The following is a 58,658-nucleotide window of genomic DNA, read 5'->3' on the forward strand; positions in this document are numbered from 1 at the left end:
TAAATAAGGCCACTCTACCAAGCCTGGGAGATACAGCAGCTCTACTAACATATAGAAACAAACAGAGAAAGGCTGCCAAAATGAGGAGATGAAGAAATACGCCCCAAATGAAAGAACAGAACAGAACTTCAGAAAAAGAGCTAAACAAAATGGAGACAAGTAATCAACTACATGCAGAGTTTAAAACACTGGTTATAAGGATGTTCAATGAACTTAGTGAGGACCTCAACAGCATAAGCAAGGACCACTCAGAAATAAAGGATTCACTAATTAAAATGAAGAATAATTTACAGAAAATCAACAGCAGAGTAGATGAAGCTGAGAATCAAAAGAGCAATTTGGAATATAAGGAAACAAACACACCCAATCAGAATAGCAAAAAGGAAAAAGTCCAAAAAGTGAGAATAGTGTAAAGAGGCTCTGGGACAACTTAAACTGTGCCAACACTCACACCAAGGTAGTGCTGGAAGGAGAGGAGAGAGAAACAAAAATCGAAACAGGAAATTGAAATTGAAAAACCTATTTGAAAAAATAATGACAGAAAACTTCTGAGGGACTTCCACCAAGATGGAGGAATAGGTGGAAACACCATGCCTTCTCCCACAGCCAAGTCTGAATACAACAAAGTTTGGAGAACAAAGACACAGCCAAAAAACAGAAAATTGAATTATACAGAAGTCCAACAACGAACCTTTCAATCGGGACGGTAAGAGGGGCAGAGCCAGCAGCGGAGCAGGGTTGGGCAGGAAGGATCCCCCGACCTGGGCGCGCAGGTAGCCCGGACCCAGTCAGGGTGAGGGGCAGACTGACCGAGGTTGCACATTCGCACACAGTGAGACGGACCACGCAGGCCCCAGGGGGCAAGGGCTGACAGCGGCGACACACTCACGTGCAGTGGGGCGAAATGCGCGGACCCTGGTGACGGTGGCAGCTGCAGCATGTGTGGCTGCGGCGGGAGGCAGCAGACAGGACGCCATTGCTCCTCTTTGACCCCGCCCCCCACATGCAGCGTCACAACCCAGCGACTGAGTTGCCCTGCTCTGGTGAACACCTAGGGCTCTGATCCTGCTACATAACAGGCACGAACAGCCCAAAAGATGGTGCAAGAAGAACTCAAAGTCCCAGAGCCGATAACTCTAAGTGACCAAGAGATTGCCAGCCTCTCAGATGCACAGTTTAAGGCACTGTTTATCAGGATGCTCACAGAACTGGTTGATTATAGTCACAAATTAGAGGAACATATGAAGGCTAAACTAATTGAAATGAAGGGAGATGCAGAGGAAACCAATAGTGATGGAAAGGAAACTGGGACTCAAATCAATGGAACGGACCAGAAGGAAGAATGAAACATCCAACCAGAAAGGAAAGAAGAAATGAGAATTCAAAAAAATGAGGAGAGGCTTAGGAACCTCCAGGACATCTTTAAACGTTCCAACATCCGGATTATAGGGGTACCAGAAGGGGGAAAGAAACAGCCACGAGTGGAAAACTTATTTGAACAAATAATAAAGGAGAACTTCCCCAGTCTGGCAAAGGAAATAGACTTCCAGGAAATCCAGGAAGCTCAGAGAGTCCCAAAGAAGTTGGACCCAAGAAGGAACACACCAAGGCACATCATAATTACATTAGCCAAGACTAAAATGAAGGAGAGAATCCTAGAAGCAGCAAGGGATAAGGGGACAGTCACCTACAAAGGAGTACCCATCAGACTGTCAGCGGATTTCTCAAAAGAGACCTTACAGGCAAGAAGGGGCTGGAAAGAAGTATTCCAAGTCATGAAATCCAAAGACCTACAGCCAAGATTGCTTTATCCAGCAAAACTTTCATTTAGAATGGAAGGACAGATAAAGTGCTTCTCAGATAAGGTCAAGTTCAAGGAGTTCATCATCACCAAGCCCTTATTATATGAAATGCTAAAGGGACTTATCTAAGAAAAAGAAGATGAAAAATATGAACAGTGAAAGGACAGCAAACTCACAGTTATTAACAACCACACCTAAAACAAAAGCAAACCAAGAGGACAGCTAGATCAGGAGTGGAACCATAGAAATGAAGAACACATGGAGGGTTAGCAACAGGGGAGTGGGAGGAGGGGAAGGGGGGAGAAGGTACAGAAAATAGCATAGACAGTAGGTAGAAAATAGATAGGGGGGAGGGCAAGAATAGTTGGGGAAATATAGAATCTAAAGAACTTGAGACATGTGGTTATAAACTAAGGGGGGAGAATGGTGGGGGAGGGAGTGTGGGGGTGGAGGGGAATGAAGGAGGGGAATAGAACAACTGTAATGGTATAATCAATAAAATATATATATTAAAAAAAAAGAAAACTTCTTCAACCTGGTGAAAGAAATAGACATACAAGTCCAAGAAGCACAGAGTCCCAAAGAAGATGAATCCAAAAAGGCCCACACCCAGACACATTATAATTAAAGTGGCAAAAGTTAAAGACAAAGAGAGAATCTTGAAAGCAGCAAGAGAAAGGAAGTTAGTTGCTTACAAGGGAGCTCTCATAAGACTTTTAGCTGATTTCTCAACGGAAACATTTCAGGCCAGAACGGATTGGCATAAAATATTCAAAGTGGTAAAAAAAGCAAGGAGCTATAACCAAAATTACTCTACCCAACAAACCTGTGACTTTAAATAGAAGAACATATAGTTTCCCAGACAATAAAAAGCTAAAGAAATTCATTACCACCACACCAGTATTAAAAGAAATGTTAAAAGGTCTTTTGTAAGAAGAAAAAAAAAACAAATATGAACAATAAAATAGCAATAAATACATATCTACTAACAACTGAACCTAAAAAACAAAGTAAACAAACAAGCAGGACAGAAACAATCTCATAGATACAGAGAACATTTTGGTGGTTGGCAGATGGGAGGGGGTGGTCGGGAGCATGGGTGGAAAAGGTGAAGGGACTAAGAAGTACAGATTGGTAGTTATAAAATAGTCATGGCGATGTAAAATAAAGTGCTGCATAGGGAATATAGTCAGTAATATTCTAATAATTATATGTGGTATCAGATGGGTACAAGATTAGGATGATCCCTTAGTTATACAATGTCTAATCACTAGGGTGTACACCTGAAACTAACATAATATTGTGTGACCACTGTAATTGAAAAATAATTTTAAAAAAGAGAGGTGGGGGAGGACTGGGGTAACAGAATATGAAACTGGAAACCACCAAACGGAAGTTCTCCCACGAGCTCTGTGACCCTGGGCAAGTCACCGAGACTTCAGCATCCTCCCCGTGATACAGGGGCTTTTCTATACTTGCTGAGGCTCCTGCACTCTCTTTTTGGGTGTCTATGATCGGGAATGGTCTGTGTGCAGGCGGAGATAAGCAAACACGTTTTCCCCTAAAGAGAAGCTGCAACTTGAGTAAAAATCAGGTGCTGGTGAGGAGACAATAAAATACTTCAAGAGTGGGTTGCGAGTCTGTCATGTATCACAGCCAAGCGTCGTGGGGGCTGTGAGTCAGCAGTGCTTCAGCTGCCTTGACCTGCGGAACAGATCTGGTGGTTTTCTCTTTTCTGATGGCCTTAATTCCATTTTGTGCAGACTGAGCCAGAATATTTCGACCTCTTGGAGGAGGCGGGGGGAGAGTCTGCTCAACCAGGGGACTCTGCCTTCCAGGCAAGCAGTGATCAATGGTTGCAGTTTAACCTTTACCCTTGTCTCACAGCAGGATGTCTGACTCGGAGGCCACCCAGGTCCCAGGCCTGTGGCTAAGACCCCGTTTCAGGGAGGCCCAGGAGGTTCTGAGGCTTTGCCCTTCCTCCCACCTCCCCTCAAACACACTCTCCCCTCTTCCCATCCCTGCTCTCTACCGCATCGACCCTCCCCGCCCTCTCCTGCTGCCAGCAGTGACGGGGGACTCTCCAAACACCTTTCCAGGCTTGGCATTGCCGTGGCACTGCTCTGACTCGTCATGAAGCAGCAAGGATTCAAGAGAAGGGAGGAACATACAGGGGGACACCAAGACAATCAGAACTTCCGGAGTCATCCCATCTGACTGCTTCACTTTGCAAATGGGAGATGAGGGGCTGAGGTCTCCAAAGCAGGTGGCTGAGATGAAGACTAGAACTGGGTTTCCTGATTCCCAGTCAGGACCAGTCCCCACCTGACTCATCAGTTTATCTCCCTATTTGATTTCAGCAAAGCCATGCACAGATATTTTAAGACTTGTAGACTGCTTCACAAGGTTTTGAATACCAAGAGAAATGACAGCTTGGATGCCACCTCTCAGCAAGGATGTTGCTGGGCCCCACTTGAAGTGTTTAATCTCTAAACTTCCTCAGTCATGTCTGTACCCCCACAAGATATTTGTTTCAAAAAGGCAGTATCTGGACCTGGTCACTCTAGGCCTGATCTCTCTCTATATAAGAAAACTCTTCAGTTCCCTTCATGAACCAGGTCCATTCCTTCAAGAGGGGAATCCTCTCCTGACCCTTGTGGCTCAGTTGGTTGGAGCATCATCCCAAGCACCAAAATGTTGCAGGTTCGATTCCCAGTCAGGGCACATACCTAGGTTGCAGGTTTGATACCCAGTAAAGATGCGTATTGGAGGTGACCAACAGATTTTCTCACTCATGGATGTTTCTCTTTCTTTCCCTTCCTCTTTAAAATCAGTAACATATTTGACAAAGAGATAATCCTGATTAAGACTCTGTAATCCCACATGGGGATTACAAGCTAAAAACACAGGTACCACCAGACAATGGCAACTCCTTATTCTCAACTAATGTAACACAGACTCAACATCTTTCAATTTCCTGCAGCACAGCAAAGAACCAGGCCAAGACATTTCAACAAGGTCCCCTCAGCCAGGGAGAGTAACATGAGAGCAGGTAAGAGGCTCGTCAAGTCCAGGTCCCTTGCTGTTACTGGGGGAGAGGGTGGGGTAAGGGTAGGAATAGGGGGTACGGGTGGTTTCCCCTACTTCCTGGAGCCTCTGTGAGAATCTGGCTTTGTCTTCAATGCAGTTTGAATTGTTTCTGCTCTGGGCTTGCTCCCAATGCCATCTTGCTCAGTTCACCCAGCAACTAACCTCGAGCTGTAGATCTTCTAATCCGTTCCTACTCCACACTCAGCCTCAAAGCCCATCCCTCCTCCCCATCCCTCAGGGTGGCAACCACGAGGCCTGGAGCAGGCAGAGTACATACTGGTGCCAGACCAAAATATGGCAGGATCCCATGGCCAGAGGAAATTGGGTCATTTAAACAAACAGGCAGATGAAAAGTAAACGATGGCACAGTCCTATAACCAAGGAGGACATTCAAAGGACACGGGGCCTACCCTCGGACTGCGTCAGTGTGAGAGCCGTCAGGGAAATTGGCCAGTTTTCCACACAGCTCAGCACGTACGCTGTGAAGCTGCTCAACACTCTCCCATGGGCTCAAGTGAAAGCAAGTCAATGCTGGCACCGGGGGCTGAGGCATGAAGGAACAAGAACCTTTACACAACCTAAAGAAGGGATAAGGACAAGCGCTCGGGCTTTTCTTTTAATTATTTACCAGATAAAAAAGAAAAAATAGTGATTGTTTTTCTTCACCCCCAACGTTTCAGTTGACCCAGGTCCAGTGGGAGAAAAGTTTGTTGAAAGTGACTCGAGCTCCTGGCCGACTCTTCCCCTCTGCTCCACACCACCTCCAGCGGGAGGGCCAGGGATGGCTCCAAGCAGAACTTGGGCCGTGGCGGCCGTGCGGATGTCATCTTCTCCCCTCCCTGTTGCCACAGCAGTCACTCTCTCCTGTCTGTCCCACTTTGCCATCCTGCCCCATCAAAGGAGGTAGGATGACGGGGCTCGAGGACACAGGGACGGGCAGAGAGCAGGACTGGGAGGCGAGCAGCAGACCCGGCAGCAGGCCCCGATCTTCTGCTTCTATTGCACAGCCTGGCTTAGGTCACCTGCTCTGAGCAGTGGGCACAGAGCAAAATGCTTCTGAAACTCAAAGAGGGAGCCTGTTGTTGTGTGCCTGGCTCAAGAAGGGGAGGTGTGTCGTTGTGTGGCTTCTTCTGATAATAGACATTGAAGTTATGTTTAAGTTAATTCATGATGGGGCAAGGTGGCGATTATGCCTGTTTAAAAAAGCATATCGGTTTGGACACCTGGAGCCCTGCAGTCACCTGGGTTTTCCCACCTCCCAAGTTCAAAATTCCAAGAATAACCCTTTCTCCAGTCAGATCTTCTGCATCGGATGGAAGGGGCAGCAGCGACCACCAACCACATGAGCCCCTTCCAGATGTCATGATTCTGAGCCACTGAGGGTGGTTCCGAACACCTGGAGAATCTGCCAAATGAGCCAAGAGAAAAACCCTTTACATGTTTCTGCATGAAGAGGCAGCTGTTTGGGTCTCATTCTTCTCACCACCAGTGGACTGGAATGAGCCATTTTCCTGGCCGAACAGACAGAGCACATCCCTCTAAGAAACAGTGGGGCTGGGGAAGAGGACTGATTTTGACTCAGCAAAGCCGCAGCTCTTTCACCTCCACTGGCTGGAACAAAGCTGGTGGGTGAAGAAGAACCTAACTGAGCCAACGGCAAGAACCACAGGCTATGGGAGGCGACAGGTGACACGGAACTGGGCAAGTCGTGGCACTACGAAGACAGGAAGTCTGGAGCACACTTGCAGAAGCTGTGTCTGTCCCGTAGTAAGTGGTGGCATCCAGGTAAATTCAAGAGTGGTTCTCCTTCCTCCTCTTCTCAACCAATTCTGAGAGTTTCTTCTTCAAACAACTATGTACACACATACAAGCCTGGTCTCTCTTTTAGATGAGGGTCCTTCACTTGAGGGTCCTACAATGGCTTTAGAGAGTTGGTTCCAATTGCCTTTTTGGAGATTTACTGCTTGGGATCGAACCTGCAAGGAGAAAAAATGATGAACACGATACCAGGCAGATCTTTAAGGCGGAAGCATCCCAGTGTGGAAGGCACTGAATCTTACTATAAATAAGGAACCCGCAGCTCCCTTCCCAGGCTCTGGTACCCTGGCAGATTAAGTACCTGGTCTGAGACTCACCAACCCTGTGGGGCTCCTTTCAGCCAGAGGGCCCCCTGGCCACCAGCAACCAGCAACCCTGGGAATACAGCTCCGTACCTCCCTCTGATAAGGACAATTTCTCAAGTTCAGCTTCAAGCTCAGCGTCCGAGATCCTAGGGACAGGCACACTGTTGGTGTAGAACTTCTCGTGCGGGTGGTCAGGCCGATCGAAAGGTTCTTTGGTGGTATCCTGAAGAAGGATGTCCAATTCCTTCTCTAGTTCCTCGCTGTCAAAATCTGGAAAGAAAGGACAATGTGACGACACAGAAAGCCTGAGGAAGAAATGCATCTATGAGTCAAAGATGGAGGACAGGAAAACCAGCTCAGCTTAAGAAATCACGTGACTCGGAAGGCAGAGGGCACCCCAGGCACACACTCTTCTTCAGGCACAGAGCTAAGTTGCTAAGAAGGTATATTTTGCCAACTCCACAGAACTGACCCGGCCTCCTCTTGTCCTTAAAGAGGCATCTTCCAGTCAGAAGCCTAGTCAGCAAGGAACACTGGGGCATGGAGGGAGGAATGCCACTCCTCCCCAGTAGTTCTGAGGGTAAGTCCCAGAGAGAGACTGAACACAGCACAGCAAGTGAGGTCCTCTTAGGAAGGAGGAAGGAAGAGCCACCTTGCCCACTCACCTAAGCCATTGGTTACCCCGCCAGCCAGAGTCTGAGAAACTTCGTCCTGGGTGTCACACAGCTGTAAGGGAAAGCGCAGGCCTTGAACTCTGAGTGATGTCTCCATGGCCCTCTGCCTTTGCATCTCAGTGTTACACAGTGATGTTTCCCCGTCCGAGACTCGAAGGCAGCCTCCTCAAGCTCACAGGTGAAGAGTCCAGTGTGTGAAAGGGGAAGTGCAGCACAGTCCCACCTGCCCCAGTCCCTCCTCTGCGGCCTCCCTCCCAGCCTCTCCTGTACCTCCTGGATCTGATCCACAAGGCTCTCTGCCTTCTCCACTGTGACGTCCTTCATGGAGAGTTTGAGGGCTCCCACACCGGCCTGATAGGCATTGAAAACCTAAAGAGAAGGCAGTTAGTTATCAGTGCAAATGAACACTGGCCAAACGCATATGATATTGTTTCATCCCCAAAAGACAGCTTTGGGGTTTTTGTTTCATTTTGTTTTTTTGCTACCCATGCTCAATTCGCCCCATATCCACTGGGGCCCAAACTTCCCACCACAAGAGGCTCAGTCAACCACATCCCAGGCCTTGTTCAAGCAGCGGAGCCACAATGGAGGGGATGAGAAGTGGGTGCCAGACAGACAAGGATGGAGCGGAGGGGTGGTGGCTACCATCTGATCTGTCTGCGAGGCGTAAATCCGGTCCAGGATGCCTTGGACAGTGTCCAGCTTGGCATGCAGGGCCTCGATGCGCTTCTCTGTCCGTTGTTTGGTCTTGAGAGACCTCAGTGCCTAGGGTGGCATGGAGATGTGGTCAGGGTCACACTGGGCAGAACAAAGGGCCAGAGGAAGACAGCCAGTCCCAGATGCTATGGCCATCCCAAACCTCCCTCTGTGGTGCTTGGGCCCCCTGCAGACTGTTCCCCTCGAGTCCCAAGTTCCTTTCTGAGCTGCTGGGGAACCCGTCACTGCCAGCCCAGCGCATAGGCACACAGCTGGAGGGGAAGAAAGAACTCACCAGCTGCTTCTTTCCTGCTCGGCATGCCCGGCGGGCTTCTTCTTTACACCTATGAGGCAAAGGGACAGATCTAGATGGCAGTGCCATCAGACAGGGTGGCAGGGTCCTGAAAAGTCCCCAAGCATAGCACTAGGTACAGTACCTCCAGACCTGAAGATCAAATCCATCCTACCCAACGGCAAGAAAAATGATGCCCGACAGCCACTGCCAAACTCTGGCGGCAAGCTGAGATATAAGCTCTCTCCCCACAGGGAGAGAGAACCTGCTAACAAGGCACCTTAAAAACAGACTCCCATTTTGGGAGCCAGGAGATCAGAAGTCAATTTCTAACACCAACAGTAACTTCAGACACATGCTTGGGTTTCTTCCACTGTACGATGTGGTGAGCAACTACATCTTAATCTGACCCTGACTGGGGTGGTTCAGGGGACTGGGTGTTGTCCCATAAATGGTAAGGTCTCCGGTTCAATTCCCGGTCAGGGCACATGCCTGGGCTGTGAGGCAGGGCCCCAGTTGGGGGCACATGAGAGGCAACTAAGTGATGTTTCTCTCACACATCAATGTTTCGCTCCCTCTTTCTCCTTCCTTTCCCCTAAGATAAATAAAATCTAAGAAATAAAAAGAATAAAATAAGTACAGCTTAATCCAGTGCCTATACACCCTCCTCTGTGGAGAAGTATTCATGTGCCCTCAGCTGGGACACCTTGCATGGTCACCCACAGAGAACAGCAAGAGTCCCTCAGAGGCCTCCCGAGGCAGAGACTTGCATTCACTACCATATTCCCAAGTCCCCAAGACAAGGCCCGGCTTGATCAGTACCGGTGCAGTGGACACTGGTGTGGGAGAGCATAAACATAGTGTTAGCACTCATAATAATTAAGATTCATTTTTTTCCTTTGTGATAGTCTATGCTTTCCATGACAGCTGTATAGAGTGGTGAGTAGTTTTGTAATCAGTGAAACAAACAAACAGACAAACGCCATTTTTTAAAAAAGAGCCTACAGATGCCAATGCTTTGCCAGCTCCGAGGGCCAGCAGGGTGGGGGCTCTCGGCTCGGGGGCAGTTACCTCTCTGCTTCCTGGGATAAGGACTCCACTTTGCGTGAGAGCAGCCGTTCACTCTGCATCAGCTGGTACACCCCAACATCGACGTCGTTGACAGGAGAGACCTTGGCGTGTGGCCCCCGGGCAAACTTTACAATCTGAGGGACAGGGACAAATTACTGCTGCCCCTGCCACAAAGGCTGAGACACCCCTGCCTGGAGCGCTGGTGGGCACAGCAGCACGTGCTCAGTGAGTGACCGGGTGGACGGCCGAACTGCATACCTTCTCCCCGTTCTGCTCAAGGACTGTGACTCTCTTCTCTTTCTGCAGCTGCAGCAAGACCAAGTAGAAGGTCCTCTCGTCGGGACAGGAGCCAACACAGAGGGTGCTCAGCTCCGACAGGGCCACCACAGGGTGCGAGGAGAGAGGGGAGTTCTGATACAGACGATACACCTCCTCAGCCTTCTCCTGCAGCGAAGGCAAAACACGCTCACAGGCTCTGACCACCACCCCGGAACCCAGTGAGCCCCGACCCCTGCTTCCAAATGACAATCACACAGCCCAAGAGCAGGGGGCGCCAACCCATCCTCTCCCAAGTGGCAGCTTTGGAAAAGAAAAAAAGATCTGCGTTTTTTAAACACTGGAGGACAGTTTGGTGGATATGGATGAAACGAGGTCCATGATGTACCGGAAGCCAGCTGCACTTGCACTTCCAACTGGGACTTTGTGTTTAGGCAGCTCCCTGACCCACGGTTTCACAAGGGAAGGAGGAGGTGGTGCGATGGGCTGGAATGGCCACAGATGAGAGCTGAGGCTGGTTCTCAGCCCCGCCTGCACAGCCCCGAACCAGCCCATCTCACTGGTCCTCAGCTCGAACTGCAGACATCTACCTTCCCTTCCAGTCCATTTTTATGCCAACTTCCCTACTCTGCCCATTTTTATGCCAACTGACAGTGCTGCGAACAAGAATACCACTGTCCTCAAGAGAGAAGTATGGGACAAACAGGTGGGGTAGGGTTTTGTGAGACATCTAAGAAATAGATTCCAAGAAACAATGTCACTGCGTTCCTCCTACGAGCAAATTACCCGCTGTCTTCAGCGAACCAGAAACACTTACTGAGGTAAGTGTTTGCACAGAACACTGAAGACACAGGAAAGGAATATCCCAGAGTTCAGAGGCTGTTTGGAAACAAATGGTTGTTGAGCAGAATTCTGAGGGGCAGTGAGTTTGTGGGTGAGGCAGGTGGGAGGGCGTCTCAGGCAGATGGGTGTCCAAGAGAAACGGCATGGAGTGTGAGTCAGCACAGCGTCTGCAGGTCAGACACAAGAGGGAAGAGTAAAGCACTTCCCTCTGGTACAAGGCGCAGCATTTCCCATGCTGTCCTTCATCTGGCTGCTGGCGGGGAGGCACTGAAGGGAAGTCACATGGTTAGGTTAACAGAGGTCTAGCTGACAACTGGGAAAGGTTGGACTGTAGGAGTTAGGCTTCGAGGCAGGGAGACCATTTAGTCTAGAGGATCTGAGGGACTGAACAGGGCAATGGTAACAGGGACAGAGAAGGGACGGATTCAAACAGCACGTAGAAGATAAGGCTGGTGATCCATGGTCACTGGGTCTGGAGTCTTGCATGACTCCTGGGTTCTGGTTTGAGTGACTGGGCGGATGTGATGCTATTGGTGAACAGCAAGAATCCAGGAGGAAAAACACATATTAAAGGAAAGACAAAACATCCCACGTTGGACATGTTGGTGTGGGATGCTTGGGGCGCCTCTGAGAACACCTGTACAGCAGACAACTGGATACACAACCTGGAGCTCCACGAGATGCCAGGACAGGAGATGTGTGGCAATTAAATCACAGGGAAATTCAGAGAGCAAACAATAAGCTGAAGGGAGACCAACGTTTGAGAGATGAAGGAGACCACAAACAAGATCCAGAAACATTGCTCACGGAGAACCAACGAAGTTGAGGAGACGGAAAAGTTTAAAGAGTGTCAAAGGCAACAGAAGAGTCTAATAAGGTACAACCTAAAGTTTTCCTTAACCTAAAGTTTTCCTTAGATCTGACTATCCTGTCAGATAACAACACTCACTACAAAGCTACTGTAGGGAAAACAGGACGGCACCTATACACTAGCAGATTGACGGACACAACATGAGTAAGTGATGTTAAAAACAAGGAGCTATGCATTTGGAAGAAAACATATTTTTCCTCTCTACATACAAAAATGAATACCAAATTACTGCCATTTAAGTTGAGAAAATAAAAGTGTAAAAAAATTTGAAGAAACTGTTTTTAAAAATCTGATTAAACTTAAAGAGGATACATTCCTAAGAAAGATGAGAATTCAGTAGCCATAAGGAAACTGGAGACATCTGATTGTAGAAATAGGAAAATTTCTATATGGTGAAAGACATCATAAACAGGAAAAAGTAAACGAAAGATTGGGAAACAGTATTTACATCCCTAACCCGAAACAAACACACACATACACACACACACACACGTATAAATATATATTACACAGAGAACTCCTACAAACTAATGTAAAAGATAAATAATCCAATATAAAACAGGACATAAACTGGCAATTCACGGAAGGGAATATGTAAATAAATGGCCAGTAGATAGGTGAAAAGATGCTCAAATCTTCTGATCTGATAAAGTATCATTTTCTCTCATTAAACTGGCACATTTTAAAAGACTGACGTCACCCAGTGCTGACAAGGGTGTGGGGCGGCTACACACTGTAATGTAGTCTTGATGAAAGTGTAAATCGGTACAAACTTTTGACAAGTAATTTGGCAATTTCTGTTAAAATGTAAAGTGTACATAGGCATTTCTAGAAATTGATTCCAGAAAAATCAAAGCAGAAGTACACAGATGTACAAACAAGGCTGCCAGATACGTACTTGTTGTAAAAGAGAAATCGGAATGACTTGAGTGTCCATCTATGGGGCACCTGCTATGCAACTGCAGTGTATCTGCAGACCATCCCACGGCCATCCCAAAGAATGGGGACAAGCCATGCTGTGTCGGGACCGGGGAGGACGCTCATGATATACTAAGTGAAAAGCACACAAAGCAGTTTGCAGACCAATAGGTAAAATAAGATTCCATTTCCAGGAATCTTATGTATATGTATATACATATACATATATGTATATGTATATGTATATACATATGCATATACATATATGTATATACACATACATGGTATATGTATATACACATATGGTATGTGTATATACACAAATGGTATATGTATATACACATACATGAATACATATGTATATTCACTTATTTATTCAATAAATATTTGCTGACTCTGTTCCCAGGGTCCCAGGTCCTAGGAAGTTCTCCTTCTGGTAGGACAGACAGATAATAAATAAACAAGTAAAATACATAAAATAAGTAACTAACATTTTCAGAAACTACTGACTGCTGACAAGGAAATAAAACAGAAAGTAATGTAACAGTGTGAGACTCAGTCAATAAGCAAAGATATGTCTGTAAACACACACAGGAAGGAAACGTATTGAAAGAGGGAAATGGGATGAACAGAAAAGAAAGTTTCATTTCTTTATATAATTTCTTAAAATAGCAAAATCTATGGGCAATTTTTCCTTTTTTAAACATTTTTCTTTCCAATGTATGGTTGCCTCTCGTGAGTCACCTGCTGGGAACTGGCCTGCAACCCAGGCATGTGCCCTGACTGGGAATCGAACCGAGATTGTGTGGTTTGCAGGCCTGAGCTCAATCCACTGAGCTACACCAGCCAGGGCTACATTTTTCAAGTAAGTTACTGGCTGCTTTCTATGTTTAGACTTGAGAACATCAACTGGCCTCAGAAGGTGGTTTTCGTTGTTTCATAAAATGTCCAGGTAAGTCCCTGCAGTTTCAAGGAGATAATAAACAAGTCTCCGTCCCGGGAGAAAACCAGAAGTCACCGAATATTAGAAAGCAGATGTCACTGAATGAGACTGAGTATTACATGTTCTGTCTAGTGACACAGACTGGATATGGATTTAACAGTGCCATGCGCCTATTAAGCGGGAAGACTTATTTTTCTACCTAACCAGGATTAGATCGCATTGCTACCAAATATTACCGCTGGTTTTAGAAGACCTTTGTAATTCCACTCCCACCCCATCTCTGCCTTTGCTCTCCAAGGACTGAGTCCAGAACCACGTTCATGGGGATAAATGGACCTATGTCCATTTGCCCCAGTTGGAGCGCACGGGAGGTTAGACTGCACAGGGGAACGGGGCTTGGCCCAGCACCACCCAAACCATTCTGCAGCTTCTGTGGGGCCTTGGCTAAGCCCTGGAGAGCAGGGCACTGGGTGGGAGGATAACCGCGAGGACAGGGCTGGAGTGCAGAGGGGGAAAGAGGTGTTCCCCTGACAAAAAATGTGTGCTGCTCAGTCAAAACCCTGGAGGACCGGGAGAGGTGGTGGATTTGGGAGCTCTCCTTCTCAGTCCAAGGCACAGAGGGCTGGGGGTCTGCAGGGGGGCGGGGGGGACTGGAGCTTCTCTTGGGGTTGGGTTGGGCATTCTGAGCTGGCTCCAGCTGTGTGGAAGCCTCTGGGGCTATGCAAGGACCCTGATGTCGGGTTAGTCTGGGAGTTATGAAAATAACAACTGTCTGCAGTATACTTCTGTTAACAGGCGTTCAGTCAACTTTGTACATTCTCTCTCCACCCCCCACCCTCCACCCCCCGCCCCCATCGTCCAGGGCAGCTTTGGTGGAGTGCTGGGGCTGGAGCTGGTGTGCACTGCATCAAAGAGAGTGGAAGGTGAGGAAGTGGTGACAACAAAAGCTTTGACGGGAAGGAGAGAGAGCAGAGCCAGGCAGGGGCCCAGGTCCCACACAGGAGTCGAGTGAGTTTAGAGGCTGACGTAGGTGAGCACCAAAGAGGGAGATGGAATATACAGAAGAGGCTAATTACAGGACAGACTCAGAAGTATATGTGGAAGAGAGGAAGGACACTTCATCCTCCGAACTCTGGCTAAAGAAGAAGGGCTCAGGGAGGTTGAACTGGAGGAAGACAGACCCCTGACGGTGCTGACTCAGGAGATTCTACCTTCTCCATGAAGTGTCTGCAGAGCTAGAGAGGGCAGAGCATGGAAGGAGTGTGTGAGGGGCTGGGAGAGGACAAGAAAATCAGGCTGTAGGGAGGCTCTGAGGGCCCTCCTAAAGCTTTGGGCTGAGAGAGTGGACCTGGCTTCGGTGACAGGGTGACTTTCTCTAGCAGGGATGGAGACTGTGAGGTTGACTGAAAGTGGCAGATTTGCTGGAGTCTCTGGTGTGGACCAGGAGAGCTGCAAAGGAGCTGAGAGTACCGAGGAGGGAGCAGTCAGGCGTCAGCTGTACACTCCTGTGCAGGCTGGGAGGGCAGGCAAGCCCGGGGGAAGCTGACTGACCGGGAGAGCGGGAAGGGACCAAGGGCCTGGAGGCCTCTAGTAAGTGAGGCCTCCAGACCATTAGTAAGCTGGAATGAGAAAGGGTTATAACCAGAGAGGAGAAAATATGAAGTAGTTTGTTGATTTAGGGAAAGGCAAAACTGAAAGTCACAAGGTCCTCAGGAATCCTGAGAAATTCTTGTCAGTAAATTACAGAAGGCAAGGCATTTTCTAAGCATTTAGCTTTTCATGAATCCCTACAAATACAGAAAATAATTAACTGCATGTTACTGACAACTGCTAGAGAGAGGCTCACCCTCAACATATATTGGGATGGATGGCCAAGAAGTCCATTTGTTTTTTCCATAAGATGCTCTGGTAGTGCTTAGTTGTCTTTTAACTTCATTCGAAACAATTTTGTTAGACTGTATTGTGACAGCTGTCATGTCAGCGTGTATTCATGCTGGAGATTTTTCACTGGACGATGCTCCGCAGTAGGGTAGACCAGGTGAAGGTGACAGCAATCGAAACAATCGAGAACAATCAACGTTCTATACAGGAGATAGCTGTCATCCTCGAAATATCCAAATCAATAAAATTGTTGGTGAAAATGAAAAATGTTTCTTTTATTTGACAGAAAAAAACACATGAACTTTTGGGCCAACCAACAGATGTCCAACTGACATCTAAATGATGCTACAAGGTACAGAGTAAGGGAAGTGAGGTAAACAATTATCACCCATCACCAAGTAAAAGGATACGTTCTCCCTCTAATGATACTTACAAGTGATGTGGAAGAACCTGTCACCACACCAAATGACACCCAGACCTCTCCTTTCCCGGTACCCACCTTCAGCAGCTCCACAGCCACTAGCACCTCCTCTGCAGGAACCTTATTATCCCCAAGCATGTTGGAGAGAGTCCACTTGAGGGGCTTCAGCAGGAAGACTCCGACCCCCCAGGAGATCCAGCTGCTGTCTACACTGGCCATGAAGTCTGACTCCCGCTGCAGCTCCCCTCGACTGCAAAGAAAGGGCACACAGTAGGCATCATGCGATGTCCCATTCCAGCCCCCTTACCCCCTCCCCCCAGGAGAAATCTGATCATCATCAACACCATTTATTAGGCGGCTACTCTGAGCCAGCTACGATGAGCAGCTACCACGTTTACGCTCCAGCTCAAAGCCTCATACGTCCACAAGCCAGATGGTGTCACTGGCACTTTTGCTCATGAGAAAACTGAGTGGCTGAGAAGGTGAGAGAGGCCAAATCTAAACTGTAATTTAGGCCCAAAACACAAGCTCTTTGGACCTAGTGTTTAGGTCCAAAACTCTAAGACTGCAGAGGCAAAGGAGGACAAAGGGCCTATGATGAGACTTTCACAAATGGAGCTCAAAAGTAACAATAACAATAATGGATCACTGTGAAATGCAAGGCATAAGGAAGAATACAAAGAATTCAGAGTAAGGGTCTTCTGCTCTTCCCAAGCTACGGTGGAGAGAAGACACAAGCATTTCCTGGTGCTGGTGGTAGCAGTGACATTCACTGAATGCTTGCCACGGGCTGGTCACTTTGTTAAGGGCTATGCAAGGAGTATGTATCTCTTGAAATCCTCACAATAAACCAAGGTTCAGTAATCACCACCACTTTATAACTGGTCAAACTGAGGCTTAAAGAGGGTACATAATTTGTCCACGGTAACAGAATTTATCCATGGTCATGTAATTTAGCAAGTGGCAGAAGTAGGCTCTGAGCCCAGGTCATTTGGCCCTCAAGCCAAGCTGTTAACTACTAAACTCTGCTGCTTCCAAGGAGCACAGCTTCTTCCAAAGTCTCCGGGTGCCAGATGCCGCCAAACGCCAGGATGCGTCAGCACAGCGCCAGCAGCCAGGAAAGGGGAGACTGAGGTATGAAAGGCCTCTGGATCAGAAATGGTAGAGGATGCTCCTGCTGCAATTAGGAAGCCCAGACAGTTCCTGTTTCTGACTGACTTCTTCAGCTACCCTCTCCCCTGCAAACCACTTCAGGCAAAAACTAAAACTTTGCCCACACTACCTCTGCTCAGAAAAGAGAAGTTTCAGAAACAGCTTGTCCCATCAATGCCAGTCAATGGAGAGGTAACAGGGGGTAGGGAGACTTTCTGATCAGGAAGACCATTAAATGAAGCTAAAACATTTCAAAATTGACTTTCTTCTTCATTCCCTGAGGGAGACAGGCACTATCTCTGGCCAAATTGCTCTGGGTATGACCTATACAATGTGAAGTGCAATTGACTTAGAATCAGAAGACCAGGGTCCAGTCCTGGCAACATCTCTAGCTGGATGTGTAACCCCAAGGAAGTCGTGTGGTGTCTCTGAGGCTCAGTTTCTACTTCTGTCTGCTGAGGATAATTCTGTCATCTAGTCCACAGGACTGCTGAGGGGATCCGATGAAATAAAACAGAATATGCGAAGGATCTTCACACTGTGAAGTGCTATACATCCATCCATCCACGCTACTGCTTCAGGTATTCCAAAACATCGCACCTGTGGCACAGGTAGCACCTACAGGACCTTCTCAGAGCACCAAATAGTAAGGCCCTCGCCATCCGTCATGTATTCTGCTTCACAGACCTGTGCCAAGGACAAGACAGGCCACACACATGACCTGTGCTATGTATGGGCTGTCGGCAAGATCCCTATAACCTGGCCTCTTCCCCACTACTGCCCCCTTCTTAGCGCTTCCTTAATTAAAGAAATCTTACCTTACAGACCTTCTGGGGTAATTAAAATTTGGAAGGCCCTGCAAAACAACTCAAAATGGGATTCCAGCCTTGATAAATCATAACAGAAGCCAACTGGCTTCTCCTCTGTCTGGATCTCATTTAATTGGCCTATCTCCATACCCTGTCGATATCTGTCCCCAAACACCGCAACCCCAACCTCCTTCTTGTCTTCCTCTGCCTTCTGCTGAGCAAACACAGGCTGCTCTGAACCAACCCGGGCTGGGCGCGGTGCGCGGACGGAGAACCGACCGGCTCCCTGACCTCAGGGAGCCGCCCCCACCCCAGGCCCGGGCCCGCCCTCACCGCAGCAGGTCCTGCAGCACCGTGGCCAGCCCCAGCGGGACGCTGCCCTTGCGCTGAAAGGCCTCCTGCAAGTCCCGCAGACGCAGGCGCACCACCCCCTGGCGGCGGCTGTGGCTCAGCACCAACGGCGCCCAGAAGCCCATCTTGCTGTCCCAGTCGGTGCTGTTCACCTCGCGACTCCTTTTGAAGGCGGAGAACAGGAAGGACATGCGCTCCTCATCCTCCTCCCACTCGGGGGGCAGTAGGCCCGCCGGGTCTCCCCCGGCCGGGACTTCGGCCTCCCGCTCCGGGGACCACATCGGAACCCCAGCCCGGCCAAGGTGCCGAACACAAGCTTGGCCTGGCCCCTTCCGTCCTGGTTCCCTCCCGGCTTCCGTTCTTTGACCACCGCCTCCTCTGTCATTACGTCACCGCCTCCCCAGCGCGAACTAAGTCTCGCACGAATCACAACGCATGCGCCGCCCTGCCTCTGCGCCAGGAGGCGGAATGAGGACCCTGTTTTCGGAGAGTGTTACGGCGCCTGCGCCGACCTCTCCTCCCACCGTCTTTGTGCGGAAAGAAAGGGCTTTGCGCCTGTGTAACACTCGTGTAACACGCTCATAGTTGCCGGAAGCTTGGTAGGGTCAGACGGTAACGCCTCTGAACTTGGGGTTTCAGATAGAGGGACTGCAGTCCCGCCAAGGGGCGCCAGAGGCGCTAGGGTGGCTCGCGCGGAACGCCGTGCGCCGCTCGCTTCTCAGCCACCTAACTTATTGCAGAGGTTTGAACTTCCAACTCACCGGTAGCTTCCTTTTACCAGACTAGCAACGGATACTTGGGTCGCCCAACGTCCGTGACGGGGTGTACACTGATTTTGAGAGGTATGTAACCTGCTACCACTCTTACCTCTGTGGACGTAAGAAATGTCCAAACTTGTCAGAATTTTCATGCGTTTATTTGAGCCAAACTGACAGGCCCGAAATCCTAACGGAATAAGAAAATGCTCTGGAGAAGGTTAGTTCTGCCGTTTATTTTACACGTTGGGATCAAAGGAAGAGGTGTAATAAGACGGTTACATGAAATCCACTGGCGGCAGGTTAGGGAGGAGGGAGAAAGCAAAGCACGGCAATCCCTGAGACTGGGTAAAATGAAGAGACAAATACTTTTACGTTAGTGGATACAGGTTAGTTAACAACGTATACAGCACAGAGATGGTACTTGGGCAGCAATAACAATGTGGGGTTCCGGGGTCTCCTGCTAGGGTAGGAGGTTGTGCCCTGTGGAGTCTGGAAGGAAGGGGATACTCTGAGTTTCAGAAGGTAGGGTATTGTAGCTGCAAAAAGGCAACAGACAGGCTCATTTAAGGTAAACATTGGCCTTTGTCAAAGAAGATCCCAGCCTAGGACGTGAGTGCTCACCCTGACTCACTTTCGGTTAGGAAGTTTTAATTTCTGACCATCTCACGTGGTTACTTTCAGTCTCTGAGTTTGCAAGTGCACCCTGCAGGCCCCCCCAGAGCTTGTCAGGTTTAGTTCCGGGCCCCATTTTCATGCGCCGAAGTGTCCCTCTTTTTCCTTCTCAGTGCAAATATTCTTCTGACCCCTTCAAATGGAGTTCAGTCCTTATCTTTCTTGAAACTTCCTGTGTCTCTCTTCTGGTCGCGAGCAGCCAGGGCGGTAGCGGCGGGCACAGTAGGCTGCGGCTGGGTGGCAGCGATAGCGGCAGGATGTTGACTATCGGAGTATTTACCCTAATTGGCAAGCGAGCAATTTCCACCTCGGTGTGTGTACAGTGTGTGCTCCCTAGTACGCGGGAGTGTTGTGAAGAGTGAGGACTTTGCTCTCCCAAGGTATGTCGATCGACGTGACTATCCCTTACCTGATGGGGCCCACGTCAAGAACCTTTCTGCCATCCAGAAAGCCTTGAAAGAGGAGAACAACCCTTGGAGCAGTCTTAAATTGTTGGAAAAGTTGAATTGTATCTCATTAAGTTCAGCGAGAGCTTTGCTGAAGTGAACAGGAGCACGAATGAGTGGAAGACAGTTGTGGGCGCTGCCATGGTTTTCATCTCCTACACTGCTCTCATTCTGATCTGGGAAAAGCGTGTATGGTCATGCACGTGTACATAGCGTGTATGACCCCATCCTGCACACCTTTGAAGAGGAGTGGGTGGCCAAACAGACCAAGAGGATGCCCCACATGAAGGTCAGCCGGATCCAGGGCTACTCTGCCAAGTGGGACTATGACAAGAATGAGTGGAAGAGATCTGAACCTCACCTTGTTCTGTCATCTCATTTCAGTTCAGTATATTTACTGGAACCTGTTATATTGCAGTCCCGATGCTAATAAATGAGCAGTTTACTTGAAAAAAAGAAAATAAACCTCTGAGCGTCCCTACTTGTTGTTGCTCCTTCTCCTGGGCTATGCAGTTTAGCATTTACTATTCTATGTCCTGTTCCATAGTTCCCTGAAAGGAAGTGCAATGACATATATCTTGCTATGACATATAGTGGTGCTGAAGAAATATTTCATAAACTGAAAGTTGCAAAACTTGACCCTCATCCTTCTAATATCTTAGAACCCTGTTAGAATGAGAGCTTGCATATATAAGATTCTCTCAACTTATGAGCAATGAATATTTGCTCATAAGTTGAACCAGAATAAATAAACCAGAATAAATTGGTTTTCTTTTTAATTGAGCCATTTAAAAGGTGAAAGGAGTTTGTTTAATAGAACCATAAAACAAGCAACTGTTGAATATTAATCTGGCCTTTGCCACTCACTGGCTGTATGACCCTGGAGAAAATCAATCAATCAATCAAAAGGCAGAGGAATGTTAAATGAAAACTGAGGTTACAATCAGTAAATCCAGACTGGGGAATTCTACTAGATAGTGACCTGTTTCTTCAACAAATAAGGGGAACAAAGAGACTTTTAATGTGCAATGTTATTACATCTGATTTGGATCTAATTTGCACAAACAATAAAAAGTCATCTACAATAATTAGATACTGTCAACATTAACTAGATATTTGATGATATTAGTAAATTATGTTGACTATAGTGATAAGGTAGTTATGTTTTAATATGTTTTGAAGATCTATCTAGAGTATTTATGAGTAAAATTGATATTTGGGGCAGGAAACTGGGTGGGGGACAGTAGGGAAGTGGCAATATGCATAAATTTCATACTCTGTACCCTGCACATAGCCTGGCATTTAGATACCATTCAGTTGTTTTAATGAATAAATAAATGACTTAGATCCCCATTCTGGTTTCATCTCTCTTAGTAAATAGCTGCATGACCTCAGGCAGGCAGATTTCCTCTCAGATTCCTGCTCTGTGATTTAGAGGTTTCTACCTAATCTTGAGGTTTATTTCCCTATCACCCCCTTTCTGATGATAAACTTAATAACTACTATAGACGTAGGAGTGACTGCAGGGGATCTTCGGTTCTGGGGTGTCCAAAGAACAAAATGCCACCTAAACATCACCATATCATGGTGATATTTTTTTTGCTGATGCCCCAATTTGTTTGCCATCAGATACCTGCACAGCCTCGCTCCAGCTGTAATGCACAACATCTCAGAGGCTTCAAACACTGCAACACTTCTCCAGCGCTCCACTGCTCCATGTCATCCCTCCTGCTTGTTGGGGACGCCTCATCATTTTTACAGAAATACACATGCCCTGTTACATTACCCAGTTATTTCTAGTTCTTATTTCTAGGAGTCACAGCCTTTAGGACTTAGCTAAAAGAGGAATGAAACAAACAAAAAAAACATTATTCATATCTAAGCTTTATAGGAGAAGAATATTTTAATATTCTGGACTTGTTATTATTCTGTTCAGGCACCACTGTGTTCTGGAGGCCTTTTCCTGCTCCTGGCCAGATTCGATGTCCTTATCTTTTCATAACCATGAGTACCTCTCTATTATTTTTTGTGTGTGTGCCACATTATTTTCTAAGTTCCCGTTTATGTGCTTGTCTCTCTGACTAGCTTAAGAGACTTGCTGGCAGGAACAGTGTTTTTAATTTTGTTTCTAACACAGTGCCTGGCACATCCTGAGGCCTCAGTTTGTTGAATGAATAAATGAATAAATTTAATCAAACCATGAGTAAAGCAGCAGTTCCATCAAGGCCTATTCTTTATCATAAAACCATTTAACTAAATATAATATACTAGTACAATAGTTGAATCTTTTATTTATGGAACAACTTATTTTCTTAGCTGTTTTGAGATGAAATGCCTCTAAATTTGATTGCCTGCCAAGTGGTAAGAGCAATTGCAAGTGTGGGAAATGCCCTTGCTTCTTTTTTCAGAGCATTTAAACCACAAGAAGCAGTTGCTATTTATCTATTCATGACCACAATCTTTTAGAGTGACCCAATGACTTACGGAAAAATTTACCCCTTTTTAATCTCACTGTCTTCTCTTCCACTTTTCTTTTTTCTTTCTCTTTATTTTCAGTCCAGCATGTGAGTACCTTGGAAGTCATCACTCTGTCCTAGCAACAGGTACAAAGTTGAACAAACTAAAAATCAACAACTCTTCTTAGGACCATCAGAGAATTGAGATCAAAGGGCAAATTGCTACCTCAAAAAATTGGAGAGAAAGACAGGGAAGTCCAGGGTCCAACCCGCTCGCGCCAGGACCTACACACAGAAACCTCCTCGCAAACCAGTGCCAGGGCAGTTTCACTGCACTTGTTCTTCTCTTCTGTTGCTGAAACACTTCTTTCCTGTGCTCTTCTTCAGCAAGCTGCTACACCACAAGCTGCTGAGTGGAATGGGTGTCTTCTGCTGCTTCTAAATTTTTCTGAATTTCCTCCAGGGAAAGATTCTTCTTTAGAAGAAAAAGGGAACATTTTGGCATAAATTCTTTTGATTGAGGGATGAGAACCACCTCAAAAGCTTGGCTTGAAGCACACTTCTTCAGAACTTTCATCTGCATACCAGAAGTAGTCATGGTGAACCAAGACAAGAGACTGGCAGTGTATTCTACGCAACCCACTGGCAAGGAAAGCCCCAGTTTTGTCTATGTTTACTATGGTGGAAAACCAAGTATCCAAGCCAATATTAATCAATAAGGTTGCACTCCTATAGTTTGTGGGGTTTAAGCTTCTTGTCCAACAATAGCAACAATTAGTTTTTAAAACTGATTAGTTTAATTAATTTTATGAACTTATAGGTTTTAGGTTATAATATTTACTGTCATATGTCATGAAAACTTCTGCCTCCTTGATTTGTTATGATTCTTATAGACCCTGAAATATAGGATTGCAGGATGCCAATAGCCAGAAATTAAAATAGAGGCAGTGAAGTGCAGTAACCATGGCAATGCATTGGTTCAGCACCAGACCCAGAATGTATGACCCTGGTCCCAGATAGGGAGAATGGATAACACCCCCCCAATCAGAGCATGCCCTGTATTCCTTCCTTCCTATGGCTTTTCAAATCTCTCTAAACTCAACACCCAGGATCTGCCTATGTGTTAAAGAGACTATTTTACTAGTACCTAATCTGTTGGAGGTTTATCATCATCTAACTGATACAAGGGAAGGAAAATACTCAACTTCACCCCTCTCTAGCCATCCTGTCCCACCTAAGGCTAGGGGAGGGGACTGAGAAGCACTTCGGAAGCTCACAACCTGGAGGCACAGGCTCACTATAAGACTGAGACCTCATCATAGGTCTATAGAACAGCACCCCATCCCCCACAACTTACTACCACATTATTACTAAGGCCTATTTACTATACAGCTCATTTTACCCCATACGTTATGTCCAGCTTTCAGCAAAAAAAATTATAAGGCATGCAAAAAGGCAAAAACAACAGCAAAAGTCCACATAGTTTACAGAGACAGAGCAAACATCAGAACCAAAATCAGATTTGTCAGGAATGTTGGAATTATTAGATGAGAAATTTTTAAAGATAGATTTTCTTTATTTATTTTTAGAAAGAGGAGAAGGGAGGGCAAAAGAAAAGGAGAGGAACATCAATGTGTGGTTGCCTCTTGCGTGTCCCCCACTGGGGACCTGGCCCATAACCAGGCATGTGCCCTGACTGAGAAACAAACCAATGACCTTTTGGTTCACAGGCCAGCACTCAACCCACTGAGCCACACCAGCCAGAGATAGACCAGAAGTTTAAAATAACTATGACTAACATGCTAAGGAGTCTAGGAGAAAAAGACAACATGCAAAAGGAGATAGGTAACATGAGCAGAGGGATGGATATTATAGGAAAGAATCAAAAAAATGCCAGAGACCAAAAACACATAAGTAATGAGCTCATCAGTACACTAGATGAAATAATTGGTGAGCTTATTGACATTTGAGATGAAATGCCACTAAATTTGATTGCCCACCAAGTGGTTAGAACAATCACAGATGTGGGAAATGCCCTTGCTTCTTTTTTCAGAGCATTTAAACAACAAGAAGCTGTTGCTATTCATCCATTCATGACCACAGTCTTTTTTTAGAGTCACCCAGTGACTTATGAAATTATCCAAAGAATTTACCTGACAAAGAAAATGTCAATATAAACTTCCAAAACTGAAAAGCAAAGAGAGAAAGACTAAAAAAAATATAACACACTATCCAAGATCAGTGGGAAAACTACAAAAGTGTAATGTACATGTAATGGGATCAACAGAAGGAGAAGGAGACAGTAACAGAACAAATATTTGAAGTATCAATGACTGAATTTCCCAAAATTAATGTCAGTTACCAAACCACAGATACTAGGAGCTTAGAACACTAAGCAGGATAAATGCCAAAATAAAACTACACCTAGGCATATTATATTAAACCACAAAAAGTCAAAAATAAAAAATCCTGAAAGAAATAAGAGGGGGGAAAATCTTACATAAGGCAAAGAATTACATCTGACTTCAGAAAGCATGCAATAAGAAAGTTGAGTAAAACATTTAACATTTTAAGAGTAAAAATCTACCAACCTTGATTTCTATATCCAGCAAAAGTACCCTTCAAAAACCATTGAGGGAATTTGATGTTAAAAGAACTGTCTTACAAGAAATTTTAAAAGAAGTTCTTCAGAAAGAAGGAAAATGATTAGGTCAGAAACTCAGATCTACATGAAGAAATGAAGAGCATTAGAGAAGAAGTAAGTAAAGGTAAAATAAAAACTTTTTATTTTTAGTTGATCTAACAAAATTGTTGAAAGTAACAATTAATTTGATAATTATAGTTTATAAGTGAAATGAACGACAGCAGTGATACAGGAACAGGATGAAGGAATTAGAGATACTTTGTTATTCTAAAATGCTTGTATTATCTATGAAGTGGTATAGTATTATTTGAAAGTGGATTTGGATTAATTGAAAATGCATTTTGCAAATTTACAGGTGACAATGAAAAATGTTAAAGGAAAGAAGTGTAACTGCTATGCCAAGAAAAGAGAGAAAATGGAATAATATAAACTACACAATTAAAACCACAAATGGCAGAAATAGGGTGGAAGACAACAATGTGAACAAATAACAATGGCAATGGATAGAAAACAGTAACATGGTAGTCCAACTGTATTGATAATCACTTTAAATGTCAATGGTCTAAATACACTATTTAAAAGAAAGAGACTGTCACAGTGGGTTAAAATACAAAACAACTATTTGTTGTCTACAAGAAACTATCTTTAAGTAAAAGACACATAGATTAAAAATAAAAAGATAACATGTTAACTAGTAAAAGAAAGTATGAGCAGCACTCTTAATTTCAGAGCAGACTTCAGAATAAGAAAACTGTCAGTAATAAAAAGGAGTATCTCATAATGACAGAGGGGTCACTCTCAAAGATGACATAACAATCTGTAATATGTATGCATCTAAGAACAATGTAAAATGCATGAGGCAAAATCTGAAAGAAATGCAATAAGAAACTTCTGGTGAAGATGGCCATGTAGACAGACATGGCTTTCCTCTTTCCACAACCGCATCAAAATGACAACTAAAATAGAAAACCAGCACTTATAACTCTCAGAAATTAGTCAAATGGAAGTCTGACAACTACAGAGTTAAAGAAACCACATCCATTCAAATTGGTAGGAGGGGCAGAGACATGGAATGGGCTGGTCCCACACCTATGTGTCATGGATAAAAATTTGGGTGGGATTTCTCATGGGCAGGGAATCTCAGCCCCACATCGAGACCCCCAGCCCAGGGTCCCAGGGCCAGAAAGGTAAGTCCCCACAATTTCTGGCTGCAAAAACCAGCAGGGATCGGGTTGGTGGAAGAAACTGCTGGAGCCCCAAGCAGTTCTTAACCCACATCAGGACTCACCTACTTACTTCTTCTGAGCTACATTACCAGGATAGTAGCTTGAAAGGCACTAGTGGCATACTGGGAGAAACTGAAGTGTCTGGCATCAAGGCAAACAAAGGCCATTGTCTCTTTTCTAAACCCTCCTCCCATACAGCCACAGAGACAGCAAACTGGTGCCATATCTGAGACTCCATCAACCTGGGTAACACTGTTTGACCCACCTTGGAGACCCCCAGAGACTCCGCCCCACCCAACTTCCTGGCCCACCCAAGCTGCTTTTCCATGTGAATGGCCAGTCTTGGCCTGTGTTGTACAATTTCCTGAGTCCTCTCAAACAAGCAATAGCAGTGAGCCCCAGGCCTAAATCTAACAGCAGCCAGTCTAGGTTCATAGCTTGGATTCACCTGGAAATCTCCATGCTCAACAAAAATAGCAGCCGTCTCAGATTGCTTTTTAGCTCATGTAGGGTAGCCTTGGGCAAAACACAGGTTGGGGTTAACCTTGGCCTGCACTACCTGAAAAACCCCAGGGCCAGAGCGCTCAATAGACAGCTACAGACCATATAGGAGCACCACCACCCTGCCCCTGCACAGTTAAATCCTTCAAACAGGGCAGAGGTTGGTAGTAAGTGGTCACAGCCATCTTTGTAGCTGACTGGGCTGGGTAAACCCCTCCAAATGATCTGCCAACAGCAACCAAGGCTCAACTACATGATGAGGGTGTACTCAGCCCACACAGTGGGTACACCTCAAGTACCCAGGTTGGGTGATAGGAGAGGCTGTGCCACTGGACCCTACAGGACATCTATTACATTAGGCCACACTACCAAGACACAGAGTCAAAACAGCTCTAATACATAGAAACACACTGGGAGGCTGCCAAAACAGGGAGACAAAGAAACATGGCCCAAATGAACAGATCAAAACTCCAGAAAAAGAGCAACACAAAATGGAGATAAGCAATCTATTAGATGCAGAGTTCAAAACACTGGTTATAAGAATGCTCAAGGAACTTAGTCAGGACCTCAGAAGCATAAAAAAGACCCAGTGAGAAATGAAGGATGCACTAATTGAAATAAAGTACAATTATAGTAGATAAATAGATGAATTTACAGTGTATGAAGCCCAGAATCAACAATTTACAGTAGAGTGGATGAAGCGCAAAATGAAATCAATGATTTGGAACATAAGGAAATAAAAACAACCAATAAGGATAATAAGAAGAAAAAACTATCCAAAAAAATGAGGATAGTATAAGCAGCCTCCAGGACAACTTTAAGAGGTCCAGCCCTGGCTGGTGTAGCTCAGTGGATTGAGCACGGGCCTGTGAAGCTGAGGGTCGCCGGTTCGATTCCCAGTCAGGGCACATGCCTGGGTTGCAGGCCAGGTTCCTGGTAGTGGACACATGAGAGGCAACCACACATTGATGTTTCTCTCCCACTCTCTCCTTCCCTTCTCCTCTCTTTAAAAATAAATAAATAATTTTTAAAATTTAAATAAAAAAAGAGATTCAACATTCACCCCATAGGGTGCCAGCAAGAGAAGAGAAAGAGCAAGAAATTGGAAATCTGTTTGAAAAAAAAAAAGAGAAAACTTCCCTAAGTTGGTGAAGGAAATAGACGTGCAAATCTAGGAAGCACAGAGAGCCCAAAACAAAATGGTTGCAAAGAGGCCCACTCCAAGACAAATCATTTTTGAAATGCCAAAGGTTAAAGGTAAAGAGAAAATCTTAAAAGCGGCAAGAGAATAGCACTTAGTTACCTGCAGGAGAGTTCCCATAATACTGTCAGCTGATTTCTCAAAAGAAACTTTGCAGGCTAGAAGGGATTGGCAAGACATATTCAAAATCCTGAAAAACAGAGACCTACAGCCAAGATTGTTCTACCCAGCAAAGCTATCATTTAGAATCAAAGGGAAGATAATGAGCTTCCCAGACAAGGAAAAACTAAAGGAATTCATCATCACAAGCCATTATTATATGAAATGTTAAAGGGACTTACTTAAGAAAAAGAAGACCAAAACTATGAACAATAAAATGGTAAAAATATGTATATACCAACCATTGCTTACTTTTTAAAAAGTAAGCAAACAAGAAGAACAGAGACAGAATCATGGATATGGAGAACTTTTTTTAAAAAATTATTTATTATTTTTTAAAATTATTTTATTGTTGTTCAAATATGGAGGACTTTTTGATGGTTGCCAGATGGGAGGGGGTGTGGGGGAATGGGTGAGGAGGTGAGGGGAATAAGAAGTACAAATAGGTAGTTGTAGAATAGCCATGGGGATATAACATACATTATAGGTAATGGAGTAGTCAAAGACCTTACATTCATGATTCATGAACATGAACAATGGTAGGGGGATGGCCTAGGAGGTGGGGGATGGTGGGTGGAGGCTGCCAAAGGGGGAACAATTAGGACAACTCTAATAGCATAATCAGTAAAATATAATTTATTTTAAAGAGAAATGCAATGGGAAATAGATGAATCTACTATTATAGCTGAGTATTTCAACAGCCCTCTACCAGGAATGGACAGATTCATGAAGTACAAAATCAGTAAGGACATAGTTGAAATCAATAACACCATTAATCAAATGGATATAATGAGTTCCCATAGACTTCCTTTATATTCGTATAGACATCCTTTATATGACACAGAAGAATATATGTTCTTCTCAAGCTCACATGGAACATTCACCAGGATAGACATTTTATGTCCATAAAACACACCTAAACATTTTTAAAAGAATAAAAATTATTCAGTATCTGTTCTCAGACCAAAATGGAATTAATGTAGGGACCTGTATTAGAAAGATATCTAAAAAAATCCCAGACTACTAGGAGATCAACAACACAATTCTAAATAATGCATGAGTGAAAGAAGAAATCTCAATTGAAAATTTAACATATTTGAACTAAATGAAAATGATAAAAATAACTTACCAAAACTTATGGAATGTAGCATGATGGGACATTTATAGCATGAAATTCATATGTTAGAAAAGAAAGATCTGAAATCAATTATCTAAGAAAACTAGAAAAAGAGCAAATTAAACCCAAAGTAAGCACAAGAAAAGAAATAAAAAATCAGAGCAGAAATCAATAATTTTGAAAACAGGATATCAATAGACTCTACTGGGTAGAGAACATAAATAAAATCAAAAGCTTGTTCATTGAAAAGATAAATAAAATGAATAAAGTTCTATCTAAGCTAACTAAGAAAAAGACAGAGAAGACACAAACTGGTATCAGAATTGGAAGAAGGGACATCACTATAAACCTCATGGATATTAAAAGAATAATAAGTGACAACAATAATAAGTGAAAAACTGTATGTCCATAAATTGGAAAACCTAGAAAAATGGACCAATTCCTTGAAAAAGACAATTTACCAAAACATACATAACAAAAATAAAATAAAATACAGAGTCTGAATAGGCCTATATCTATGAAAGAAATTGAATCAATAATTAATAATGTTTTTATTTTATTGAATTTACTGGGATGACCTCACTTAATAAAATTATACAGCTTTCAGGTACACAATTCTATAGTACATCATCTGTACTATAGATCATCCAAAGTCAAGTCTTCTTCGATCACCATTTATAAACCCTTTCCCTTTCCCCACTCCCCTTTCCCTTTGGTAATCACCAAATTGTTGTCTCTGTCTATGAGAGTTTTTCTGTTTTGTGTGGGGGTTTTTTGCTTAATCCCTTTACCATTTTCACTCAGCCTCTCAACCCCTCTTCACCCCTCTTCAGCTGACTTCTGACAGCTGTCGGTCTGTTCTCTGTCTATATGTCTTGTTTTCTATTTGTTAGTTTATTTTTGTTTATTAGTTGCCACATATAAATGAAATCATGTGGTATTTGTCTATCTCTGACTTACTTCACTTAGCACAATACCCTCCAGATCCATCCATGCAGTTGAAAAAGGTAAGATTTCCTTTTTCATGGGCTAGTGGTATTCCATTGTGTAAATGTATCACAGCTTTTTTATCAACTCATCTACTGATGGGCACTTTGGCTACTTCGATAGCTTGGCTGTTGTAAATAATGCTACAATGAACATAGGGGTGCAGTTATTCTTTCAAATGAGTGTTTCAGGTTTCTTTGGATATATTCCCAGAAGTGAAATCACTGGGTCATAACGCAGTTCCATTTTTACTTTTCCATACTGTTTTCCACAATGGCTGTACCAATCTGCATTCCCACCAATAATGCACAAGGGTTTTGTTTTCTCCACATTCCCCCTAACACTTGTTTATTGATTTATTCATGATAGCCATTCTTACAGATGTGAGGTGAGTATTTCATTGTGGTTTTTAATTTGCATTTTCCTAATGATTAGTGATGTTGAACATCTTTTCATATGCCTATTAGCCATCTGAATGTCCTCTTTGGAGAAGTGTCTATTCAGGTCATTTGCCCATTTTTAATTGGATCTCTTTGGTGTCAAGTTTTATAAGTTCTTTATAAATTTTGGATATTAGCCCTTATCAGATGTATCATTGGTGAATATGTTCTCCCACTCAGTTCATTGTCTTTTCATTTTGTTGATGGTTTCTTTTGTTGTGCAAACCCTTTTTAGTTTGGCATAGTCTCCTTTGTTTAATTTTTCTTCTTTCCCTTGCCCAAGGAAATATATAAAAAAATATTGCTACAAGAAATGTCTGCAATTTTACTGCCTATATTTTCTTCCAGGATTTTAATGGAATTTTATGTTTTGAGTCTTACATTTAAATATTTAATCCATTTTCAGTTTACTTTTTTAGCATATTTTATTGATTATGCTATTAGAGTTGTCCCATTTTCCCCTTTATTTCTATCTGCCCTCACCCCGTCCCTCCAGCATTCCTACCCCTTAGTTAGTGTCCATGGGTCATACATATAAATTCTTGGGCTTCTCCATTTTCTATATTATTCTTAACCTCCTCCTGTATATTTTGTAGCTACCATTTATGCTTCTTATTCCCTGTATCTTTTCCCCCATTCTCCACTCTATACCTCCCCACTGATAACCCTCCATGTGATCTCCATTTCTGTGATTCTATTCCTGTTCTAGTTGTTTGCTTAGTTTGTTTTTGTTTTTTAGGTTTAGTTGTTGATAGTTGTTAACTTGTCATTTCACTGTTCATGTTTTTTATCTTCTTTTTCTTAAATAAGTACCTTTAACATAAAGGTTATCTTTAATTTTATGTTAAAGGTACTTATCTAAGAGCTTGGTGATGATCAACTCCTTTAACTTTACCTTGTCTGGGAAGTGCTTTATCTGCTCTTCCATTCTAAATAATAACTTTGCTGGGTAATCTTGGAAGTAGGTCCTTGCCTTCCATGACTTTGAATATTTCTTTCCAGCCTCTTCTTGCCTACAAGATTTCTTTTGAGAAAGCAGCTGATACTCTTATGGGAACTCCTTTGTAGGTAACTGTCTCCTTTTCTCTTGTTGCTTTTAAGATTCTCTCCTTATCTTTAATCTTGGCTAAGGTAATTATGATGTGTCTTGGTGTGTTCCTCTTTGGGTCCATCTTCTTTGGCACTCTCTGAGCTTCCTGGATTGGCATGCCTATTTCCTTTAGCAGATTGGGGAAGTTTTCCTTCATTGTTTTTTTTTTTCAAATAAGTTTTCAATTACTTGCTCTTCTTCTTCTTCTGGCACCTCTGTAATTTGGATGTTGTAATGTTTAAAGATGTCCTGGAGGTTCCTAAGTCTCTCCTCCTTTTTTTGAATTCTTGTTTCTTTATTATGCTCCAGTTGAATGTTTACTTCTTCCTTATGTTCCAAATCATTGATTTGAACATAAGGTTTCCTTCATTTCACTATTGGTTCCCATATATTTTTCTTTATTTCAGTTTGTGTAGCCTTCATCTTTTCATCTAATTTGCGACCAAATTCAATCAATTCTGTGAGTATCCAGATGCAGTTTTGAACTCTGCATCTGATAGGTTGGCTATCTCCTTGTCACTTAGTTCTTCTTTTGGAGTTTGGATCTGTTCTTTCATTTGGGCTGTATTTGTTTGTCATAGGACACTTGTTATGTAGTGAGGGCTGGAGCCTTAGGTCCCCACTCACCAGGGTGGGACAACCCACTTCAACTGTGTTGTGGTGCTATATGTGTGGGAGGAGTCAGAGAGGAAACAATGCCGCTTGCTTGGTTCTTGCCCACTTTCAGTCACTTCCTCTGGTACCCACAAGTGAATCGAGCTCTTCTGGTGCTAAATACTGGGTGGGTGGATTTGTGTATGTTCTAGGGCTCCATGGGCTCCTCCAATGGACTCTCCTGTGAGACTGGCAGTTTCTCCCACTGCCAAAACCACCCCCTCACCCCCCAACTTTCACAGTGAGAGATTTTGAGGCTTTATTTCCCCACACTGGAACCCTGGGTTGCACTGTCTGTCTTGCTGCCCAGTTGTTCTTCCTGATTTATCCACATGAAAATGTGGGACCGCCCAGTCCACCAGCTGCTGCCTTGCAATGCTGTTATCCTTGCCATCCCAGCTTCCCATCTGTTTCCCTCCTACCAGTCTGGATGAATGTTTCTTTAATGCCTTGGGTACCAGACTTTCATACAGTTCAAGTTTATCGCAGTTCTGGTTGTTTTTCATTTTAAAATTGATTGTTTTCCTTCTTGTGATTGTGTGAGAAAGCAAAGCGTATCTACCTATGCCTCCATCTTGGCTGGAAGTCCCTGTTTATTTTTGCATATGGTATAAAAAGGTGACCTAGTATTATCTTTTTTTCACATATATGTCTAATTTCCCCAACATCATTTATTGAATAGGTTATCTTTACCTTACTCTAAGGTCTTGCCACATCAGTCAAATATTAAGTGACCATAAAGGTGTCAGTGTATTTCTGGGCTCTCTATTCTGTTCCATTGATCTATATGTCTGTTTTATGCCATTGCCATGCTGTTTTGATTACTATGGACTTGTAGTATAGTTTGATATTAGGTAGTGTGATTTCTCCAATTTTGTTCTTTCTCAAGACTGTTGTGGCTATTTGGGATATCATATAAATTTTTGGAATATTTTTTCTAGTTTTTATAGTCCTATGAAATACTCCATTCATATCTGTATATGAGTAATTGAGTTGAATCTATAGATTGCTTTGGGTAGTATGGACGTTTTAATGATGTTAATTTTTTGTATCCATGAACACAGTATATTTACACCATTTTCAGTTTCTTTCTTCACCATCTTATAATTTTCTGAGTATAGGTCTTTTACATCCTTGGTTAAATTTATCCCTAGATATTTTATTTTTTTATGCAATTGTAAATGGGATTGTGTTCTGAGTTTCTTTTTAAAAAAATTATTTATTTATCTTTAGAGAGTAAGGGAAGGAGAGAAATATCAAAGTATGGTTGCCTCTTGTGAGTCCCCTGCTGAGAACTGGCCTGCAACCCAGGCATGTGCCCTGACTGGGATGAGTTTCCTTTTTTGATAGTTCATTATTGGTGTATAAGAATGCAACCAGTTTCTGGATATTAATTTTGAATTTTGCTACTTTACTGAATTCGTTTATTAGAGTCTAGCTTTTTTGTGAAATCTTTAGGATTGTGTATATACAGTATTCTGTCATCTGCAAATAATGGCCATTTTACTTCTTCCTTTCCAGTTTGGATGCTTTTTACTTCTTTTTGCCTGATTGCTGTGGCTACAACTTCCAGTAATAGGTTGAATAAGAGTGGTGAAAATATACATTTCTGTCTTGTTCCTGAACTTAAAAGAAATGCACTTAGTTTTTTCCCATTGAGTATGATGGCAGCTATGGCCTTATCATATATGGCCTTCATTATGTTGAGATATTTTCTATCTATTCCCACTTTGCCAACAGTTGCTTTCATAAATGGGTGATGGATTATATCAAATGTTTATTCTGTATCTATTGATATGACTGTGTGATTTTTATCTTTCATTTTGTTTATGTTGGGTATCACATTAATTGATTTTGGGATATTGTACCAACCTTGCAGCCCAGGAATAAATCCTGCTTGATCATAGTGTATGATCTTTTTAATGTTTTCCTGGATTCAGTTTGCTAATATTTTCTTGAGGATTTTGCATCTATGTTCACTAGGGATATTAGCCTATAATTTTTCTCTTCATAGTGTCTTTATCTGGTTTTTAGAATTATCTGTTTTTACTCTGGCCTCATAAAATACACTTGGGAGTCTTCCTCTGCTTAAGTTTTTGCAATAGTTTGAGAAAGATAGATGTTAGTTCTTCTTTGAATGTTTGGTAAAATTCACCCGTGAAGCCATTTGGTCCAGGACTTCTGTTTGTTGGGAGTTTTTATCACAGTTTTGATTTCTAGTTGTAGTCATTCTGTTCTGATTTTCTGTTTCTTCTTTATTCAATGGTGGAAGAATGTATGTTTCTAGGAATTTATCCATGTTTTCCACAGTCCAATTTGCTGGCTTATAATTGTTCATAATATTTTCTTATACTTATTAGTATTTCTGTGGTATCAACTTTCTTTTCTTTCATTTCTGATTTTATTTATTTGTCTTTTATTTATTTACTTATTTATCCTCTTTTTTTTTCTTAATGAGCCTGGTTAAAGGTATATCGGTCTTGTTTATCTTTTCAAAGAACCAGCTATTGGTTTCATTGATCTTTTGTATTTTTTATACTATATTTTGTTTGTTCTGGTTCTATCTTTATTATTTCCCTTGTTCTACTCACTTTGGGCTTTGTTGTTATTCTTCTAGTTCCTTTAAGTGTAAATTTAGATTACTTGAGATTTTTCTTATTTCCTGAGGTAGGCCTGTAATGCTATGAATATCCATCTTAGGACTGCTTTTGTTGTGTCCCATAGATTTTGGGTTGTTGTGTTCTCGTTTTCATTTATTCTAAGGTATCTTTTTACTTCTTCCTTGATCTCATTGTTAACCCTTTCATTGTGTAGTAATGTGTTATTTAGCCTCCATGTGTTTGTGTGTTTTTCAGTTTTTTTCTTATGGTTGATTTCTAGTTTCATAACATTGTCATTAGAGAAGATGCTTGATATGATTTTAATCTCCTTAAATTTACTGAGACTTGTTTTGTGTCCTTACATATGGTCTAGAAAATGTTCCATGAGCACCTTAAAAAAATGTATATTCTGCTGCTTTGGGGTAAAATGCTCTGGAGAGATCAGTTAAATCCATCTGCTTAAGCATGTCATTTAAGGCAGCTATTTCCTGGTTGATTTTCTTTCTGGAAGATCTATCCATTGATGTCAAGGGTGTTAAAATTTTCTACTGTGACTCTATTACTGCCTCTCCCTGCTTCATGTCCATCACAATTTGCTTTACATATTTAGGTGCTCCTATGTTGAGTGCATAGATATTTACAAGGGTTATATCCTTTGTTGGATTGCTCCATTTATTGTGATGTGGTGTCCTCTTTGTCTGTTATTATAGAACCTTTTTTAAAAAGACTATTTTGTCTGATATAAATATTGCATCCAAGATTTAAAAAATGTTCATTTGCAAAAGAATCTTTTCCAATCCTTTATTTTTGTTCTAAGATCAGTCTCTCGTAGACAGCATATATGTGAGTCTTGTTTTCTTATCCACTCAGTTACCCTATGTCTTTTGATCAGAGCATTTAAGCCATTTATATTTTTAGTGATTATTGACAGGTATGTATTTATTGCTATTTTAATCTTTAAAACTATTATATTATTTTTTTCATCTTCAAGAAGACCCTTTCACATTTCTCATAATATTCATTTGGTAGTAATGAATTCCTTTAGCATTTTCTTGTCTGGGAAGCTCTTTATTTTTCCTTCAGTTTTAGGTCATAGCCTTGCTGGGTAAAGTAGTCTTGGTGGTAGGTCCTTGCTTTTCATCACTTTGAATATTTCATGCCAGTTCCTTCTGGCCTGCAAAATTTCTGTTGAGAAATCAACTGACAGTTTTATGGGAACTTCCTTGTATATAACTAACTGTCTTTCATTCTTTCTCTCCTCCTCCTCCTCCTCTTCTTCTCCTCCTCCTCCCCCTCCTCCTCCCCCTCCTCCTCCCCCCTCCTCCTCCCCTCCTCCTCCTTTCCTCTTCTTTCTTTCTTTTTCTTCTTCTTCTTCTTCTTCTTCTTCTTCTTCTTCTTCTTCTTCTTCTTCTTCCTTCCTTCCTTCCTTCCTTCCTTCCTTCCTTCCTTCCTTCCTTCCTTCCTTCTTCTTTCAGGTGGCCTTATGATGCACATGTTGTTACATATCATGTCATGTTGTTCCAATGATCCCTTTAGAGTATCCTCATATATTTAAGTACAAATATCTTCATATATTTAAGTACACTTTTCTTTTTTCTGCTTTTTTGCTACTTTGTCTTTCAAATCAAATCACTGACTCCATCCTTTGCTTTGTCTAACCTACTCTTTATTTCTTCTAGTGTATTCTTCATTTCAGATATTGTATTCTCAATTTCTGATAGGTTATTTTTTTATGATTTATATGCTTTTTTATGCTTGCTATTTCTTTGTTGGAATTCTCACTAAGTTTTTAAGCATCCTTATGAACATTTGTGGGGGCTCTCTAACTGGTAGTGTGCTTGCCTCCATTTACTTTAGCTCTTTTTATGGAGCAAAATTAGATTCTCAGCGAGTCACCAGGAAGGGGAAAATGGTGTTCACCAGATAGATACAGGTTCAAACTCGGTACCTGTGCTGGGTCCGAGGCTACTCAGCAAAAGCCCCAAGGGTATAACAACTCTAGCTGCCTCCTGCTGAGTGCCTGCTGATCTTTGTGGTAAGTCACAGTCTCCAGGAGTCATTAGTGTGTGGTCACTAGAGTTTTTCAGGCCCAAGCAGACCAAGCTTTGGACATATGAAGGGCCGTGCACTGCTTGGGCATTGGAGGAAAACATATCCCCCATTCTAGAGCCAAACAACTCATTCTGTCCTGGGTTCTGCTCAGACCTCCTGGAGAGCCTGAGCTCAGCAAGGGTGGGCTATAAAGGAGTTCGGAGGGTGGGGCTAGTGGATCTTTAGGCACCAGTCAGGATCCCAGGGAGGTAGAGGGAATGACCCCCTCACATGCAGAGACACACAACTCAGTCACTGATATCTTCTGTGTCCACTCAGTTCTCTATATCTTGGGCTTAGGCAGCTGAGTCTTCTATAGGGCATGAGCTCTTCAGGGTGAAAAGTGTCTGGAGTGTGGGGCTATTGCATTTCCCCAAGCTGATGATGTAAGGGTGGGAGTGTTCCACCCAAGAGCAATAGTGTCTGCAGTTGGGAGAGGAACTCAGCACAGGGATCCTGGCAGCTGTTTCGTCAGCTCTTTCCCTGGAGTCACAAACCCCAGTCTTCTTCACACAACTGTAGTCCTCCTCACCTTCCCTCTCCTGGAGCCCAGGCTAAGTGGCTGTGAATGATTCATGTGCTGCCCCTCAAAGAGGGCACCTGGTTCTCTAGGAGATTACTGTCTCTTCCTGGTAGACAGAATCCTTGCTATTTTTCACTGCCAGATGTTATGTGTGCACTTCTTTCTGGCTCTGGCCCTATGCGCTGGGGAGCCTGGCATGTGGTTGAAACTCCACACTCCTGAGGAGAATCCTTTGCAACTGAGATATCCCTCCAAACTCTCAGTCAGTATATGTGGGAGCAGGGCCAGCCCTTTTCATGTCTTCTCTGCTGTTCCCACCAGTCTTCATGTGGTACCCTTGGTAAATTCTTGGTTGTAAGACTTCTGTTAAATTAGTCTTTGGTTGTTTATTCAGGATGATTTTTTTTTAGGATTTTATTTATTTGTTTTCAGAGAGAGGGGAAGGAAAAGAGAAAGAGAGAGACAAATCAGTCATTTGCCTCTTGCATATCCCCAGCCGGGGACCTGACCCACAACCTAGGCACATGCCCTGGCCAGAAACCAAACCAGCAATCCCTCAGTTTGCAGGCCAGCACTCAATCCACTGAACCACACCAGCCAGAGCAAGTCGATTGCTTTATATTTTAGTTTAGTCCTGGGAGGAGGTGAGTGTAACTTCTACTTACTTTGCCACCATCTTGGATCTCCCTTCTAGCTTCATAATTAGGAAACTGTATAATTGAATAGCAAACTATATTCTTACATAGCAAACTATACCTTTATTCATTACTAATAAGCCATACTTTCTATGAATTTTGATATGTTGCATGATCAATATCATTCAGATTGAAACCTTTTCTAATTTCCATGTAGTTTTTTCACTAGCCCATGTATTATTTAGAAGTATGCTTTTTAAATTCCAAATATGTAAATTTTTTCTTTATAACCTAGTGTTACTGGTTTTAATTCAATTCCATTGCTACTGGCAAACATGTTAGAATTTTAACCCTTTTAAATTTACTAAGACATGTTTCACAGTTCAGCATATGCTCTACTTTAATGAACATATTATGTGCATTAAAGAATCAACATTCTGCAGTTGTTGGGTACAGTGCTCTATAAATGTTAATTAGGTCAAAGTAGCTCACCTGTAACTTCACTAATTTTTTTCTGCCTAGTTCTATGAATTGTTGAGCAGGGGTGTTAAAAATATCTAACTGTGAATGTAGATTTGTTTATTTTTCCCTCTAATCCTTTTGCTTTCTACTTCAAATCTTTAAAGCTCCATTATTAGATACACACATATTTTTTAGTCTTATGTTATGATGTAATTACCTGTTTATTATTATATGTTCCTCCTTATGTTTTCTAATATGTCCTGTATTGAATCTACTTTTTTGGACATTTAGTGGGACACATCAGCTTTCTTATGCTTACTGGTTACATTGTATATCTTTTCTCATCTTCTATTTTCAATCTATCTAGAACTGTATATTTAAGGTGTATATGTTGTGTTGTAGAAAGCTTGTCATTTTGGCTTGCTTTTTTTCCAGTTGGAGAATTTTAACCTTGTATTTGATTGTTTATTCTAATTTATCATTGTGGCCATATTTGGAAAATACAATCTGCACAGTTTCCAAATTTTGCTTTTTTTCTTGTTTTTATCCACATCCAAGGACATTTAATTTTCCTTACTTTTAGAGAGAGAGTAAGGAAGGAATAAAAACATTGATGTAAAAGAAAGACATCTGTTGGTTGCCTACTGGATGCGTCCAGATTGGGGATTCTATGCACCCAGATCACGAATTGAACCTGCTACCTAGCGATGTACCCTGACTGTGAATCTAACCTCTGCAACCTTTGGTTATGGGACAATGCTCCAACAAACTGAAGCCCCACTAACCAGTGGTGCTTTTGTTTATAAAGGATACTTTCACTGCCTCTAAAGAAATAATGAGTCAACAGATTTCATTCATCACTTTAAGGATTCTGGGTTCCCTTGTTTTAAGAAAGTTGTCACTGATTTTTCCTAATAATGAAAAAAACTTCATACACAAAATTTTCTCTTTATCACTATGATGTGCCCAGGTTGTGTTTTCTTTATATTTATATTTGGTGGGGGAGGTGTGTTATGAGCTTTGTGAATCAGGAAGTTGATGTTTACATTACATTTGAGAAAATGTAGTGTAAATAATTAAGGAGAACTTCCCCAATCTGGCAAAGTAAATAGACTTCCAGGAAGTCCAGGAAGCCCAGAGAGTCCCAAAGAAGTTGGACCCAAAGAGGAATACACTAAGGCAAATCATAATTACATTGCCCAAGATTAAAGATAAGGAGAGAATCTTAAAAGCAGCAAGAGAAAAGGAAAGAGTTACCTATAAAACAGTTCCCATAAGGCTATCAGCTAATTTCTCAAAAGAAACCTTGCAAACTTCTGGCCAAGATGGAGGCATAGGTAGGCACACTATACCTCCTCGCACAACCAAAAATAAGGGCAACAAAAATTTAGAAACAAAAAAACAACCAGTACTGACAGAAAATTGAACTGTATGGAAGTCCAACAACCAAGGAGTTAAAATAGACACATTCATACGAGGGGCAGAGCCAGGCTGCCAGGTGGAGAGGGATCGTGGCAAAAAAAGCAGTGGCTGGTGGACCCTGGGCATGGGGTGGCATCAGGCAAATCCAGCAAGGCAGTGTCCAAGGTGGCTGGTGAACTGGGCGGTCCCACATTTGCATGCAGATAAACCAGGCAAAACCAGGGAGCAAGACAGACCACACAACCCAGGTTCTAGCATGGGAAGATAAAACCTCAAACCACCAATTAAAAATACCCATGGGGGTTGGGGTGCCAGGAGAGACTCCCAGCCTCACAGGAGAGTTCGTTGGAGAGAGCCACAGGGACCTAGAATGTACACAGGCCCACCCACATGGAAGTCAGCACCAGAAGGGCCCAGAGTGGAGCAAGTGCCAGTGTTCTCTCTTGGACACCTCTCCTACAAATAGCATCACAACGCAGCAACAGGGGTTGCCCTGCCCAGGTGAACACCTAAGGTTCCACCACTCCACACCTCACTAAGTAACAGGTGCATCAAAGCCCCCCCCCAAAAAGACCCAAACTAAAGAATACATCAAAGTTCCAGTACAAATACAACTAAGCGACAAAGAAATAGCCAACCTATCAGATGCACAGTTCAAAGCACTGGTGATCAGGATCCTCACAAATTGGTTGAATTTGGTCACAAATTAAATGAAAAAATGAAGGCTACACTAAGTGAAATGAGGGAAAATGCACAGGGAACCAATAGTGATGGGAAGGAAACTGGGACTCAAATCAATGGAATCAGCCAGAAGAAAGAAAGAAACAACCAAACAGAAAAGAATGAAGAAACAATAATTCAAAAAAAAAATGAGAAGAGGCTTAGGAACTTCCAGGACACCTTTAAAGGTTCCAATATCCAAATTATAGGGGTACCAGGAGGGGAAGAGGAACAGCAACAAGTGGAAAAGTTATTTGACCAAATAATAAAAGAGAACTTCCCCAATCTGGCAAAGGAAATAGGCTTCCAGGAAGTCCAGGAAGCTCAGAGAGTCCCAAAGAAGTTGGACCCAAGGAAAAATACACCAAGGTACATCATAATTACATTGGCCAAGATTAAGATGAAGGAGAGAATTCTAGAAGCAGTAAGAGATAAGGGCACAGTCACCTACAAAGGAGTTCCCATCAGACTGTCAGCGGATTTCTCAAAAGAGACCTTAACAGGCAAGAAGGGGCTGGAAAGAAATATTCCAAGTCATGAAAAGTAAGGACCTACATCCAAGATTGCTCTATCCAACAAAGCTTTTATTTAGAATGGAAGGACAGATAAAGTGCTTCTCAGATAAGATCAAGTTCAAGGAGTTCATCATTACCAAGCCCTTATTATATGAAATGTTAAATGGATTTATCTAAGAAAAAAGAAGATAAAAAATATGAACAGTGGAAGGACAGCAAACTCACAATTATTAACAAGCACACCTAAAATAAAAACAAACTAAGCAAACAACTAGAACAGGAACAGAACCACAGAAATGAAGATCACATGGAGTGTTAGCAACAGGGGAGTGGGAGAAGGAGAAAGGGGGAAAAGGTACAGAGAATAAGTAGCATAGATGGTAGGTAGAAAATAGACTGGGAAGGGCAAGAATAGTAGGGGAAATGTAGAAGCTAAAGAACTTATCACACATGGACATGGGGAGGGGATGTGCAGGGTGGAGGGGAATGAAGTGGGGGAAATTGAACAGTTGTAATAGCATAATCAATAAAATATATTTAAAAAAAGAAAAAAGAAACCTTGCAGTCAAGAAGGGACTTGAAAGAAATATTCAAAGTCATGAAAGGCAAGGACCTACATCCAAGTTTACTCTATCCAGCAAGGCTGTCATTTAGAATGGAAGAGCAGATAAAGTGCTTCCCAGATAAGGTAAAGCTAACAGAGTTCATCATCACCAAGCCCTTATTATATGAAATGTTAAGGGGACTTATCTAAGAAAAAGAAGATCAAAATACAAACAATAAGATGACAACAAACAGCTATGTACAACCCATGGACATGAACTAAGAGGCAGGAAATACTGGAGGCTGGGGGTGCAGTGCAGGGAGGAGGAGGATAAAGGGGAGAGAAAAACTAGGACAACTGTAATAGCATAATCAATAAAATATACTTAAAAAAGAAATAAGATCATGGCACCAATAATAAAGGCAGCTAACATTTGTTGAGCAAAAAAATAAAGATTCTTAAAACTGCAGAAAGAAAATCAACCAATGAATGCATAAACAACTAGAACAAGAAACTGATGTCCATCTGTCTGTCTCTCTCCCCTTCTCTCTTTCTAAAGATCAACAAAAACCTTTAAAAATACTCTAAAATTTTTAAAAATTAAATGTGGTATAGACAGGACATATTAAAAATATTTATATCAGAAAGAACTTATATTTTTACTTGGGAGAATAAAAAACCCTCAGTACAATTAGGAGAAAGGTACAAGAAGAGAAGAGAAAGTTTTCTAAAAAATGAATAGAGGAATGTTTATTTATAAATACACCTTAAGGGAACCCAAAGAACAGAGAATAGAAACACAAGGATATCACAGAAAATATTAGTTTCTGAAATGAACAACTACAGTGAACAGTAAACACATGCTAACTATTTGCTAGATAAAAATAAAACCTCAAAGTAAAGGCCTAGAGCTTACCCAGTATATCATGTCCAGCTTTCAACAAGAAAGTTAATGGCATACTAAAGATTTAAAAAACCAACAACAGAGTTTGAAAAGACAGAGCCAGCACCAGAAAGATAAACAGACACAGCTGAGATGTCAGAATTATCATTAAAATGACTATAATAACATGCTGATGACTGTAACAGAAAAGTGGAAAACAAAAGAAAATAGATGGAAAATATAAGCCAGGAGATGGAAACTTCAAAAAAAATGCTAGAAATTTAAAAAAAAACACTAACAGAAGTAAAGAATGTTTTTATGGGCTCATGAATAGAATTGACATGGAAAATGAAAGAATGAGCTTAAAGAAATGTCAGATAAGATACTCCTGGTCAAGATGGTAGGGTAGGTAAACACGCTTGCCTCCTCACACAACCACATCAAAATTACAACTATAGAATAACCATCATTCAGAACTGTCAGAAATTAAGCTGAATGGAAGTTCAACAACTATGGAATTAAAGAAAAATCTACAATATGACTAGTAGGGTAGCAATGTGGAACAGCCTAGTCCCACGCCCATGTGTGGTGGATAAAAATTGGGAGGACTATCTCAGGAGTGCAGGGTCTAAGCCCCATACCAGGCCCTCTAGCCCAGGGTTCCAGTGCCAGGAAGAGAAGTTGCCATAACTTCTGACTGTAAAATCCAGTGGGGATTAAGGCTGTGGATGACAGAATGCTGTACTCCTTGGCAGTTCCTCTTAAGGGCCTACACATGGACTTACTCAGATGCACTCCCTCTGAGCTCCAGCATGTAGGCAGCAGAGTGAAAGGCGTCAGAGACATAAGTGGAGGAACTGAATTGTCCAGCACCAGGGTAAGTGCTGGGTGGCCACTTTCTCCCAGACAGAAGTTCTGGCAGAGGCCACTGTTTTGTTTTGTTTTTCCTGAGCCCTCCTTCCACAGAGCCAGCAGATAGGTGCCGTATCTGAGTCTCCATCAATGTGGCACACTGTTCGCCCCACCCTGATGATTCTCTGGGGTCCCACCCCACCCAAATCTTGGGCCCACCCAAGATGTTTCCAGTGGCTTTTCCATATGAGTAGCTTGTCTTGGTCCATGCTTCAGATTTTCCTAAATTATCTCAAAGAAGCAGCATCTGGCTTCAGTGAGCTTCATACTTCTTGCTAAGTTGTCCCAGGCCCAGCACTAGCAGCAGCTGGCCTTGGTTCACAGCTTGGCATTGTCTGGGCACCTCCAAGCCCAGCATAAGTAGCAGCCATCTGCACATGCTTTGGAGCTTATGGTGTGTAACTCTGGACAGAACACAGGCAGTGGCTGACCTTAGATGTGCCAACAGCAATCAAGGCTCAACTACAACAGGAGGAAGTACACAGTCCTTGCAGTAGGTGCACCTTGAGTACCCAGCTTGGGTAATAGGAGAGGCTGTGCCACTGGACCCTACAGGACACCTACTACATTAGGCTACTATATAAGCCAGGGAGACATAACAGCTCTACATTATACATAGAAACAAACACATGGAGGCTGCGAAAACGAGGGGACAAACATGGCCCAAATGGAAGAACAGAACATAAGTCCAGAAAAAGAGCTAAACAAAAATGAAGATAAGCAATCTATCAGATGCAGAGTTCAAAACACTGGTTATAAGGATGCTCAGTGAACTTAGTGAGGACCTCAACAGCATAAAAAAGATCCAGTTAGAAATGAAGGATACACTAATTGAAATAAAAAACAATTTACATGAAACCAACAGTAGAGCAGATGAGGCTGAGAATCAAATTAGTGATTTGGAATATAAGGAAGCGAAAAACACCCAATCAGAACAGTAAGAAGAAAAAAGTCCAAAAAATAAGGATGCTGTAAGGAGCCTCTGGGACATCTTCAACTGCACCTACATTCACATGTGAGGGTGCCAGAAGGAGAAGAGAGAGAGCAACAAATTAGAAACCTATAAAAAGAAATGACAGGAAACTTCCCTAACTTGGTGAAGGAAATAGACACACAAGTCCAGAAGGTGCAGCACCCCAAACAAGATGAACCTAAAGAGGCCCACACCAAGACACATAATTAAAATACTGAAGGTTAAATACAAAGATAATCTTAAAAGCAGCAAGGGAAAAGCAGTTAGTTGCCTACAGGGGAGCTCCCATAAGCCTGTCAGCTGATTTCTCAAAAGAAACTTTGCTGTCTAGAAGGAATTAGCAAGAAATATTCAAAGTTATGAAAAGCAGGGACCTGCAACCAAGATTACTCTACTCAAGAGAGCTATTATTTAGAATCAAAGGACAGATAAAGAGCTTCCCAAAGAAGAAAAAGCTAAAGGAGTGCATCACCATCAAACCAGCATTATATGAAACATTAAAGGATCTTCTTAGAAGGTCAAAACTATGAACAATAAAATAGCAACAAATATATATTTATCAATAATTGAATCTAAAAAATAAAATAAGCAAACCAGCAACAAAATCATATATGCAGAGAATATTTTGATGGCTGTCGGGAGGGGTCAAGGGGATGGGTGAAAAATGCAATGGGATTAAGAAGTACAAATTGTTAGTTACAGTATAGTCATGGGGATGCAAAATGCAGCATAGGAATTAGAGTAGCCAAAGAACACATACAGGTGACCCATGAACATGGATGACGTTGTGAGGATTGTGTCTGACTGAGGTAGTGGGTGGGAGGGGTTGGGTGGAGCAGAGCAGAGGAGGAAAAATTGGGACAACTGTGTTGCATAATCAATAAAATATAATTAAAACAAAAAAGAAATGTCCATATAAACTTCCAAAACAAAAGTGCAAAGAGAAAAAAAAATGAAAAGGAAAGAACAGAAATTTAATGTCATGGGACAATTTAAAGTGGTGTAACATATACATAACAGAAATACCAGAAGGAGAAGAAAAAGAGAATGAACAGAAAATATTTGAAATAATAATGACTAAAATTTTACCAAAATTAATGATAGATACCAAACTGCATATTTATGAAATTCAAAGATGCCAAGCAGGATTTCAAAAAATCAACACATAGACTTATTATACTCAAGCTGCAGAATATCAAAGAAAATCTTAAAAGAAGTGTGAGGAGGAAAATGTCTTACCTATAGAGGAAGGAAAAGAATTATATGGAGCCTCTCTTTAATAACCATGCAAGCAAGAAAAAAAAGGAAAATATTTAATGTGTGAAAGGAAAGAAATTCATCAACTTAGAATTCTGTATTCAGGAAATTATCCTTCAAAAGCAAAAGAGAAAGACTTTCTCTGGCAGACAAAAATTGCGGGAACTTGTTGCTAGTAGACCTGCCTTGCAAGATATTTTTCTAAAAAATCTTCAAAAAGAAGGAAATTACATACATCAGAAAATTGGATGTGTGTCAAAAAAAGAAGCGCATCAGAGAAGGAATGAATAAAGGCAAATTTAAATTTTTTTTTTGCATTTTCAGATGTTATTATTATTTTTATTATTGTTCAAGTACAGTTTTCTTCATTTCCTCCCCCCTCTTCCTCCCTCCCCTCCCATCCCCACCTCCCTTTTATTTTACTTATTTGATCTAACAGATAACAGTTCAAAATAATAATAGCAACAACCTATTAATTGATTATAACTTTTTGATAAGTGAAATGAATGAAAGCAATGTTGTAAGGAATAGGAGGAAAAAATTGGGACTGCACTGCTATAAGTTACTTGCACTACCTGTGAAGTGATTTAGTGTTACTTGAAAAAGGACTTGAGAGACTTTTGGAAAGGTGGAGGCATAGGTAGATACACTTTGCTACTTCACACAACCAAAAGAAGGACAACAGCAAATTTAAAAGCAATAAATAACCAGAACTGCCAGAAAATCTAACTGTATGGAAGTCCAACAACCAAGGAGTTAAAGAAGAAATATTGAGCCAGACCAGTAGGAGGGGTGGAGATGGACAGCTGGTTGGAGAAGACTTTCTGCAAGGCAGTGGCTAGAGGGCTGGGAGAGGCAGAAGCTGGTGGAATGGGCAGTCCCACATTTATGTGTGGATAAACCCAGAGGAAAAACTGGGGAGCGAGACAGACTGTGAAACCCAGGGTTCCAGCATGGGGAAATAAGGCATCAAAACCTCTGACTGAAAAAAACTGTGGGGGTTGAGATGGCAGAAGTTCCCAGCTTCACAGGAGAGTTCATTGGAGAGACTCACAGGGTCGCAGAGTGTACACAAACCCATCCACCCTGGAATCAGCACCAGAAGGGCCCCATTTGCTTGTGGGCAGTGGAGGAAGTGACTGAAAGCCTGCCAAGAGCTGAGCAAGCAGCATTGTTCCCTCTCAGACCCCTCCCCCCCATACAACACTACAGCGCAGCAAAGAGGGTTGCCCCGCCCTGGTGAATACCTAAGGCACTGCCCATTACTACATAACAGGCATGCTGAGACAAAAAATATGGTCCAAATGAAAGAATAGATCAAAGCTCCCAAAAAATACAACTAAGCAATGATGAGATAGTCAACCTATCAGCTACAGAGTTCAAAACATTGGTAATCAGGATGCTCACAGAAATGGTTGGGTACCGTAATAAAATAGAGAAAAAAGTGAAGGCTATGAAAAGTGAAATAAAGGAAAAGGTATAGGGAACCAACAGGAAAGGGAAGGAAACCAGGACTCAAATCAATGGTTTGGAGCAGAAGGAAGAAATAAACATTCAAACAGAACATAATGAAGAAACAAGAAGTTGAAAAAAATGAAGAGAGGCTTGGGAACCTATGGGACAACTTTTGGAATCATAGGGATGCCAGAGGGAGAAGAGGAAGAGCATGAAATTGAAAACTTATTTGAAAAAATAATGAAGAAAAACTTGTCCAATCTGCCAAAGGAAATAGACTTCCAAGAAGCCCAGGAAGCTCAGAGAGTCCCAAAGAAGTTGGACCCAAGAAAGCACACACCAAGGCACATCATAATTACTTTACCCAAGATTAAAGGTAAGGAGAGAATCTTAAAACAGCAAGATGAAAGGAAAGAGTTACCTACAAAGGAGTTCCCACAAGGCTATCAGCTGATTTCTCAAAAACCTTGCACAAGAGAAGGGGCTAGAAAGAAATATTTGAAGTCATGGAAGGCAAGGACCTACATCTAAGATTACTCTATCCAGCAAAGCTGTCATTTAGAATGGAAGGGCAGGTAAAGTGCTTCCCAGATAAGGTAAAATCAAAGGAGTTCATCATCACCAAGCCCTTATTATACGAAATGTTAAAGGGAGTTATCTAAGAAAAAGAAGATAAAAAATATGAACAGTAAAATGACAACAAGCTCCTATCAATAACCAAATCTAAAAAAAACCCAAAACTAACATGAACTAAGCAAACTATAGCAGAGACAGAGTCACAGAAATGGAGATCACCTGGAGAGTTATCAATGGGGAAATGGAGACTGTGTGGAAAAAGGTACAGGGAATAAGAAGCATAAATGGTGGGTTCAAAATAGGCAGGGGGGTTAAGAATAGTATGGGAAATGGAAAAGCTAAAGAAATTATGTGTATGATCCACAGACATGAACTAAGGTGGGGAAATGCTGGTGGGAGGGGTGTACAGGGAGAGGGGAATAAAGGTGAAAAATGGGACAACTATAATAGCACAATCAATGAAATATATTTAAAGAAAGAAAAAGGACTTAAATTGGTTTCAAGTGTATATTGTATACTGAAAGGTAATCATTAGAGAAGTAAAAAAAGAAGTAAAATATGCTTAGGTGAAAAATAGAATTATATACAATATTTAATTTAAACCCATGGACACTAGAAAAAGTGATAATCAAAGACAAGAAACAAAGAACAAAGGCAATGAATGGAGAACCACAACAAATACGGTAGATTAGTCCAATTTTATAAATAATAAATTAAAACACCAATGATCTCAATACACCTACTACAATACAGAAGCCGTCATGGTGGATAAGTACAAACAAAACCCAACTACACAATGTCTGTAAAAAAATTAAAAATATTTAGATAGAGACAGACAAAAAGTAAAAGTTACAGAGAAAAACATACTATGCTAACAATAAAACTATAAAGGCATAATACCTATATTAATTTCAAACAAAGCAGACCAGAGTAGGGAAAATTATGAGGTAGGAAGAGGGAAAGTATACAATAAAGGTCAGTTCTCCAAGAAGACATAATAATCCTTAATCTCTGTGCACCTAACAACAGAGTATCAAAATAAACACGAGGCGAAAGTTGATAGAAATGCAAGGAGAAATAGATGAATTTACTAATATAGCTGAAAACTTCAGCAGCTCTGTGTCAGTAATGGACAGGTCTATCATGCAGAACATCAGTAAGGACAGCATCATTAATTATCAAGAAAATACAAATCAAAACCACAAGGAATATACCATTTTATACTCACTAGGATAGCTATTATCAAAAAACCAGAGTAACAATTACTGGCAAGCATGTGGAGAAATTAGAACCCTTCTATACTACTGCTGATGGAAATGTAAAGTGGTGCCACAGTTTCTAAAATACTAATAATACAAATAGAATTATCACATGATGCAGCAATTCCACTTCTGGGTATATACCCAAAAGAATTAAAAGTAGGGATTTGAACAAATATCAGTGTATTCATGTCCATAGAAGCACTAATCACATAAGTGAAAAAGGTGGAAGTATCTCAAATGTCCATGAACAAATGAGTGGATAATCAAAATTTAGTATATACAATGAGGTGTTATTTAGCCTTAAAAAGGAAAGAATTCTGATACATACAGCAGCATCAAGAACCTTGAAGACATGATGCGAACTTAAATAAATGAGTCACACAAGGACAAATACTATAGGGTTCTACTTACATGAGGTACCTAGAACAATCAAATTAATAACAACAGAAAGGGGAACATTGGTTATCAAGGGTGTAGAAAGGGAAGAGTGAGTACTTAATGCTCAGTATGAGAAGATAAAATGAGTTCTAAAGTTTGATGATGGCGATGATTGTACAACAATGTTAATGTACTTAATGTCACTAAATGTACATTGAAAATGATTAAAATATTAAATTTTACTTACGTATATTTTGCTACAATTTTTTTAAAAATGAGATTATGCTGGAGGAGGGTGGACTTCTAATTCAATATGACTGCTGTCCTCATAAGAAGCCACTCTATGAAGATACAGAATATAGGGAGAATACAGGGAGTGAAGAAGAAGGTGAGGTTTGGAGTGATGCTGTCACAGCCTCGGAACACCTGGGGCCTCCAGAAGCTGGAAGAGGCAAGGAAGGATCATCCCCTATAATCTTCAGAGGGACCATGGCCCTACCAACACCTTGATTGCAGACTTCAAGCCTCCAGAACTGTGAGAGAATAAGTTTCGGTTATTTTTGGCAAAAATGTATTTTGACAAGAGTCAATAGATACTGTATACAAATATGTAGACCTTTTTATTTTGCCTGCACTGTTACAGACTGAATGATTGTGTTCCCTACCTGCAAATTCACATGTTGATGTCCTGACCCACAATGTGGTTGTTATTAGGAGGTGAGGCCTTTGCAGGTACTTAGGTTTAGATAAGATCATGAGGGCAGAAGACTCAATAATGTAACTAGTGTTTTTATAAACAGAAGAAGAGACCCCAGAGCTTTCTCTCTTCGTTCACGGGCACGGAGGAAAAGTCACACGAGCGCAGAGGGAGAAGGCAGCTGTCTACAAGCCGGGAAAATAACCCTTACCAAGAAGCAAACCTGTCAGCACCTTGATCTTAGACATTCCAGCCTCCAGAAGGGTGAGAGATCAATTTTTGCTGTTTCAGCCCCCATATCTGTGGTATTTTGCTCGATCAGCCAGAGTAGCCCAAGACAGGCAGAGTGTGTTTTAGAAGAAGCCACAGCGTGAATCAAGCAGGCTGCTGACACTGCACTGTGTGCAGTTACAGTCTCTTGGAGACAACTGAAAATGGAAAATAAAATACAAAAAAATACATAGTGCAGCTACTTACATATATGATGTGTCTAAAAGGTAAAGCTGAAATAATAAAGTGTGAAGAAAAGTCACAGGACTGTGAGGAGTCATACCTGGACCTGTTCCGTGCAGGACTGATGTACACACTGTTAGTAGTTTAGACCGAGACACAAATTCCAGCTTTCAAAATACAGAAAAACATTCCCAATACATGAGGTGATAGCCAGGACCACTTTTTATGTTATACCTGGATATCTTTCATGCAGATAGTTTGGAAGGCAATGTGTTGGCATTGGTAAAAAAAAATAATAATAATCTGCATTAACTATGGCACAGAATGAAATATGCTAGAATGCTAGAATGAAATATGTGTGGTAAATTTTTTTTATAGTTATTGGTGACTGTGTAATGTTGGGCCAGTTTCCTTCTCTGCAAATCCTTTTCTAGATAAGGACATACAAGAGTATAGTAGTACCTACTTCAAATGGTAACATAACATATATGAGAACCCAGCTTAACAGCAAACACAATAGCTGCACAGTAAATTCCTCTCTCTCGCACACTCTGTGTGTGTGTGTCTCACCCTCTTTCATTTCTCATTCCTTTAGGGGTTAATTTTCTCATTCTTGAGGGATTAATGTGGTCCAAATTGAGAGAACTTATTGGCAATATCTGGTTTGAGGCAGAAAAGACCATTTGGGTGCATGTGTTGGATGGGTGCTTGTTGCGAGGTGATTGTTTGGGGTAATGTGGAAAAGGGTGCTTCAGCCCTGATTGGTGTGGTGCAGTGGGCTGAGCATCTTCCCACAAACTGAAAGGTCACCAGTTCCATTCCAGTCAGGGGACATGCCTGGGTTGCAGGCCAGGTCACGGGTTGGGGGGCGTGTGAGAGGCAACAAATCAATGTTTCTTTCCCACTTTTTCGCGCTCCCTTCCCATCGTTCTAAAGATAAATAAATAGAATCATTTTTAAAAGGGTGGGTCAAGCTTTGTCACAGATATTTTTGTTGTTTTTTGTCTGTATCCTGTATAGATTAAGTTACTTTATGATCTTGACTCTGCAATCCAAGTAAGACTGAGTCATAGTGGAGTCATAATCATTGCCTTGGCAGGAAGTGATTTCAGAAACTCCCAGTTCATTTCCCTGAGCATTGAGTTACAGAAATATGTGTTTTCTTCTATAACAGAAGTGTTTAAGTCCACATAAAACTGAGTGGAAGGTAAAGAGATTTTCCATATACCCCCTGCTCCCAAGTGTGCTCAGCCTGTACCACCATCAACATCCACCCTCCCCCCACCCCGGAGTGGTACATTTATTACAGTAGATGGCCCTAAATTGACATACCATTATCTGTCAAAGTTCACAGTTTACATTAGGGTTAACTCTTGATATTGTACATTCTACAGGTTTGGATAAATATATAGTAACATACAGACAGTATCATACAGAATATTTTCATTGCCCTACAGTTCCTCTGTGTTCTACGTATTTTATTCCTTCCTCCACCCAACCCATGGCAATCACTTCTTTTTTACATCTCCATAGTGTTGCCTTTTACAAAATGTCACATGGTTGGAATCATATAGTGTATAGTATTTTTAGATTGGCTTCTTTCACTTAGAAATATGCATTTAAGGCTCTTCCATGTTTTTTCACAGCTTGATAGATTATTTCTTTATATTGCTAAATAATATTCTATTGTCTGGATGTACCACAGTTTATTTATTCTTTCACCTACTGAGGGCATCTTGGTTGCTTCCAACTTTTGGAAATTCTGAATAGACCTGCTATAAACATCCATGTGCAGATTTTTTTTCTGTGAACATACATTTCCAAATTACTTGGATAAATGCCAAGAAGCACAGCCCTGGCTGGATAGCTTAGTTGGTTATAGTGTCATCACATTATACCAAGGTTGCAGGTTCAATTACCAGTCAGGGCACATAACAAGAATCAACCAATAGATGAATAAATAAATGAATAACAAAATGATCTCTCTCTCCCCATTCATTTATAATAATGACTGCCAGCAAACTGGGAATAGATGGATAATACCTCAACATAATAAAGGCCATATACGAGAAACCCATAGCTAGCATCGTACCCAATAGGAAAAAACTAAAAGTGTTTCTTTTAAGATTAGGAACCAGATGCGAATGTCTATTTTCAACACTGTTAGTCTACATTAGTACTGGAAGTCCTAGCCACAGCAATCAGAAAATAATGAATAAAAGGAATCCAAATTAGAAAGAGGTAAAACTGTCATTGTTTGCAGATGACTTGATACTCTATATAGAGAATTCCAAAGATTCCACCAAAAAAACTACTGGAGCTGATAAATGGATTTAGTAAAGTAGTAGGATTTAAAATAAATATTCATGATCAGTTGCATGTTTATACAGCAATAATGAACTATCCGAAATAAAATTAAGAAAATAATACCATTACAATGGCCTCAAAAAGTAAAATACCTAGAAATAAATTTAACTGAAGATGTAAAAGACTTTTACTTGAAAAACTATAAGACACTGAAGAAAGAATTGACGAAGATACACATAAAGGGAAGCATAACCATGCTCATGGATAGGAAGAATTAGCAGCTAAAAATCCATACTTCCCAAAGCAATTTGTATATTTATGTAATTTCTCTAAAAATACCAATGGTGTATTTCACAAAACAAGAGCAAGTAATCCGAAAATTTACATGGAACCACAGATACCCTGAATAGTCACAGCCATGCTGAGAAATAAGAACAAATTTGGAGGAATCACACTACCTGATATCAAGCTATACTATAAGACCATAGTAATCAGCATGGTACTGGCATTAAAACAGCCATATAGATCAATGGAACAAAATAGAGAGGACAGAAATAAACCCATGTTTTTATGGTCAATTAATATTTGACAAAGGATGTGAAAACATACGATAGGGTAAAGATAGCCTATTCAATAAATGGTGTTGGGAAAATTGGATGGATATGTGCAAAAAATGAAATTAGAACACCATCTTACAGTATATACAAGAATAAGCTCAAAATAGATTAAAGTCTTAAATGTGAGGCTCGATACTATAAAAATCATAGAAGAAAACATAGGCAGTAAAATTTGTATTTTTCTTTTATTAATCGTTTTTTTCTGATATATCTCCTCAGGCAAGGGAAACAAAAGAAAAAATTAACATGTGATACATCAGACTAAAAGGTTTTTGTACTGCAAAGGAGGCCAGCAACAAAATGAAAAGACTGAATGGGAGAAAAAAATTGCCAATTATACATCTGATAAGTGGTTAACATTTAAAAATCAGAAAATTCATAAGGCACCAAAATAATGTATAAAATCTCAACATGTAAAAACAAACAAACAAACAATCCAATTTAAAATTAGGCAAAGAACCTAAATAAACAGACACTTCTCCGAATAGAACATACAGATGCTTAATAGGCACATGAAAAGATGGTCAGCATCACTAATCATCTGAGAAGTCTAAATGCAAATTAAAACCATAATGAGATATCACCTCATACCTGTCAGAACAACTGTCATCAGTAAAACAATAAGTGTTGGGAAGACTGTGGAGACAAGGGAACCCTCATGCACTGTTGGTAGGAATCTAGACTGGTGCAGCCCCTGTGGAAATCACAATGGAGTTCCTCAAAAAAACTAAAAATGGAACTGCCTAATATAACCCAGCGATTTCACTTCTAGGTAGATATCCAAAGAAACTCAAAACACTAATTCAAAAGAATATATGCAGCCCTATGTTCATTGCAGAATTATTTATAATAGCCAAGCTATGGAAGCAACCCAAGTGCCTGTCAGTAGGCGAATAGATAAAAAAGCTGTGGTTCAGCCCTGGCTGGGAGCTCAGTTGGTTGAAGCATCATCTCACACATTAAAATGCTGTGGTTTAATCCCTGGTCATGACTCATACTTATGTCATATGTTTTACTCCCCCAGTCAGGGCACCTACAGGAACCAACTGATGATTTTCCCTCACATTGATGTTTCTCTCTTCCTCTCTCTCTGAAATCAATAAACATATCCTCAATTGATGAATTTTAAAAAAGCTTCTGAAAGCTGTGGTACATATATCCAATGGGATATTACTCGGCCATAAAAAAGATCCAAATCTTACCATTTGCAACAGCATGGATGTGTTTGTTACTGAACAGGGGTCCTAACTGTGAGTGGGTCTGGCCTGGAGCTAGCCAGTAGTGTGTGGTTTCTTTACTTTTTGTAGGAAAGATTTTATAATTTGAGTCCAGGTGATTCTGAGGGTATGTTTATTGAAGCTAAGGACAAGGAAAGAAAGGAAGGGCTTGAAGTAGAAGAAGCTGCAGGAGAGAGGCCGGCAGGGCCGATTTGGCTCTCTAGAAACCTTGTAGGAAGGAAGCTAGTCTATGTGGGGCTGCTCTGGCTCACTGAGAAATAAAAGTAACCGTGCCAGCGTGAGTCAGAATCGTGCTGTGACGTCAGAGGAAAGGGGCCTTTGGGGTGAGCTACTGCTGCCTGCTGGTCCACCGGTTGCAGGTCTCATGGGGTCTTTTAGTTTTACTTGTTTATAAAGATTTTATTTATTTATTTTAGAGAGAGGGTAAGGGAGGGAGAAAGAGAGCAGGAGAAACATCAATGATTGTGTTTCAAACACCCCTACCAGGGACCTGGCCCACAATCCAGGAATGTGTCCTGACTGGGAACTGGGTAACCTTTCACTTTACAGGACAAAGCCCAACCCACTGAGCCATGCTGATCAGGGATCATGGGGTCTTTTAGAGTTTAGGAGATACATGCCTGTGGGGGAAGCAGGGGGCAAGGGAAAAGTATGCACTGGTTCCTTTGTCTTAAGGGTTTTCTCTCTTGCAGGCAGGAATCTTAGGGGAGGTCTCAGGGGAGGGTTTCAGCAGAATATCCATCAGTTCCCCAAGTGCACCCTTTCAGGGTCCTGGTCTCCACTGATTGGTCAGTGACAGGGCAGGGCGTTGTTAGTCGTCGCATCTGATCCTGGCGTCACCCACCTGGTTTTGCTGCTTTTCTTAACCTGGAGCTGAAATACAACTGAGGCCTAGATGTTTCTCTAGGGAAGTGACCTTCCATACCTGGCTGTAACTTGCTCAGCTCTCTGTTTTAGTTTCTCCGTTCTTCTTGCCAAGGAATTTTCTTAGTTTCTTACTATCCAGACTCAGATGGATCTAAAGGGTATCATGCTAAGTGAAATAAGTCAGAGAAAGACAAATACCATGTAATTTCACTCATATGTGGAATCTAAAGAACAAAATAAATGAATAAACAAAACAGAAACAGACTCATAGGTATAGAGAGGACACTGATGTTTGCTAGAAGGGGAGGGGATGTGGGGGACTGAGTGAAAAAGTGAAGGAACTGAGAAGTACACACTAGTAGTTACAGAATAGTCACGGGGATGTAAAGTGCAGCATAGGGAATATAGTTAACAATATTGTGATAACTGTAGGTGAGTACTAGAAATATCAGGGGAAACATTTGGTAAAGTATGATTGTCTACCCATTATGGATACTCCTGAAACTAGTACAAAATAATATTGAACGTAAACTGTAACTGAAAAAAAATTAAATTAAAGAAAAACTTTAAAAAAGAAGCTAGAAAGGGAAGAGCAAATAGACCCAAATAAGAAAAGGAAAGATAACAATAAGGAAGATACCTAGGGGCTTGGATGGCGGCAGCAGCAGGAAGTGAGATGCGCTGCCAGGAGGAGGGGTTCTGGGGAGGCAGCCGCCCCGAAGCCACAGCCCAGCCACAAGCCCTGACAAGTACCTCAGGGCTCCTCTCTCCCAGCTGTCTTTGGCGGGAACGAAGGCCTCGGTTAAGGTGGATCCCGGCGTGATGCCCATGGAACAGGAAGCCATCTTCCTCCTGGCATGTGCTGTGGAACTGTCTGTGGAGACTATAGAAAAAGATGCCCCTGCTGTGCTCAGCTAGGAAAGAGGAAAACCTCAGGAGGAAAGATGTGAGTAATGCAATCCGAATGAATTTGCTTCTCTGGAAGATTCTTTTGGTTTGATTGCTGCTTTGGGCACTTCTGTGAGCCTTCGCCTGCATCCTTCAGCCAGAATCTGCAGACCTCAGCTTTAAAAAAAAGTCCTTGGAAAGTCATGCTCATATACTGTTCCTGTTCTAACTTCACCTAAGCCCGAATAAACAGAGACCTTACCTTTCAGTTTTTCTCTGCAAGGTCTTCCACTGCTGTGTCTTCCCAGATGCAGCAGCTGCTGCTTGAAGCAGACACACACACACACAAAATGATTTGTGTAGTTTGCTTAATGAATGATAGGTACAAGAATAAAGGTCTCTGATCAACTTCAGAAAAAGAAGAAGGAGGAGAAGGAGGGGAAAAGGAGAAAGGAGTCATCTGTGAAACAGAAAACAAAATAAACCCAAGCATAGCTATTTGAAAAGATTAATAAAATTTATAAATCCCTAGCAAAATTCATCAAGAAAAAGAGAGAAAACACAAATGATCAAAATTCAGAGACTTTTAAAGATAATAAGGGAATAGTGTGAGCAACTTTATGCCAATATATTTGACAGGTTAGATAAAAGAGACAAATTCCTTGCCAAAATAACACATAAAGAAATAGAAAATCTTTATAGCACCATGTCTATTAAAGGATTTAAATTTATTATCAACCACCTCTCCCACCACATACACACACAAATAACAACAAATAATGTCCAAGTCCAGGTAGTATTATTGGTATATGCTATCAAACATTTCAGAAGAAATAACACCAATATTATACAATTCTCCAGAAAAGTAAGTTTATTTTATAAGACCATCAGAACCTTGATCCCTAAGACTCACAGACATTACAGGAAGAGAAAACTATAGATCAATATCTCTTGAATGCAGACACAAAAAATCCTTAACACAGTGTTAGCAAACCAAATACAGCAATATGCACAAAAATAATTCATAATGCAAAGTGAAATTTAGCCCAGGAATTCAAGGATTAACATTTTGATGTTTATCAGGACCCTTTCAGGATCTTTGCTCCTTTGTCAGCCTTAGGACTATCTATATCTCTGCTTTGGCTCTGTGTGACCCAGAACTGCCCTAAGGAAAGGAAAAGTCATGTCTTGACCCTGATAAAAGACAGGCCACTGCAGAGTGTTGCTCACTGGGTTGCACCTGTGCCTGCTGGGCTCCCTTGTGGTGCAAAGTGTCTAAAGTCCAAGGGGCGGGGAATGGGTGTCCATGAGCTGGCAGGGCTAAGCCATCTGGCCCACCAACAAGGATTCGGAAAGGCCAGTGGGGAGAGAAAGTGCAGGTGGCCCAGGAGGTGCAAGAAGCCCACTGGAGAGGGGCTGCAGATCCACCCCAACAACCAGAACCAGCTCACCAGTCTGGGACCCACTGCCCCTGTTACAGAACGGACACACAGGGGCCCGGACTCTGGAGGATGGAATACTAATACCATCGGGACCATCTACTGGGCTCAACTATCCATCACCAATTGTAAAGATATTTCTCAATGCCAGAGATTTGTGAAAAGGAAAGGAAATGTTTATTTAATGCTATGCAGATGTAAAGTAGTAACCTAACGTCTTCATTAAAACATCAAAGTCCTTTGGGATATCCACCTATGCACACAGCACTTCCTTCTCCCCCTGCCCTAATTCAGGGTAACATAACTCAGGAAAAGATCACATGTCTTTTTTCCAGGCCACTGGCACCATCAGCTGTGTTGCCGTACAGGCAGGATCTTCA

The 58,658-nt window shown here is 41.8% G+C and overlaps 1 protein-coding gene and 1 pseudogene across 2 annotated transcripts; one reads left to right on the plus strand and one right to left on the minus strand.

Moving 5' to 3' along the window:
- Positions 1-5,495: 5,495 nt before the first annotated feature.
- CHMP7 (charged multivesicular body protein 7) lies at positions 5,496-18,578 on the minus strand. Of its 2 annotated transcripts, none has more exons than XM_037028716.1 (10): positions 18,196-18,578; positions 15,980-16,151; positions 10,007-10,192; positions 9,749-9,882; positions 8,681-8,729; positions 8,335-8,454; positions 7,960-8,058; positions 7,681-7,741; positions 7,106-7,285; positions 5,496-6,868 (listed from the first exon to the last, which is right to left on the minus strand). In XM_037028716.1, exons 1-10 carry the CDS (start codon positions 18,492-18,494, stop codon positions 6,816-6,818), a joined length of 1,353 nt encoding a protein of 450 aa, XP_036884611.1. In that variant the 5' UTR covers positions 18,495-18,578; the 3' UTR covers positions 5,496-6,815. The 2 variants fall into 2 exon arrangements, with proteins under 2 accessions (XP_036884611.1, XP_036884612.1); XM_037028717.1 differs by having other exon boundaries at positions 18,366-18,577.
- A 1,272-nt stretch (positions 18,579-19,850) lies between these two features.
- Positions 19,851-21,442, plus strand: LOC118975152 (cytochrome c oxidase subunit 4 isoform 1, mitochondrial-like; annotated as a pseudogene).
- Positions 21,443-58,658: the final 37,216 nt, after the last annotated feature.

Source organism: Sturnira hondurensis, unplaced genomic scaffold (genome assembly GCF_014824575.4).
Source record: "Sturnira hondurensis isolate 20B ecotype Veracruz unplaced genomic scaffold, ASM1482457v3 Scaffold0020119, whole genome shotgun sequence".
NCBI classification, from domain to species: domain Eukaryota; kingdom Metazoa; phylum Chordata; class Mammalia; order Chiroptera; family Phyllostomidae; genus Sturnira; species Sturnira hondurensis.

What these genes read in the sequence shown, in the direction of transcription:
- CHMP7 (XM_037028716.1), bottom strand. Translation starts at nt 18,494, where the DNA reads ATGTGGTCCCCGGAGCGGGAGGCCGAAGTCCCGGCCGGGGGAGACCCG. An exon ending in GAGCAGGAAAGAAGCAGCTG is followed by an intron (nt 8,455 to 8,680) that starts GTGAGTTCTTTC and finishes ATGCCACCCTAG; the next exon opens with GCACTGAGGTCTCTCAAGAC. An exon ending in CGGGGTAACCAATGGCTTAG is followed by an intron (nt 7,286 to 7,680) that starts GTGAGTGGGCAA and finishes CTTTCTTTCCAG; the next exon opens with ATTTTGACAGCGAGGAACTA.